Here is a 72,089-nt window from a genome sequence, read left to right on the forward strand (position 1 = left end):
ATCCACCAGTTGGAACTGAATGCACCGTGCAAAATAATTACAATTTTTTATGGATTTTTGTTCATTGTGCGTCGCTTATCAAAGAGCCTGACTTTCGGTATCGCTTACCATGGAGTCGATTATTTGACATCTGACATGACAGTGCGAATTCGAGCATGTGTTAAATGAAAATAATAAACAACGGACAAAACTCATCTCATAGTCAAACATTGGATGTTTTTCATGAGAAAAGTCAAACGTCAAGTGTCTCATACAAAAACAAAACATTATATATTATACAAAATATAAATATCAAACACCAGGTGTCTCTCATCAAAAAGTCAAATTTTGTACGTCAAGCATCGGATATCAATTTTTCAAGAATGAACACATGTCAAAAGATCAAAAGATCAATCATCAATTTTTAAAGAGTGTATATTATTAAGTATAATTATTGAGTATAAAGTACTAGCGAGCATTGTGTATCGCTTATCAAAGAGGCAAACTTTTGGAATTGGGTGTCATTCACTCAAGAGAGTTCGACATCTCTTATCAAAAAGCGAATTCGGACATGCCCCATCCGACATTGATTCTGTGATAAGCGATATGACCAAACATTGGACATCCATTACCACAAAGTCAGGTATCTGGTGCTTCTTATTAATAAATCAAACATCGAGTATGAATTTTAGAGAAAAGTCATAAATTAAATATATTCCTCATTGAAGTCAAATGTGGGGCATCTCTGATCAGAAGTTCAAACATCAAACATAAGACTACGGGAAATCGTACACATCATGTATTTGCTCATCAAAGAGCCAAACTTTTTGAATCACTTACCGTGGAGTCAACATGTCTTTGTATAGATGAAATTCGGACATCTCTTATGAGAAACCAAAAGTCGGGCCTCGCTTATCACCTGATCAAGCATTGAAGATTTTTTCATCAAGGAAATCTCTTATCATAAAGTCAAACAATGTATCTTTTATAAGAAAATCAAACATCGATCACAGTTAAACACTGTGTATCGTTCATCAAATTTTCAAATATTTCCCATCGCTTATCATATAATGAAAACAAGATGAAATCAAACACCAGGCATGATTGTTGAACGGAATAAGACATGAAGACATCGGTTTAAAACATGTGTTTAATCGTTTCTAAAACATGTTATACAAAGCATGTTCAATGTGGCGTCCACCACTCTCTAAAAGCAAGTTAAATCGCATTACTGTGTTCTCAATAGTAGCTCTTAACATATCAGGAGGAATGTTACGGGCATGTCGGTGTAGCGCATTTTTCAATTCCACCAAAACCTCACAAACAGTTTCGTTTTTGAAAACGATTAAAAAAATTTTAAACCGATGTCTTCATGTCTTATTGCGTTTAACAATATTGTATACAGTGCCATTCCCCGCTGGTGGTGAGTTTTTGAACTTTTTTTTTGTTGAAAATTGAATCCCATGATCTTCTGTAAACGATTACCAACTTTGATAGCATTTCGTTCAGTAGTTTTTCTTTTTTTGGCCATTTCTAAGTTGAACTTCAATTATTAAGACTGTGCAATGAATGACTATTATTTATCATTCTACAATGGAACCTCCCATAACGGATACTCCCGTTAGTGGATGCCTACATCAACGGACACTTTTTTTTTTCATTACATCGATGAAACTCAATGTATTTTACTATCCATTAACGCAGCATTTCTCTACCTATGGTCCGCAACGATAGTACAGATGGTCCGCAGGCAGACTCGATAATTTTGATTCTTATTAAATGAAAAATGTTTTCATTGATATACGATAAACACTTTTTATGGGTTCAAATACAAATTAGGTTTTGATACTTAGACTGACCATATCTAATCGAGGAAAATAATGTAAATCGCAATACTAAATATGAAGTGAATTTTATTTAGCGAAAAAATGCAATTTATGACAAATTTAGTGGTTCAAAAATTGCTAAAAAGTGGGGGGGGGGGGACTGCAGCATATTGCAGTGAGTTGAAATGCATTTCATGAAAAAAGTATTAATCGATGACTTGAGACCATTTTTTTTATTATGAAAAATATGTGAAACTGTGTTCGGCAAATACGGTGTATTGTCAATTGTTTCCTTAAACATTGTTACATGCTGGAAAAAATCCTCAATTGTTGTTGAAAATTATGAATGAGTGGAAAATCAGGGACTACTGGAACTCTAGCAGTGAATTGAAATGTAGTTCACGGGAAAAAACATTCATCACCACAAATACGTGAGATAAATATTTGGAAATATTCATAATTATCATAGTATAATTTGTAAGTTATGAAAGTCACCTTCATTCACCATTTTAAATAAAAATTATAAATTCGAATGCACTTTATCCAAAAAAACGGGACAATTATTTAAAATCGGAACGGATAAAAATACAGGAATGTCCCGTAAAATACGGGACACATAGCGACGCAAATTATGCTGCCCGTCGAATAATCTCACGTATTTCATTGATCCTTGGGTTCAGAAAAGTTGAGAGAAAGCTAAATTAACAGACATTCCTCGTTATCGGACAAAATTTTGTGTGCCTTGGGTGTCCGTTATCGAGAGGTTCCACTGCAGAATGTGATTTTGTGAAAGTGCTTCTGGAAAATGTTCAGTTTTTGAAAGGAATCTCTTAACGCAAATAGGACAACCGCTTGTTATGTTCCCTTTTGAATGTATGGTGATGGTAGTGCTGGTGGATGTGTCGTTATTTCTGAAACATACACAGTCATGACTCCTTTTCTTTTTTAAGTTATTTAATGGAAGAGAGAGATATTTTTACGACATGTTCGGTCGACAGTTGGAGCCAGACTGAACCCCAATACAAGAACACACTAGATAATGCCTAGCTAGTGAGTGGCGTAAAAAATATAATAAAATATAAAAATTGTACAAGACAAGCAGCGCCACAAATGAAAAATACCGGAGTAAAACCGGGTTATGCTAGGAGTAGAATTTCTGAGCAGTGTGCAGCGTGAAAACTCTCATTAGTTAAAAAACCTGAAATTCAGGTTTTTTGACCATCAGCGTTTTCACTCTGTAGAAATCTGCTCCTAGCAAAACCTGTCTTTAATGAGCACAGTGGATATGTTTCCTTCTGGTAGAAACGACCCTTTTTACATTGTAATCTCGACTAAAAATATTCCGGTTAAAATAAATTCTGCTGCATAATCCGGCAGAGCTCATCCCAAAGATTCAGAAACCGTTGAAATGTACATTCAAAAAAAAAAACGGAAGTGTTCCGTTCTGAAAATAAGCTCTACATTTGTGAATGGTCTGCCGTCGTTCATCAAAACAAAAAAAAGATCAAACTTCAGAGTGATTTATCGTGCATCAAACATAACATCTCGTTCAGACAAAGTACGAGCTGTACTCGATTTCAAACAACAGAGCAATTGCGTGAATTTTTAGGACTCACAAATATTTATCGCCGTTTCCTACCGCATGCAGCTGAGACACAAACGCCACTGCATGATCTATTGAAAGGTTCTACGAAAAAAAAAGAAATGACAAAACAAAAGTCTATACATCAACTTTGCAAGCATTTGAAGATTGTAAAAAGCTACTAGCTGATGCCGCACATCCATCCCCGTCTGCCCAATTAGCTCTACACGTAGATGCTTCCGACTATGCTATAAGTGGTGCATTGCACCAGGTGACGGACAATGGCTTCAACCGCTTGGTTTTATCTCACGTAAACTTTCCCTACCGAAACACGATGTAGCGCATACGATCGATATCTTCTTGCCGCATATTATTCCATAAAATTTTCCAGATACATGCTCGAAGCTCGTGAGTTTATACTTTTCAGTGACCATAAACCACTGTGCTATGCGTTTCGACAGAAAAGTGAAAAATGCTCACCTAGACAGCTAAGGCATTTAGATTATATATCGCAGTTCACAACGAACATTTGCCATATTCCTGGATCGCAAAATATTTCCGCTAATATCTCGTTACGCGTAACAGCAATTTCAGTTCCTAGACCTCTCAATGTTACTGCCATCGCTGAGCAACAAGATGGGGATAAAGAATTAGAGGAACTTCTAAAGAGCAAACCAGTTTTGCAACTGAAGAAAGTATTTCTTCCAGACGCAGCTAAAGCGCTCTACCGCGATTTATCAACAGGTGCAGCTCGACCTTACATTCCAGAAAAATTTCGATATGATGTGTTTCGGAATATGCACAAACTGTCACACCCAGGAATTAGACGTACTGTTGAATTATTACGACGACGCATAATAATTATTTTGGTTAATAAAAAAGGAAGATAGACATAGAAATTTTGAACCTCACGCTTTCGTATGTAGTGACTCTCTTCCGTTGTTTTCCAGACGGTCGTCTCCAGTACTCGGGATCACGTGACGCACTCAAAGTCATTAGCCCGACTCTTGGGACACCACAGGCTTCATTGACATTTCTTTTTGGCAAGCGCTCTGTCTCAAAAGGTTCAAAATCTCTGATTTAGACTTCCATTAACGGACACTTGCCCTTTAGCTGATACCTCACAATACAAATACAAATACAACGCCACAACAGGCAAATTGCCCAACGAGATGGCTGACCCAAGAACATCATGAATCCCCGAGTCCCTACCTACTACTGCTACACCACACATGCACCCCCCCCCCCCGCGGAACCCCCCAACCCCCGGAATCGGTACATGCGGGAATGTGCGTGTACGTGTAGTGCAACCTGATGTAAAGTTTGTTTCTGTGTAATGCTTGTTATGTGTAGTGCTGTCATCTGCCCCCAGTTTTACTAACTATGAGTGAAGTGTTATGATTGAATGATTTACCGTTGTAGGACTGTTGCTCTCTGTGGCGAGACTTTTTAACGGGGAGATCGGCTCGCATTTGCGCCTTGAAGTTGGGAACCACAGAAAACCAACTTCAGCCGACCACCACTGTGGGGTTCGAACCCGGATCCTCGCATCACGAGTCCGACACTATAACCACTCGACCACCACAGCGACCACCAATAACGGACACTTTTCAAAAATCGCATCGACAGGCCCCTCAATGTATTTTGCTATACATTAACAAATAATCCTCGTTAGCGGGAAAAAATATTTGGTCACATGAGTGTCCGTTATTGTGTCCGTTAAGTGTCCGCATGAAGAGTACACACGTCACAGTTAGGGGATAGGGGCGTACGTATTACCTGCTTTTTTTTGGGGAAGAAGCACATAGGCTAATTTGAGGTTTCGGGGGGGGGGGAGCACACAGAATCTCTCCAAGAAAAATTTTGGTTTTAACCTTCAAAAAAAAGCGATTCAAATTCACAAAAAATTGAGCATTTAATTTTTTTTATTCAGTATTTAACTTTTTGTACAAATTTTTCTAGGTTGGCAATTTCCGATCGTCTTGCCCCCCCCCCCCCGTTTTCGTGTGTGTATTTAGATGGAAGCATCACAGGATTTTACAATATGCTTAGGTGTAGCATGGCAGAAAAAGAAAACCACGCTCTAACATCATCTAATTTCCTAATAAAACGAATTTTACTGCGGAATAAGACGAAGCATAATTAATTTGCTCGAAATTTGCCTCATTTATATTCTCAACACATAATAAAAATATCATAAATTAATAATTCAATTTTTTTCCCTCCCGTTCGAAATCAATAGGCGCTAGGCATTATGCCGAGAGAGAGGAAGATGTACCATCACACAATCATCTTTAAAAATAATTATTTTACTGGAAGTTTGCCGATGTGATGAGATAAATCTTAAACATCTCAAGGTAAAATCTGGAGAGAATAAAAGAGGAACGCACACAAAAATTTCCCGAGCGTTAATTATAGAAATTATTCATTCAGATCGCAACTTTGAAATCTCATTTATATGCGCGAAATAGGAAGAAAATTTAGATGAATACAAATTGCGAAATTAAAACGTAATCTGAGAGATCCAAGAAAACTTGTCTAAGAATGCGTTGGGAAATAAACTGCAAATAATGTTGTGAGCGTTGTTTTGATTACACGTTGCGGCAGTAACAGGCTGTTAATTAATAAAATTGGGGAATTTCTCAAATGAATCGACGACGCGGTGTTTCTATTTGGGAGAAACTCGAGTAGATTTTGCCATGGAGGGAATGAATTGTATATCCAGGATGTTTGGGAAAGAGTATCCTGAACAAATATCTCCGAAATTGATCCTAAAAATTGAAGTAAAATTTTCGGTAATATCAGGAAAAAAAGAGGAAAATTCAGCTGTCATAGTAGGACTTACGTAAAATTATAATTAGGGAGACTATTTTGGCCTTCAATCCAAAAATAGTCAATGGGTATAGGTTTCTATCTCTCGTCTTTTTTTACCATATACTGTATACGTTACTGCTAAATCCCGAAATTGTGGCTAGTTCGCGAAATGATCGAGAGGTTTAGTCAAAGTCTGATTTTCAGAAATGATTCGGGCTTTGACCGGCCAATTCGCGAATAGGCCAAAGTTCGGTAAGCTGATGTGAGATGGTCCGGTCAGCACTCTCTATAGCAGAAGGCCTCCGCGCGAAGCTCGTGACGTCACTGAAGAAGGCCATCACACCTATAGCCATTGGATATAACAGGCAGACGCATGCGTCGTCTTTACCATTTTTTGTAGTATATCCAATGGATGACCTTCTTCAGTGACGTCATGAACTTCGCGTGGAGGTCTGCTATAGACGGGATTTGTGCGAGAGGTGCTAAATGCATTTTATTCATCGCCATCTCGTGCCACATGGCTATATATATATTGTAGCTGTATTGGATTAGCTCCTTGTGACGAGAGGAAAATAGAGAGAAATTTGAGATAATTTATAAAACAACTATTTGCATAACAGTACAGACGTATAGCTCTTCTGTCAAATTTATGAGAAAAAAAATGATTGCTGCATCTTGTGATTGTGGTTTGTTGAGTTGCTATAGCTAACGTGGACATAATAATCACGGAAAAATAAGCCAACTCGGCAATGATCCGAATCATATCTTTTGTTATCGGACTTTGGCCAGGGATATCTGGTCACTTCGCGAACTGGCTGAAAAAAATGTGATATTCGGACTTTGGATGGATCAATGATCAACGAAATCGGCCAATTCGCGAGCTGGGGGATTTCGTTCTTTGCCAGTGGAGAATTTTTGAACAATCGCATTCCTAAACGATGGATCGGCCGTTCCCCCTTCCAGCTACATTGGCCGAAAAATTTGACTACCGTATAGACATATGCCGTGAATCCCAAGGTGGACATATTGAGCACCATCAATTTGGTTTGTAGAAACTTTATGATCAGCCATGTAATATAAAATGGTGTGTCTATGTGTTCACTATTTTTCGTAATATATGCATTTCAAATCAGGTCATTCTTTTTGAAACACCCTGTATATTAATTTACTATGTAGCATTTGAATAAAAATTCTTTGACGTATCGGTGATTTAAATTCGATGAAGTGTGAGTGATTGAAATTCGCTGCGATATCGGCGCGATCGGAATTCGCTGAGATATGAATGATGAGTTCGTTTACTCGGAGATCGGTGATAGAAATTCGCTGAGTTTTCGGTGATTAAAATTGACCGAGAGGCCGTTGGTATCGATCCGCTGAGATATCAGCGACTGGAATTTGCAGATTGAGACATTAGTGAGTAATATTCACTGAAATATCAGGGATTGAAATTTACTGTGATATTGTTGATAGAAATTTTCTGACGCGCATCGGTGAATAAAAATCACAGCAGAGTAAAAATCATTCGCTGAGTTATCAGTGATTGAAATTCGCTAAGAATCCGCGGTTATCTCCATATCCCCTCTTCCTCGTATAGATTAATAATTTGAATTCAAATATCACATGCTGAATTCATTTCAATAAATCAATATTTTATAAATTTCATCAGTTCGCATTTTAATTATAGAATATAATTTAAATACATAATGACATATTTAAGAAGTTTCGAAAAATTGGCTATTAATCTAGTCTTGTTTTCCTTTGTGATTAATGTAAGTTTACAACTTTCTAATTGATATAAATTAACTAACTTAATTTAATTTATATAATTAGTAACTATGACACTGGGAACAAACCTCATGTATCATGTGACAAGAAATTTTAAGAAATTTTTTTCTACTATTTTAAAAAAAAATTATTTTTGTTCATGGTCACGAAAAAAAAAATTCCACATCGAAAATCATGATAAAATTTCCAAAACTTTTACTTTTAAAAAAGCATAAAACAATAAAAAATTTCTTTGTATACAAATTTTAACAAATACTATGGCACTCATTGTGCTTTTTCAAAAATGTCAATTTCATAAAAAAATTTGGATAAAAATTGAATGACAAAAAATTTTTTTAAAGAAGGAATTGCGCAAATGCAACTACCGCTAATTATTATCCGACTTTTAATCTTTCTGCCGATACATTTTCAACATTATTTTTAATTGAACAGTGTAACATTCAAGCTGTTGACAAGGATGTACAGTAATACTTTTATTCACGCCAATGTGACGGTCGGTGTGGTGTATACGGAGCGGCGAACATTCCTTTATTCCGCATTAATACAGAATAACTCTACGTTAACATGCGAAACTGACAACCCTTCGTCATGGAGGTTAAAAATCGAACTCCTCGATAATGTCTCTCGATGCATCTTAAACCTCACGTGTCTCGTGAATAAAAGTATTACCGTACGTACTTGTCAACAGCTTGTCTGTTACAATAATAGAATTTTGAACACTCTTCGTCAAACACCAAATGAGTATGTCGCGAATATGTTATCATCCACGCATTTCACATTAAAAACTCTTAAAATAATTCCATTCAATGCCACTATTCATTCCGTTATTCGAACCGAAAGTCCATTCATTCAACAAAAAATTATAGTCCTATTCAAGATAATACCTAGAAATATAAGTTTATACGTATAACATTATACAGACACTCTATCGTGATATTTGGTTTTCTCTCTTTATATACACTATATACCCACGAAATTCCCACTCAAATATAATATTTACTTTATTTATATGTAAAACTACGCCCACACAAATAAATATTCAATCTTTATACAATACCTGAGATAAAAATCTCTCCACTGGGGGAACAAACAAAATAAAATAAGACATGTAAATACGTCTCGCGAAAAATCCTCCAATTTCAGTATAAAATTTCTCAACCATTTTTAAGAGGAAACTTCACACGAACTAAGTCCAAGATAACAAGGGCCTTTGGTAACTCGAAACTAACTTGTGCGCTCAAAAAAAATAAAAATATCTTCATAATTTAGATGGTTTTCCCCAGAATATCCTGTGCAGTAAGACAGACATATAGCTTCATTGTAACGTGAAATTGCGAGAACTTGCGAAATAGGCTCTTTTTCCCGAGGAAAATGGTATTAAAATCTTTCCATTTTTATTCTAATTCTGTTTTTCTTAATAATAAATTATTTTTTTCCCCCTTCTATTCTTTGTAAAAGCGCCTATTTAACCCTGCATATTTTCCCAAGGCATATGTTTATTGCCTAAACTTATTAGAAAAGAGGGAGGTATGGGAAAAAAAAAAACATTGCTGCTGGAGCAGAAACAATTTTCCCTGATGATACACAGAAACCAAAAGTATTATTATTATTATTATTTTGGTTCCCCCTTTCTACGTCTGGCTAATGCTAAAGCTTTCGGTGATTTCGCTTGCATTTTCATGAATTCAAATTGGTACAGTATAACGTTTTCTATCTTTTTTCTTTTTTAAATATGTATTTGTGTGCTTTGAAATGAGATTGCATGTGAAAATATAAGGTTATTATCATCATTATTATTTCCGTTTTCTCTCTCTTTCTTTTTTTTCTTGGATCCCCCTTTCCTTTCTATGCTTCTGGATCTCATTTTTCTTCATAAATATACTGAGTAAAGGATGGAATAAATAAAGGCCTATCATCAGTACGTGACGATTTCCATAGAAAAACGTGGAGTTTTCTTTTAGTCTTTTGTGCGAGATGGAAAAGAGGGGAAAATACTGTAGTTGAATATTTCATCGAGCTTTTTAACACGTAAATGTTTTTCCTGTATTTATATATATATTTTTTTTGTATTATGTGTTCATTTATTCATTGTGAATATTTCGGGTGTTTCTTATAATGTTTGTGACAGTTGAAATGCATTTTTGTGAAGTATTATTCAGGGTAAAAAAGGGTATTAAAGCAATGTTTCTACGAGGCTGAGTTCTGATTGTTTTAGATGTTTCTGGTTATTTATTGTATTATTTGATTGTTCCGTGTGCTATAATTATTTCTCTGCATGGAAGTCCTAAACTGTTTTTGAATCATGATGCAGAATAAAAAAAATATATATACATGTGTAATGATTTTGAAGAGCAATTGCCTGAATTTTTTCACGTCATGCTAGTCCTTCACTATTTTCACTTCAAAATCGGAATACAGAGATGGCATCAGTATAACACATGAAACGAGCATAATTTTGGAAATATAAAAATGTCTGGGCTACCATACATCAGTAGGGTGGAACGAAAAAGGGTGTTTTTTCACTTTTTTTGGAAATTGATGTTGCCTTAGTATTCAAAAGATGCCTTTCAAAGTCTTAAGACATTATACCAAAATCTAGGAAAATATTTTAATATCTTGAGGTTCCTCACGGACCCTAAAGGTAGAGCAAAAAGACTTTTCTAAGTGCACATTATAAAAATCTTTTTAAACATTATATATTTACATATATAAATTATATATATATATATATATATATATAAACCCTTTTTTTTGTGCGGGGGTGGGGACGAAACTATAACCATGTACCAAATTACAAAAACAAAAAATAGTTTGACGATATAGGTGTCAGGAGAATGTGTCTATTGCTTCCTTGTTATCACACTGTTATTACATTTCACTTTTTTGCAAGATAGTCCGCTTTTCTTTTCAAACGATGGAAGAGTACTCCTTGATTTTATTCTGGCTTGAATGAAGGCTTCACGACTTTCGGTTGTTGATACAGCAAGAGATGCTTCAGTTACGAGTCGTACGCACCGTTGTTTCGCATAGATGGAAAAGCAGGTTCAGATCATTTTTGTGGGTCTAGTTCCTGATTTTTTACAATAGGTGGTTCAGTCACTCGCACTTGATCACATGCACATAGTTCCGAATAGTGCTTAGCAGAAAAGTTAATTTTTGGAACACGGAATATATGGATTTCTGCTTTTGATAATCCTTCATTTCTAATTTTCAGAATTCTCTTTTTTCCCAGTTCTTTGCCCGTACTATTCCCACAAGATATCTCTGATCTTCACTTAAATCACTGTTCTTACTGTCCATTATCGGAAGGTTATTAGAGATTGGTTTAAATTTCACAATAGGCAATCTTTCACAATTTTCCAATCTTTGTCCGATATCACCTTGAAGCCCGTGTGGACTAATGGAACATCCATCTAGATCATAGTCTTCCAAACCTTTTGTTCCATCGCCCCCTTCATCAGAAATTTTTTCCTCTCATCGTCCCCCAACTCCCGTAAACCCATAGGATCCTATGTTAAATAAGTAGGTTCTATCGCCCCCTTGGACCATTCCATCGCCCACCAGGGGGCGATATTGCCCACTTTGAGAAACACTAATCTAGATGCTTCACAAGATGCTTTAGAGGTAACTCATTAAAGTGAAAAAGACAAATAAGCCATTGTAAGGGATGGCCTTATTTCTTTCTCTATCAATCTGATAACACCATTTTTATAATCAGTATTGGTAAGAGTTCCATCGCACCCGATCGCCATCAGTTCTTTCGTATTAAAATCTTGCTTCAAAAAGTCTAGGATTCATGATTTTATATCCCTTGCTCTACTGCTTCTTGGAGTTGTGTTACCGAGATAAATTGACCCGGGTTCCTGCAATATAGTTATGTGTTCTTCAGATATGGTTCTTCTATGGAAAGAATCACCTTCTTTGACATTAGCTAAGGTTTTTTTTCTTTTTGACCATCAAAATACATTCCTCGCACATTTTGTTCCAGGAATTTTATCTTGCAAATGAACTCTCTGTGATGCTCTTTCACGCCTTATTTTCATCCGGTCTATTGTCATATTTGGCTTCTCTTTCGTCAATAACCCAACATCTTCGAGCACAGCATTTGCAGTAATTGCAGCTGATCGATCAGACACACCAGTTCTATCACAAGAAAGAGCAACATTTGGTAATTTACTTCTCATCTGAGAGGATGATGGTAGAACTTCAAAAGCAATTGAAGTACTTGCTTCGGCACTGATTGATGGACCAGCTTCACTGGTAGATGGAAATACTAACTTCAAAGGCAAACTGTGTTTTGGCTCATGTAGATCAATTTCCTCAGAAGCGTTGGATATAGTGGTTGATGAACTAGTTTCCGCCGTTTCTTCTTGAGATGACTTCAGACGGGTTACCATTTTCATTTTCCTTTGTTCATTGTTTTTCAATTTCTTCGTTGTTGGGACATCTACTCGACCAATGACCATCTTGCGTGTACTTCTTCGATCTTGCAAGAAATCTCGCTCTAAATTTGGGACCTTTCTCAACTTGTCACACTTGAAGTCTTCAAAATCACATTTGCTTGCTGCAATGTCGAACAATTTCCGTGCTTCGCACTGAAAAGATTTCAAGTTAAATTTGAAAGTTTGAGAATCTTTCCTTGCTTTCATATTTTTCTTAAGATTCTTGTATTTACAGTAAAAGTTTTTGAAATTTTTGTATATCCAGTGGTGAGGAACCACAGGAATTGAAGCAGTTTTTCAAATATTTTCTATCTTTGACACGATAATTTCAAGAATGTCTGCAATAGCTGGATCATTTCTTGATTGCTGTGCCTTCATATTGCGTTGAGTCAGCAAATAACAAAGCTTAACATCGCCATAGGTGGGTGAGAACCGAAAATCCCACTCTTTAGGGGATTTCCTAAAATGTCACAACAATAAAAGCTTCTGGTCATCATTTTGACTGCTATACACCCTCTCAGTTAAGGGCAAGTTTTGATTGCAAATGAATACTGAAAACAAGGGAATAACATCGAGGTCACTGAACGAATCACGTGTTCAGGGGAATAGGAAAACCTCCTCCGCAGTGTCATGTTACAGAATTCCACACGTGCGTAAAAATTCAGGAGCGATGAGGAACCTCAAGAAGTTTGTATTTTGGGGAAAAAAATTAGGAATGGCATTTTCTCACATAAAGGCATATTTTAAATTCTATTACAATAGCAATTTCGAAATTTTTTTTTTCGTTCCACCCTAATACTCAGTCCTCTAAAATCTATCCGATAAAACCAATTTGATCCCTTTCCACATTTCGATTATTGATGAAATACTTCGACATCATGTACTTTTCTGTGCGAAATTTCAGTACAGATGCTCTAACTTCTTATGTGTCTGCATTTTTTTTTTCTATTTGAACTGATAGAATCGATAGATTGAACTCATGTGGTTCAACATTTTCACACCTGCGGACTGGTGAAAATTATATTAAAAATTTCGAAAATCGGTGACAAAAAATAATCTGCATACCGGTAAGAAAACAAATAAAAAAGAGAAATAGTTTTTGGACCGGTAAAAGATAAATGAATAGGAAGAACAATTTCGCGACTGGCTAAAAATAAATGAATCAAAGAAATGTTTTTCGGAAAATGTGAAAAATTAGGAGAAACAGAAATGCATATCTCTATATATATTAAGTTCGTGTCCGCCGGGAACATGAACCCAGACCCTCTTGCGTACCGAGCAAGAATGCTACCATCTACAACACTGGAGACACGAAGACGACATCCCAGAGGAGACAAGGTGACTTTTCTTTCCGAGTTCATCTCAACATAATATCCAGAAAATATCTGTTTCCTTTATATCTTGGTCTGAGAAAAAAAGCCGTCCATCTCTATCTCTACCGTCCCACCTGAGGGCCATTTCCTGAAGTTCTTTGAGGCTACGTCTATACCTCTACTACTATACCTCTACTTAAGCGCCTCATGCCACAGTGCGTGAAATAAAGGAAGACAGGGTCGCGTCTCTAGTGGTATAAATATCTGTTCCAGACTCTGCCACGAAGCTGGGCTGGAAGAGATCTCGGCAACGGGATAAGTCCAGTGGCAAAGTTCTGGCGTTCATTCATTCATTCAGTGGTATAAATAATAGCATGCTTGACCAGCATACAAGAGGGCCGAGTTCGTGGCCAGGCGGAGACAATATGACTTTTCTGTTCGAGTTAACCTCAGCATAATATCCAGAAAATATGTATCATTGATTAGGAGAAATAATTTGCAGACCGGCTGACAGGGCAAAAAGAAATTTAGAGACGGTGTTTTATTTTTTATATCTGGAAGTATGAAGTGGCTACACAGATTAGGCGAAAATATTTGTGTAAAACGACACATCTCCATGGAGTAGCGATTGAAGAAATGAACTCTACATTGTAACGATTCATTTGACACCCGTTTCATTTTGATGAGACTCATAATCACAAGCTAAACGTGTAAATTTAGCTGTGGCAGCTGATCTTGTTGCTTCGTCAACCCTCTCGTTTGAAGCGTGTGAGACGGAAAGGCTAGCTCTCTGGTTGGTCATTTAGGAAGCGTTGGACATCTTGGAAAAAAAATTGTCATTAGAATTATACTGCAAAAATCAGATTACTTTGATTTCGTTGCTACAAAGTACGGCTGAACCTAAATCAGTGAACAGAAATAGCCAAGATCGTAACTCTTCTTTCTGAGTCTTGCATAAGTAGGAAAAATACCACAGTACAATACAGAGTGATTCATGGGACAAACTTTAAGAGGTGATATAACGCTATTAAGAATTTTTTTGGTCATAGAATGTGCTTTGGATCGCAACAGCAAAAGCGGTAGAGAGTGTTTCTAGAGAGTGAACAATAGCTTTTTACTAAAATCAAATATCATATTTTCCTGACGGGCTTGCTGCAATATGTGCAATCAACGATTCGAGAGTGCGGGGAGCTGTAATGCGGTAGGTCTTCTCATAGTGCTGAGAAGACCTAGACCGCGTTACTCAACCTGAGTAACGCGAATTCTACCACAAGTCATTATACTGCTTGATCATTGTTTGGTGCAGCATAACCTTCATAGTCCTTGCGCCAACATAAAACAAACTACAATCCAATCCGAGAAGGTACACATGCACACTCGAATGACTGATATCACATATCGCGAGAAATTTGTCGTAAAAAATATTATATTTCCTTTTTGGTGAAGTGCTGTTTGTGCATTTTCTTAAAAAGCCCTCTATCGTCTTTGCTATTGCCATTCAACCGCGCATTCTATGATGAAAAATGCTGTATCACCTTTTAATGTTAGTCTCAAGAATTTTAGAATCACCCTGTATACGGCGACTCTTATTTCGGCCAAGCTGTATATTTCCATTCATACACCGCAACAGTTCTATTATTTTTTCATACTTTCAGAAACCGAACCAGCAGCTAATATGCGCAAAAACAAATTGCAAATGCCAAAAAAAAAAAAAAAATTACAAAAATTTTGCATTATCAAAAATACTTTTTTAGAAGAATACCCTGAACTAATGGGTAAAATTATAAGAAGGTAATTTCGAAAGCAAAAACATTTCGCGTATAACACATATATTAATGTAGAAATTGCCGGCATTTCACGATGTCAGAAATGATATTCATCCAGATATATTAAAATTACATCCACGCTCGAAAGAATGCACATGTGCACGCGTTCTCTTTATAAATATTTTTTATTATTATATCCACGTTTGGAAATTTCTCTCAAAGAGATATTTTATTTGAATTACAAAATGAGTTATTGATGCAGAAAATAATAAGCTCCACATAATGCATATTTGAATTTCAGGGGGATATAAGCGTTTTCTGCTTTCTTACGTTAAAAGAATGTTTCAAAGAAAAACTACGGGCGCTCCCTGAGTTAAATCTTTGAAATATTTCTATCTGATGTGTGTTCAATATGAATACAAAAATTTCTGTAATGAGATTCTATTTGAGAATGCTGATGAAAAAATGGCACGCATTTACAGTTTCGGTGCAGAGAGGCCACCTAGACCAGTGCTTCCCAATCCCTTTGATGTCGCGGACACACTTAAAATTTATTTATACAATATTTATCCGCTATCATGTCACTCTCGCTATGCCACTCTCCGCTATCCATACAAAGGTTTCTAACAGCTGACTCATGCGAAGATATATTTTCGAAAGAGAGAAAATTCAACTGTCCTGCGGGGAATCGAACCCATGTCCTTTCACTTTCCGGAGAGCGGCATCATCGTCGGATTAGTGACTATCTGGTGGCATTGTCAGCAATTGTGAGCTCTGGCCTGAGTTAGGTCCGACCGTCCATGTACGGTCCCGTTCAGTGCACACGAGCTCCAAGGAACAATGCCTTTGTAGTCTAGTGCAGCGGTTCTCAACCTTTTCTGACTCGCGGACCCCTATTCAGTGAATAATTTCTCTGGCGGAGCCCTGTTTAACTCGAAGAGCCCTTTTGAGTATATCATTTATATGGCGGTACCCTTTAGGCCCCTTTTTTGTTTGTTTATCGAATTTATTGATTTATTTTATTATTCTCGAATGGCTGCGGAGACCCTGGGAAGTGCACACGGAGCACCGGTTGAGAACCGCTGCTCTAGTATTCTTTAAGATATTCGTTTTTAAAAATATTGTTGGTACTTTGAAAATCGGAAGTGCCTTATGTGGTGATGACGAACCTCATGTATAAAAAACTAAATTCTTCATTCAGCTTTGTTCCTTATAAACTGACCTGAAAGATGAAACTCCCAGTTCAGTAATAACAAAGGACCTCCACACAAGCAGACGACATGTAAGATCGTAAAAAATGAATTTTTCCACACTCTACTTTATAGTAATGTGCTGCCATCTAATGTCAAATTTAAAAGTGGCTCATGTGGTGACGATGAAGTTAACAGTGAAAAAAACTATATTCTTTATTCCGCTTAGTTCCTTATAAATATAACTCATAAACTGAACTGGGAATTCAAACTGAAAGTTCGGCTATTTTATTTGAGCATAAGGAGACGTCCAAAACGAAGAACCTCTTAATGAGCAGACGACAGACGGTTTGTTCGGTTCCCTACAAACTAAGCTCACAAACAGAACTGGAAGTTCGAACTGCCAGTTCGGTTATTTTTTAAGGACACAAGGAGACGCTCAAAACAAGTAACCTGGAGAGAAGCAGACGACAGAGATTTTGCATCGAGCTTATATTACTGGAGAGAGCTTCCAGCCGCCGCGACTGCAGCGACATCAAATGTGAGGCGTGACTCCTCGAAAACAAAGTTCCCGCCTGGCAATTTGCACATAGAAATGTACAGTTCGGTCTATAAATATTAGGTTTTAAAGATTAAAAAAAAGGATAAAGAACTCATCTAAAGGTGAAATAAGATTAAGTTATTTATTTCATTAATACTGGAATCATTTCCTTCATTATTTCTTGAATTTTCATTCATTAATTCTGGAATTTTTTCCTTCATTATTTCTTGAATTTTCATTCATTATTTCTTGAATTTTCATTCATTATTTCTTGAATTTTCATTCATTAATTCTGGAATTGTTTCCTTTATTAATTATTATTTATTTTATTACTTCTGGAGTAATTGCTTTCATCAATTCTGGATTTTTTTCTTTCATTAATGCTGAAATTATTTCTTTCATTGATTCTGAAATTATTTCTTTCATTAATGCTGAAATTATCTCTTTCATTAATTTTGGAATTATCTCATCGATGCTGAAATTATTTTTTCATGTTCTCAGCACTGCCAAGGCGGAGACCACTGATGTCATACTCTCTCCAGTAATATAATCTCAATGGAGGCTTGATTTATATACTGTTGGTGTTGCCATCTAATCTCGAAATTTCAGGCAACTCGTGCGATGATGAAAAGAGAGAGAGAGTTCTTTTTTTTTTTTTTTGGCATAAAATTTTTTTATGAGACGAGAAAATGTTGATAACAGAATTCGTACATTTGCAACAATCAGATTTTATGTAGAAAAAAATTATTATTATTTCTTTGCACAAAAACATTCGGACAATATGGATGGTCGAACAAATAAGTGAAAATACGGATTATGTGGTCTTCAGATAGGGTCACCAGATTCAAAACTGAAAAAGGAGGACGCCTGGTGTGAACCTTAGGCAGTGCCGTCTTAACGCATGCTTCCCCCACCCCGGGCCGTGCCCGAAGGGCCTCAAGAGAAGAGGTGCCTCAGAAAAACGAGACGTAGTTGAATTTTTCAGATACGGCCTCGAAAAAATCCCTTCGCTCGTGGGCCCATGATGCTCCCAAGACGATCCTGCCGGTCAGCCCCACCCTTGTGGGGGGTCATGGAATTCTAGTACTTCATTCCTTTACATCAATTTACATTAATTAAACAAAAATAGCAATAAAAAATCCGAAAAATGATCAAAGTTATCGAATTGCAACGATATTTGATAAAGAGATGATGAAGCGCTTTAAAAGTATGGCAAAATTTATGCCTGTTCAATACGGTTCGAGCCACAATACGGCAGGTGGACCACACTAATTATTATTAATAATTTATGAATTTTGTAAAATTAATTTAAATGCCATTCCCTCTCAATGGATAGTGTTCGATTACGATCTAGACCAGCGGTTCTCAACCTTTTTTGACTCGAGGAGCCCTTTTCGGTACATTATTTTTACATCGGAGCTCTATTTGACTCGACGAGCCTTTTGTGTATATAATTTTTATGGCGGAACTCCGTAGGCCACTTTTTTTATTTATCTGTAAAATTTACATATTTATTTTCCTTGAGTGGAGCCCCTGAGAAGTGCACACGGAGCACCGGTTGAGAACCGCTGGTCTAGTGCGTTCACCCGGAAAGTGAAAGGACGAGTTGAATTTTCTCTGTTTCCAAAATAATATATCTTCGCATCAGCCAGCTGTTAAAAACTTTTGTATACAGTATCGTTTGGCCGAGGCCTATATACGAGAGGATGAGGTGATGGGATTTGACATAGACGATTGATGCTACGTACAAAATCAGAGATTGAAGTACAGTCTACACAGGGAATTTGATGGAAGGTTGTTCCAATCAATATAATTGTACTTGGGAAAAAACTAAATTTGAAGCAATCTGAGGATGCCAAAAGGTTTCAAGTTTTTTTTCGGGAGTGATTAAGTCTATTGAAAAAATGTGAAAAATTGATTAGAAGGTGGTTAGTGTCAATGTTAAAATAGCCGTCGATAAATTTGTAAAGTAATGATAGGCGAGCGATATATTTACAGGAGGTAAGTGGGAGAATATTAAGTTGGCGTTTAAGCTGTGTGATGGAAACAGAGGAAGACCAGCAGTTCAAAGTAAAGCGGATAGATTTATTTTGGATAGAATCCAGCTTATCTATATTGCTTTGTGCATAGGAATCCGAAATTTCGTAGGCATAGGAGAGGACAGGATGGATATAAGTTTGGAAGCATAGATGTCGAGGTGACGGATGGAAGATTTGAGGTTACGACGGAGGAAAAAATGTTTTTGAAGGCATTTTTGAAATATGTAATCCGTGTGGAGGTTCCAACGAAGGTCGGCAGAAATTACCACACCCAGGTATTTGTGATGGGAAACCTCTGTGATTCAAGAATTATTAATTGGTAAGGAAATTCGAGAGGAGATCTTTTAAGTTTCATGAAAACTGTTTTGGAGATGTTTAGGGGTAGTTGCCAAGACGAGCACCATTCAAATATAATGTTAAGGTTGTGCTGGAGAGAATCTCTTGGTCGGATCTGCTGTAAATTCTTTGATAAAAAATGAAGGTCAATGCACCGCGGTCCTTCTGCCACAATATTCGACCAAGGTAGAGAGGTGGCCAGCACTTGGGCTGGACACACGCAAATACGGGCTCCCCCGAGCCACAAAGCAACGGTATTCGACCGTGGTAGAGAAGTGGCCCAGCACCTGCACCGGCCCCACCCAAAGACGGGCTCAACCGAGCTACAAGCCATGGTAGACGATGAACGATGAGAAGTGGCCCGTCTTGGCCGCATGCCAAGACGGGCTCGCCCGAGCCACGAAGCCACGGAAAGCGGCCAATGACAAGAAGTGGCCCAGCACTCCAGGACGGGCTCACTCAAGCGACAGACATACGGTATGCGACCAATGACGAGAAGTGGCCACACGCAACACGCAAAGATGCCCGACTTGGCAAATGCCGCGAGATAGACACAGCTATCTTAAAAGCCACGCCCCGCAAGCGGCAACAAATTTGAAAGAATTTTTAGCATTACTGAATGTAAATTTTTGTATAAATTTCAAATTTTATGTAAATAAAGCAGCCTATAAAATGGTGGGCACGGATTGCGGGATGGTGTGTCTGAGGGCACTTGCGGCCGTTGCCTGGGCTCGTGGGCCCCTCCTGGACTTACCCGGGGAGAGTTGCAGGTTGCTCTGGACAATCGTAGTAGGGTGCCCGTGCCACACGGCCCGAAGCCCGAATCGTAAGGATCGAGGGTTAGGGGGTGCTGGACCGGGGGCATCGTTAAAACGAGATATTCGCTATAACAGTATTCGTTAAAACTGGGTATTCGACTGTTATTATAAATATTACTATCTCACCAACTCTTGCGTCGCAGCCGAAAACTCAACATTGATCCATGAAGGACATTCCGCTACACGCCTCAGAGACATCCCAAAATCAACAATAAGATCAGCTTCGCGACCCACACTCTTCATTGATGCGCCGTAAGTAACACTAAAAAAATTTCGAAAAACATTGTAATATTTTCTGCAATATTTCCCTTCCTTCCTGTCTCTCACAGCTGAAATTTATATATATATATATATATATATATATATATATACATATATACATATATATATATATATATACATATATACATATATATATATATATATACATATATACATATATATATATATATATATATATATTTTATACTTATTTATTTATTTATTTATATTTATAAAAAAAATACTAAACAATAATACGAAAGAAACTTAAAATTTTAAAATACTGTAACTACTACTAAAATATTAACTACTACTAAACCATACATGCACCTCGTCCATATTCCTCTGTGGAACTTCTAACGATTTGGTACATGTCTTGGAATGTGTGTGTACGTATAGTGAACCTTCCATGAAGTTTGTTTGTGTAATGCTTGTTATGTGTGGTGCTGCCATCTGTTTTTTCAAACTATGAGTTTTTTCTCAACTCACAGAGAGTAAAGTGCAATGAATGAATATTTATACCGTTGTAGGCCTGTTGCTCTCTGCGGCGAGATCGGCTCGCATTCGTGCCTCGAAGTTGGGAACCGCAGAAAACCAACTTCAGCCGACCACCACTGCGGCGACGGCAGGGTTTGAACCCGGATCCTCGCGATGCGAGTCCGTCACTATAACCACTCGACACCACACCGTCACTATAACCACTCGACCACCACAGCGACACTGTATGTTAACTATATCTCTCAAAAACTCAGGGATTTTGAATTTTTTTCAAATGTATACAGAAAATTAACATTAAATAAAATTTTTGGAGCCAATGAAATAAATTAATTAAGAACAAGCAGATTAACTCTTATGAATCTAGTTTTCGCGTTTGAAAACAAGAATAGCGCGTATTCCGTATAAGTATATAACTTTTTTACTCACGTTTCTTGCCGAAATTTCTGTCGCTCACCCACCCGAATGGTATACGCACGGCCCCCATAAGGGTGTGGGCAATGACCATCATTTTTTTTTTCATGCTATAAACTCACTGATCCCAGCAACTGATCCCTGGGATCTCACAAAAGATCCCAGCGTAGGGGCCTGCTCCAGGATGTGTCTAACGAAAAAAACACGACAGTGATATTGGCGAGGAAATTTTCTTCGAAATCGTGATAAAATGTTATTGCGCTTGTCGTAGATTTTTGATAACGGTACACGATATATATAAATATATATATATATTTAAAAAATTTTAAGTGAATATAAACATCGGTTCAAAACGGTATTTTTTCAGGTTGTTTTTTTTTTCAAAATCAAAGGAAAAATTGAAATATTCTTTATAAATGAACATCATAAACCTCCGATATACGGAAACTATAATTTATGGCGAAGTACACTCTACCTTCCTCTTCACTGAAAATTAACCTGAAACGGACTATAGTGACACAATAAGTGCATTGTAAGTTCAGGACAGTAAGTGGATTTAGGAAGAACCAAGCAAATCAAGTTTGGGTCGCGATCCCCCAGTTTGAAACCTCCGTTCTATATGAATTTTTGTTTCCTTTTATATATTTATGTCATGAATGGGCCGGATCTAGAGCTCGTTGTTGGGAGGAGTGGTTTTAAAACACGCTTACAAAAAAAAAATTTAGTCTCAGTATACTATGTGACCATGTGTCCCGCATTTCCCCCATATTTTTTTTCCAGTGACAGTCCCGTTTTTCTAGGATTTTTCCCTCCATCCCAACTTTTTTGAAAAATGTCCTGGCTTCACCCGTTTTTTAGTCAGTTTTCTTGAAATTGTTTTTTGATTCGTTGTTGCAATTTTATCATATAGATGAATTATCGCATTTCGCTTGAGTGTGGTGATCACCCCATAGATCCGCCCCTGGCCCAGACATCTCTTTTCAGTCACAGCCGCTTGGCTATTACAGTCCAATCCCGTTATAACGAACTCCAAAAGACCGGAGAAATGAATTCCAGAATTTTGCATCGTTTCTGTGTAAACTTATCTAGAGGGATAAGAAAAGTGTTCGTTAAAACTAGATTTTCTCTATAACGGTATTCGTTAAACCGAGATTCGACTGTATTATTGCCTCCCTTTTCATGTTACAAATGTGATCTACTCTCTCTCTCTCTCTTTTCAGCATTGTGTTTCATTATTCATGTAAATAAATTGTCCCGAAGATTTTCCTATCTTCAGTAACTCTGTAAATAGATCGTCAGCTCCTTATTTTTCTGATTAGAGAGTCGAAGCACCTCATTTTAAAATTTGGAGCATCTCGTTTTAACTCTGCTATGGAAATCAAAAAGGGATGGTTAAAATAAAACTTATATAGTGTGAGTCAATATTGACGGTTTTCGCAAGTTTCCAAAGCAAAGAATTACATCGAGGAAATAATCTCTCTCTAAATATTTCGGAAGACTTAAAATTATGTATAAATGAGAACATAAAAGGATGGTGTCATCACATTTATGGTTCTGCTGCCTGCTGGCTACACGAATTTTGCCACCCTTTTCTCATTCTAGTCCAATTTTCTTGACTGCTGTTTCCTTGAGTTCACCACCCTGTGCAATAACCCGCTTTGCCTTCCCCCACCCCCTCCTGCTAGTACATCTGTGTCTCTAAGTCACTCTTTTGGTCACAACCATGCTCATACACACTCTCAGTCACCATTCAATCACTCACATGTTTGTGTACTGTTTTGGTCACTCACATACTTGCACAAGCTCTAGGTCAGCCTTTTGGTCGTTCACCGACATGGTTCCTTTTGTGTATATGCCACTCTTTTGATCGTTTATACTTTTACATGTATTCTGGGTCATTCTTTTGGTTATTCACATACTCGCACATGCATTAAGTCAGTAACTATAACATGGCACCTTATTCTATAGGTTTGGTCTCTGTTTCTCTTTTGGGTACTGACATAGTTGCTCACGCTCTATCTCACTCATTTGATCACTCACGTGCTTGCAAACTCACTAGGTCACTCTTTTGCTCACTCACTAACCCAGTTCCTTGCTGTCTCGGAAGATAAGCGGATTTATTGAGGATTATGCGAATTTCACTGCCCTTATAATATTCTGCTAGTTTTTTCGGCTACTCATTCCTCAAATTTGCCGCTCCTCTGAACTTGCCACCAAGCCTACCCCCCCCCCCTCCCCCGACGTACATATGCCACCAGGTGGCATCGATGCAATAACTAAACGGGAAGGACAAGGAGAAGAGAGTGGTTAGACATAGAGAGAAAGATAATAATGTTCAACTTCTTCCCGGTCCCACATTTCGTCCACAGGTAATTAATTCCGTAATTAAAGCGGCCGGGCGTACGAAATTCCTGTACCTTGGAAACAACCGAGCCTCACATGTGATATCTGTTAATTAAGAGAGCTCTCCGTTTCCTGAAAACCGTTTTCCGGAGTTTTCCGTGAGAGTTTTGCGCAGGAAACCCGCTCGCTCTCATCTTTCTCGCTGATCCCATTCACTCACACGCTTTTAGGACAGAAAACAATAAAGCAACACCCAGTTGTTGGATATCTGCTGAGTGGAAAGTTGCATGCATCTGTATCTATCCATTATTAAAATGGAACTGCGTGTGTGGTTAGTATTTCGCATGAAAGACCAGTCCTTCAGAATTTCATCTGCGCCATTGAAGACACCCACGTGTAGATGCGTTATTTTCAGCAGCTGAGTGGTTTAACGCTCTTCTGGTGTCCTTTCAATAGTTTGACGCTCCAGAGGTCAAAAATAGGCTCTGACATTTGTGTGGATTTTGGAATCGGCTCGAAGCTGAGTTCCATAAATATAATCAAAATCGGTTATAACGACATCGCATAATCCACGCAATTTTGTCGTTGTAACGAAGATTGGCGATTTCAATACTTTTTTTCATGAAGTGTCAGTTCGGACTCTCTTCTGGTGTCAGTTCAGTGACTTGGCGGTCTTCTGGTGTCAGTTCAGTGATTTGACCGCAGCAAAAAATTGCTACCGCAGGGAGTCCCGCAACGAAGGGTTAGCGCACCAATCTCTCGATAAGTATAAAAAACAAGCCTGTCGTTCGGAATCGGCAACAAATTGTAGGTCCCGGTCTAATTAGCCCTCGTGTGCAGAAAATGACCGTGGTGCGACAAAAATGATCAGCCGAATCTTTCATTTTGCATGATATGGTTAAAACACTTTCAGACAGAGAACACCTAGTTCTAGAACATTATACAAAATAGATGTAGGTGCATCTGTAAAAATATTCTGAGGTGGACATCACTTAATCGGAGCTCGATTGACAATAATTCTGATGATGATGATTGGTGCTAAAATTCAGCTCACTACTCGTCTGTTTTATGTTAGCCTGTGCATTCATATCAACGAAAATGCTCTTTAGCCGACGCGAAGAAATATCTTCATTGGCCGAAAAATTCGTAACTCGAGGTGTCGCTGTATTTACATTAGCGTTTTATCTCATCACAGATAGCTGATCCGAAACTTGAAGAAAAAAAAATATTTCCATTCAGTAAAAATTCATTATATAGTAACAAAAACATGAAAAATTCTAGAACAGCGTATCTCAAACTATGGTCCGAGAACCAGAGGTGGACCACGAGGATGGCACAGCTGTTCAGCGGGCAGACTTGGCAATTGAATTCTGAAGAAACGAAAAATTATTTGTTATAACCGATATAACTAGTCTTGGTTTAAAATAGGAAATTTGACCTTCGTTCTTAAGGTAACCATATCGCAACGAGAAAAATACGGGAAATTCGGATCCTAAATACGGGTTATAATTGTAGCCAAAAAATGTAGCTATTTAGCTACAAAATGTAGTTCACGACGAAATTGCTAAGCACAAGCCAAGTCATTTCTGAAACTGCTGAAGTACATCAAATTTGAGAGCCACTGCCGATCACAGTATGAACAGGAATTTGTTTCAATGGAAACATTAATCATGACATCGGTGGCCATATTCATTCAGAAAAATGCGGGAATCGGGAGCCAAAAATACGGAGCATCGGCCATTTTCACCAAAAACTTCACTATAATTCGGCAAAATCATCAATTATTTCTTAGAAGTTATCAATTAGAAGGTGATGAATACAAATATGGTTAGATTAATATTTATATTTATAGTCGTAAGAGAAAAATTTCGTAATGAAAAAATGTATCGACCTCAGTCAGTCAGTCGTTGTATGTTAATTGTTGAATATTATTTTCATCCACAGTTTTGGTGAACATTGCAAATAAACTCCGTTGAAAGAAACGCGAAACAAGTATATAAGAAAGTCAGAACGACCAAACCTGCAAGAAAATCACTTAGATACGGGACATTTCTGTATTATAATGTATGTACAGGGTGATTGTAATTAAAGTTTCCATACTCCGAGTACTTTTTCCTCAAAAACCGATTAGATGACCACGGAGACCAAAATGAGACCATGGGAGAGAGATTTATGAAATAAAAAGAAATAGTTCAATTTTTGACCACCAGGTTAAAAAGTGGTTTTTTTTCATTTCATTTTACATTTTCTTATGATCTATATAGCGTATATACCAAGCTACAATGGAGTACGTCTAACAGACCGGGCGCTACATTGGTCTGAGTAGTTTCAGTATACTGACACTACTTAGACCAGCCATCTTCAACCCATTGCTCGCGAGCACCACGGTGCTCCCTGAGACACCCAGAGTGCTCGATGCTCGATGATAGTGTCCGGTTTCTTGCTCGAGAGCACTTGATCAACTTTACAGTTAATCACCTTGTACAAATTGCATTCAAGGACTGAAATCACCCTGATTTCATGTATTCGTATGGCAAACTTGCCGTGGGGTGCTCGTCTTTTGATGGTGGGTACAAGCAGTGCTCGCGAGCAGAAAAAAAATTGATGACCTCTGGCTTAGACCAGTGTAGCGCCAGTTCTGGAGGACGTATTTCAATGACACTTGGTATATTCATCACATGGTCCACGGGGGAAAAAAAAAGGAAAATTCAATAAAAAGCGCTACTTTTTCACCCGGTGGTCGAAAATTGCACTTTTTTATTTTAAATTTGATTAATCTCTCTCCCGTGGTCTCACCAAAACATCTCAAAACTTTGGCTGAATTCGAATAAGCAGTTTTTAAAGAAAAACTACTCAGAGTACGGGGGACTTCAATTATAATCACCCCCGGTACTTTATTCCCAGATTTAAATGTCCCTTATTTACGTGACATATGGTACCACCTCTCATGCTGTAAGCCCATAGAATTGTTTCAGACATTTTACTGGTCCTTTGGTTGAGAAATGCTGAGGTAACGCTAGTCTACAACATTCCCTGAAAAGGAATTTAAGGCGCTTTTAGGATGGAAGAAAATCTTTTTAGACAAAACAATTGATGCCGTCGAATCTCTACGAACGGAATTAATGGCGCGTAGAACAAAAGAGATAACATTATTTTTCTTTTATAAAAATACATTGTTTTTTCATTCAAAGTAAATACACACACACACAGGCACCAAATGTTTCGAACAAGAAAACTTATATCTTTTCATGTATCTCTATATCTTCATAGTTTTATTTATTCATTGTTATTTTTTCCAATATGGTTTTCATTCCACGCCACAGTTTCGCTCCTCATCGGAGTGAATTAAGATTGATGAATTCTTTAATAGCTTTTGAGATCGCGTATTTTGAATAATTCAAGCATTCATTTCTGCAATTTATTTAGCGTTTCTTTCTCCCGTTCTCTCTACATTGCTATGTAAAATTCATTTATTTATTTACATTTCCGTGCTATTCTTCCGTTAATATGGAAGATTGTGCTGAAGAAAATTCCGGTTTCAGCATGAGTAGAGGAATAGAAGAGAATTGTGCGTCTAGAAAATATCATGTGGGTGGAGAATTAAGCGGAAAGAATCGTATAGTAGGTAAATGTATTATATATTTTTGTGTCAAAAATTTAAAAAAAAAACATTTTTAATTATTATTATTTATCTCTATTTGTTCAGAGTTCTATTTCTCAGTGTTTATTAATTCAGTGAAAGGCATATCAGAAATGTATGGCGGGAAAAATTGATTAAAATATGGTTTATTATTATTTTTTGTAGTTTATAGATGCCATGGGTGAGATCCATGCTTTATCCTGACACAAAAACTATGAGAAAAAATTAGAAATGAATATTTTTATGATATGCACAATCTTCGATACTAATTATTTCTCGTGTATGCGCGTGATGGATTTGTTTTTAATAAAAATAACACGTCGGATTTCCCGTTTTCTTCTACAGTAGAACCTCTCAATAACGGGCACCCACGGGAACAAAAATCTTGTCCGCTAATGGGGAGTTACGATATAAAGGGGAAATCTCCTTTATAAGACTTTAACATTTATACGACGTTTGGCTCCTTTCGCAATTGGTCCCTATACACTTTAATGTCAAAAATGTATAATATTTACTGCAAGAATGATACACCGGTTATGATACGTAATCACCAATCGTCTCGATAAAGAATGTTTCATTAAATTTCACTACAATTTCTCTTCATTAAGCCAATTAATTATTTTTACACGCAGATGATACGTGTGCACTACACATATTTTGCAAAAAAAAAAGCAATCACCTTAAAATAAGTGTAAAGAAGATAAAAACATTCATAACATTATCAGTCTTGAAATGTTGGCATTCTTAATACGTACCTTTCTTTCAAACCGAACCAACTCAGGTCTATCGCCATCTTTATCTATCAGGGCTATTGAACCTAGAGAGCTCGTTCGAATTTTTGCGGCATGCCGGATAATGTGGGAGAATACGGTATACAGGGGGCCTTTAACAAATTTCCAGCTTATTTGAGTGAACCATGTCACATTGACAAGTCACTCAAATGGCCTGTGGTACAGTTCCGTTTCATTCAAGTGGAACACGGATCACTTAACGTCACATTCACGGAAGGATCACTTAAATGACCCTCGGTGCATTAACAAATCACTCAAGTGACCCTCAAAATATTTGCAGATCACTTAAGTAAAGTGTGACACAGCTCCAAAGCACTTGAGCAGTCTGCTGTGCAGTCAGTCCCACATCAATCAAGCTTGGCGTGGCACAGTTCTAGATCACATAAGTGGCCATTTCATACCGTGCACTGCGCAGGCTCTATCGACCATTGCCAATTTTAGTGTCAACTTGTTATAATTTCGTTCCTAGTAAGTACCTAACAGTCTGAGTGCGAATTTAGTGTTGCAACTGATTTTTCAGTGCTGCCATCTATATTTCAGAAGTGAAGTGAGTAAAGTATAATGATTGAATTAGATTTGTACCGTTTGTAGGTCTGTTGCACTCGGTGGTGAGACTTTTTTTTGGGGGGGGGGGCGATCGGGTCGCATTCATACCTCGAAGTTAAGAACTACAGAAAACCAACATCAGCCGATCACCACTATGGCGACGGTGGGGTTCAAACTCGGGACCTGGCGATGTGAGTCCGTCACTATGACCACTCGACCATCACAGCGGTTCTTCATACGTTCCAACATGTGCAAACAAAAGCAACATTACCATTTGAAATCACCATCCTGTAATTGATGAAGTTATTAATTGGTGATTTATCATATTCACCAATACCAACCTCGGAATAAAAATGATCTTGTTTGAATATGATAAATTCTCGGGGTTTATGACCAAAAATGAATAAATTTGAGTTTGGGGGGGGGGGAAATAAGAGTTTGCCAGTGAAATGCATTAAAGCCGAATTCCACAGCACCGTGGATCAGAAAATTGTCCGTTAACGGGGAGGTCCCACTGTAGTAAAATATCAGGTTTAAAGATTCTGGTTAACAGGCCAATCGAGCCTATCCGAGAGTTTTATGCGGCCTACCGTACGTATGTTGTTTTATTTATACTTCGTTTTCGAAGAATTTATTTTGAAGTTATAAGGCCCACATAAAAACATACACTTGTGATGTTCCGTTCTCCGAAAAATTTGTTTATCCTAGTATCTTGGACGTTTTATGAAGATTTTGTGTTCCCGAATTCCTACCTGTTTCCCGAAATGAAAGAAAAATATGTAAAACTTCAATTATGCTACTTTGTCACTTCATTATACTACTGTTTTTCTTTTCTTGTATATTCCATTCACATTTATTTTTGCTTCAGTTTCGTTACATCTCATTTCTTTCAATTGATTTTTCCCCGTCTTTGTTTTATTCATTTTTTCAATTCATCTGTATTTTTTTTTTTGAAAAGTTCTAAATTTTTTAAATTTTGTTTTTGATTATTTTGCTTATTGCTTTTTTTGGATTTGTTTTTTTTTTTTCATTTAAATTCCTCACTCCTCTTCATTTCTATAAATTTCTTATTATTTAATTCAAATCATATTCATTTATTCATTTTTAATTTTATTCATCAAATTTTTATGTTACTTATCAATTAATTTTTGACGTCATATATCAAATAAATTTAATTTCATACGTCAAATAATTTTTCGTTTCACTAATTTTTGAATTTTTTGTTCGTTTATAAATTTTGATTTTTTTTTAAATTTAAAATTTAACTTTTCATTTGAGATTATTGTTATCTGATTTCGAATATTATTTCTCATCTGTTAATCTTGATTTATGCACATTTAAACACTATGGAGATATTTTATTATTTAATGTGGTAGAGAGTGAAATATTTCATGCAAATACATTTATCCGTCATATCGATCATTCTAACGGATTGAAAAGTATATAATATAATAAAATGTTTTGTAAATTTGTAACCTTTCGGCTGAGATTTTCTATCTATTGTCACGTGTTCGAAAGTAGCATCAAATCCTTCTGATGGCGTTGTGAGAGTTTTCATGTATTTATATGAAATATATTCATTTATTCATATATGAAATATATTTTCGTATATCTGAACTGAAATAATCTGTAAACTCATGTTGTAAGGACGTGGCAACTTTAGCAAATGGTGGTAATGAAATCGCTTTAGTTTTAAATTGTGTAACTTGATATTGTAGATAATGAGAATATTTGTAATCTTTGAGATTTGTATACTTGAGAATATGTTGTAAACTAATGTCTTAAAAGATGCAACTTGTGCAAGTTGTGAAAATGTGAATCACTATAGTGATATTGTATTATTTAATATTGAAGTGGTACGTAAGTGCGCTTTATGCAAATACGTTTATTCACTGAAGTACTGAAAGGGGCACACACACATGTAATATAATATAAGTGATTTGAAAATTCATATAGACATTCTTTAATCTTTCACCATAGTTTATTTTTTATCTAATATGATTGTCAGATGTGTGTTCAACGCCTTATTCCAACCTGAAGGTTCGATATAATATTTAATATTTAAAAATAATCACCAATGGCTTTTTTTTCAGCAACAATTTTACCATTGATCGATGAATTATCTCTACGTAAGTAGAGAAACCCAGACGGAGGAACCGGGAGCTCAATGCTCGGTAATTCGCACCAACTGACAAAGGCATTTCTTTGCATTGCCTTTTCAATTTTCTTCTTCAAATTGTTCATTTCCAAAAAGTCAGTCAATTTTTTAGTTATATCTTATCAATTTTTTTTTCACTGTTTTCAATTTTCCTTACGCAGGTTTTTGTTTCCAGGAAAGTTTAATTTTGTGAATAACTTTTTAGAAAAATTTGGTATTTTCAATTCCGTGTCATTTTGATTTCAAATATGTAGTGGATATTTCATTAATATCCATCAGTTATTCATTGCACCGTTTTAATTAATGAGCATCCCAGTTGCAGTCTAATTTGATTAGATTTATGACTTGATTCAATTAATACCTTATAGTAATAGATTCAGTTGCCGATAAACTATTGGTTACATATCGTTTCGAAATCCCATTCCTAAATAATCGTTGATATAAATTATTTATAGTAATTCGTTCATATATTCCAGATTATAGTGCATTAGTGTTTTACAGAAAGTCTCAATATTTGAAACTCTGAAATTCCAATCATTTAATTCTGAAGTCAAATTAATTTACAGTATTTTATTAGCTCTCTTGTGCAATGAAAATTGTCTATATATGAACCATAAAATACTTTCTAGGCCAAATAATACGACTAGAATTTTTTTAGCTTTTGAAAACATAACTTGTTATGGACTTTCATGAAATACTTACCGGGACATAAAAATTACATTCACGAGAATATTCAACTTTCAGTGTTTCACTTCAAGTTAGAAAGGCAGTACCTCCCGATAGCATATCATTAGGATTAGCAGACGTCTCCTTTTTGATGCCATTCAAGCGTTTTAGAAAATTTTCTCCTTTGTCCCCTCTTTTTCATGTTTTCATAATTATTATTTTTTTTTTCCTAAAGCATTTATTTTTAAACTCTGAAACATTTTTACACGCTTTGCCATTAGCCGTCGAAATTCGCAGAGTACCCACATTTCCTCTAAGGAGGGCAGATGCTTTTTTACCCGAGGCTAGGCTTGCTCCAAGATTATCCAGTGGAATCTCGTTATAACGAACTCCAAGAGACCGGAGAAATCACTTCGTTATAGCGAAATTTCGTTGTAAAAGAATTTCCAGGTTTTTCTATTGTTTCACTGTTATCTGGTGCATTAGAAAAGCGTTCGTTAAAACGAGATTTTCGCTATAACAGTATTCGTTAAAACGGGATTCGACTGTATGAAAAATACAGTCTGAAAAACACCTCTGGAAGAAGAACGCCGCAACATCCATTTTTCTCACCAACAGGTAATGACGTGTACACTGAAGAGGAGATGGTTATACACCTATACCATGCAAAATGAAGGAAATACGATGCAAACGACGCTCAAAGCAAATTCCGATGGCGAAATCACCTCTTGCACAAAAAACACGCTCCCGAAAGAGAGGAAAATCTTCTGAGGGTAGACAAAGGAAATCTCTCGCCCTGCTCTAGGCACAGTAATAAAACTGACCAGACTGAATAATTCATCATAAGCGAGGGGAGACGGATCGTTTATAGTTCTATTTTTTATTTTTTTTCTGTGGTTCTGTGGTTTAGTTGCGAAAGGATATTGTAGTTACGGTTTTTGTTTCTTTGTTATCATAGTGGCGCCATCTGTTATGAAAACTAGAAAAAAGTGTGAATTTCCCATAGCTGCGCTCACTCGCGTCCTTCTTTCTCAGTTTAGCTCTTCGGAGGAAAAATGTAGTGATACTTCTCTATGGTGGTGCTAACCATTTACTACTTGTCAGATGGGGCAGGATTCCGTGCAGCCTGTTCATATTTATTCAATCTGTCAACATGCAAGAAATACATGCAAATAGAATTATCTCATTATTTCGTATTAGGTTAAAGAAAAAAGTAAATGTTGAATTATCATTACCGTAATGAATTCTGAACCAGACACACGCTTGCTCCCAGTCAAAACTCAACGTACCATGAGAAGACCGATTGAACCTTGATTTTTGGATGTCGGATAATTCGGGAGAATACGGTAAACAGGGGGCCTTTAACAAAGTTCCAGCTTATTTGAGTGATCCATGTCACATTTACAGTTCACCTAAATGGCCCATGGTACAGTTCCGTTTGATTCAAGTGGAACGCGGGATATTGAAGGATCACTGAAATGACCCTCGGCGCATTAACAAATCACTCAAGTGACCCGCGAAATATTTACAGATCACTTAAGTAACGTGTGACACAGTTCCAGAGCACTTAAGCCGTCTGCTGTGCAGTCCCACATCAGTCAAGCTTGCCGTGCCACAATTCTAGATCACACAAGTGGCCAATGGCACATTTCCACATGACTTAAGTTATCTATTAATGTGGCACGATTCAGTGGCCCGCGATTTATTTCCAAATCAATGAAGTGGTCCGCACTTTCCTAAAGGTTGAGCACCCCCGAATTAGAACCATTCCTCAATGATGATGTAATGGCCGGATCAAGACTTATGGGTCACCCTGTATAAAAATAACACCTCAGCAGCATCCAAAGAATGCAAAACGCCATCACGGTGAGACAGAATGGATAATGTGCGCGGCTGAATCCGAACACATAAGCAATTCGGAGATCCACATATATCCTCTTCGCACCATTCGTAATAATCGCCAGTACCTTACGGATTCCGTTCCCGGCCATTTTCCTCGACTCCCGAAAACTGACATTTAACGCTAAGTGTAATGATTACTCAGGAACCGTATCGTTAATACTCCAGCGAACGGTGAATGAAAGAACGGGGGGGGGGGAGAGAATCGGCCGAAGGCGCGCGAGTCACGATTAATCGCCGGCCATCAAAATTTAAGCCAAGACTTACTGATCATCAGCGGAAGTTATGGCGGCTTATACACGGGTGGCAGTTCAATAAATCGGCAAGGCAATAATTTGCAAAGACATAATTAAGATGAGGGCTTTCGTTTTGGGGGAGTGGGGCGTGAGGGGAGTCGTTTCTAATAATAAATCGACTCTGGAGCGGGTCTTCGCCTCCCCCTTGGATGGTTCGCTCGTGTTTGGATTCATACTCTCAGACAATCTAACATTAATATTTTTGTGGAATGACTAATAACGGCTCGATAATTCTGAAACTATGGCGAAGATTTCCAAACATACATCTCGTCTAGTTTGCCTAATAGTTTATGGGCATCTTATGGGCGTGTATTTTTCATCGATTACAACATAAGCTTGTATTAATCTCTGCTATTATTTCCGTTTCTCAAGTATTTCTAAAAATACGGTCGAATCCCGTTTAAATGAATATCGTTATAGTGAAAGTCTCGTTTTAACGAACACTTTCCCCAGATACGTTTACATAGGAACAAAAGCGTATAATTCCTTAATAAGGAAATTTCGTTTTAACGAAGCGATGTCTTCGGTCGCTTGGAGTTCGTTATAACGGGATTCGGCTGTATTTCGATTAGTAATTTATATTTGCGGTTAATTACAGTGCGAGACATAATTATAAGACACTCTCAAATTTTACTGACGGTGTTTACTGTACGAAGTTTTACGACGGTACACAATAACTTTATCCTAAATATTGAAATCTTTAAAAAAAATATTTCCCATTATTTTTATCGAAAATCTATAGTATAGACAAAATTATAAGACTCCTGTTGATTTTTTGAGGGAAAAGTCAAATAAAATTGAAACAAATTATATGCAGGTATATATACTACGGTCCATTAACAGTGTTCTGTTAGTGGACCGACAAACTCAGAGGGTTGTTAGTAGGCATCAAGAGCAACAAAAATTGCAATGGAGCATGGTGTCGCAAACTACGTTGAGAGGCTGAAAATCGCGATACCTAATTGATGAGGTAGTTGCATAGACGGAATATTTTTATTGGTTGGTTTATCCAGTCACGTAAAAAAAAAAAGATTTTCGTGTAGTAATGCACACGAGCGACTGAACCGAAGAGGGATCGGATTTATTTATCGATGTTGGGGTGCGAACATAGCTCATGCTGGCTTCCGATCCCGTAAGTCTGCGTCGTTACGGATTAGGTTAGAAAGCCTTAAATTCAAGGTAATAACCAATCCGCAAAAAGCTTGGATTTGCAGCATCAGAAACCAGCGTGCATTATGTTTGAACCCTTATGTACGAGTCTCACATCATCAGCTTCCTTTACGCAAATGCTGTCGATGGCAGAGGTTGGAGTGGTACCAAAATTTGTTTCAAATATGTTCGCCAACGCTGATGTTAAATAATGATGGAAAATTAATGAATGATATTAACAATTGAGAATAAATGAAATTTATTATTTATTATTTATTTATTTTAGAATATGAAAATTTTATACAGAACAAAGGATACAAAACTTAATAACAAAGTGGCAAAAACAAATATGATGTGAAACTGTAATAAATTATCAAAAAAATGTAAAATAATGTGTAATAAATGATGAATTTGCTTATGCTGAATGATGAAGAAATACTGTACTAACAATTTATGAAAAAATACTGTGTTAACAATTAATGAAAAAATACTGTGTCAACAATTAATGAAAAAATACTGTGTCAACAATTAATGAAAAAAATATATATAATGTATGATGAGAAAAATTTTGTAATGAATGATGAGAAAAATTTTGTAATGAATGATGAGAAAAATTTTGTAATGAATGATGAAAAAAAATTATAATGAATGATATTTTTTGATGAATAATGACAAAAAAATTGATGGATAATTGAATTTTTTTATAGCGAATGAATGAGAAAAATTTTTTGATGAATGATGAAAAAATTTTGCTAATAAAGGATGAGAAAAAATTAATAATAAATTATGAGAAAAAATTAAAAATAAATGATGAGCAAAATTTATAGTAGTAAATGTTGAAAATATTTTATAATTAATGCTGAAAAAAGTTAAAAACAAATGATAAAGATTTTTCATAACAAATGATGATACAAATTGCATAATAAGTGATGAGAACAATTTTATAATAGACGATGCATTTTTTTTTATAATAAACTATGAGGAAAGTTTTCTAATAGATGATAAAAAAATTATAATTAGTGATGAAAACAACTTTTAATCAATGACGTGAAATTAAATTTTTATACTAATATTTTCTGCTGTGGAACATTTTAATGGGAAGTTTATGCCAAAATAGTGAAATAATATGCATTTATGTCCCGTTTTTGTGTTTTTGTATATATTATGTCATTATTTTGTTTTATATGCTTATTGTGATTCTATAGTAGTTTGCGGACATCTCTCTCTTGAGCTATTTTTATGATTAAAGTAACATGAGGTTTTATTAATCTTTGTTATTATAATCGTTTCTAAAATGTTTTTAAAAACATCCAATTAATAACATTGAAATCACGGTCTTTTATTGAGGCACGAAATATTTTCTCTAATACTGGTGCTAAATATTGATGGAGAATCAATATTTATGAACAATATTAACAATTCCCGTGAGAAAATTTATAATACAGTAAATGGTGAAAAATATTGCAGAATGATGAAGCAAAAATATAAAATAAATGGAGAAAACTTTAAAGGGAATGATAAGAAAAGGTTTTTAGAATAAATAGCGAAAAATTAAGATTTTATTGAGTAGTTTTTCATTCTGGAGAACATTATAATCTGAAGTTTGTCAAAATAAGGAGTATGCATTTATTTCCAGTGTTCGTACATAATTTGTCATTATTTTACATTTTATATTCTTATTATGTTTCTGTAACAGTTTACAGGCATCTTAAACTCATATTTTTCATCGATAACAGAACATGAGCTTTCTCTTTATATCCCTTATCATTCCTCAAATATTTAAGAATCTTCCAATTAAAATTATTCAAATTGCGGTCTTTTACAAACAAGTAAATTCAAAGATGGTAAATATTACAAATGATTTCTGCAATACCGGCGTTAAATAGTGGCAAGAAGTTAATGAACAATATTAATAACTGATAAAAAAATTGAATAATCAATGATGAAAAATTAAGATTTTTTTTCATTAGTATTTGTTATAGGTAAATGGGAGTTTTGGTGGAATAGGGTAACAAATATGAATTTATGTCCCGTTGTTTTTGTACGTATTTTGTTATTCTTTTATTGAAACATGAAAGAAAATTATAAATGCATGAAAAATGATTTCTTTTCCTGCTTTTTAGTGAGAATAAAAGATATATTTTTAAACGCTAAATATATTATCAATATACATGTCCCTCTCTTTCAAATGCAAATATATTTGACTATTGAATAAAAATAAAATATTTCATATTCTGGAATCTTGTTATTATGCTTTTATTTACAAAAATGCAGAAAATTAAAAATTCATTTTCTCTTCAATTTTCAGGAATTCGAGAATTTGTTGACATTTATGCACAGCTTGCAGGTTAAAAGTATCCAAAAAATAAGACTTAATCTGGAGAACCAGAAATGCTTTTCGATAAAAATGCTCCTTTTTCTAGTCGCGAGCACAAGGTGTTTAATTCTGATGTTGATCAAGTGCTCGCGAGCGCTAAATTGGAGACGAGCATCGAGTACTCTGAGCACTTTGGTGTTCGTGAACAACGGGCTCAAGATGCCTGTGATATGACAGGATTGCTTCACGTTTTTTTTTTATTCACGTTTTCCCACCTGTATCAAACATGCACGCTGTCGACAGCTGCTTTCAGACGCAATTCTGCTGGCCGTTGTGCGGTCGTGTGGGCATCGCGCTGACAATCATCGTGACGATCCAGGTTCGAACATCGTTGACGCATGGTGGTGGTCGGCGGAAGTTGGTTTTCTGCGGTTGTGGCGTGAATGCGAGCTGGTCTCCCATATATAAATGTCTCAGTGCAGATAGTATGCAGAACTAAGAGCCCGAGTGGCGCAGTGGTAGGATGCTCGCCTTTCACTATCAAAGTCTACGGATTCGAATCTGGGCAAAAACGTTAGAAATAAAATCTTTACCTACCGAGCCTGGGGCGACCACCGATATAGATGAAGCCTTTATTTCCCATTCAACTCCACTGGTTGAAAATTGCAGTATGGCGATATATGACCGGAATTGGTGTGCAGTAAAGCAGCAGGCAGAACTAGAAACATGATACAGACATAACAGGAAAATTCACAAGCACTTACAATCTTTACTTTAAAATATAGAAACATAGAGAACACGAAACAAACTCAATTCTGACAACATAAATTCGTTAGTGCCACAAATACACTCGGAACGCACATTCCGGCATGTACCGATTCGTTAGAAATTCCGTAGAGGAATGTGTACGAGGTGCATGTTCGGTAAAGTAGTAGTAATTCTGCTGACTGCCAGCATGGAGATGCTAAATCTATTGAAATCGGTTTCCTGTGGTTTCTTAACTTCAAAGGGCAAATGCGAGTTGATCTGCCATTCAGAAGAAACAAATCACTGCACAAAGAACAACAAAGGCCTACAATATTTGAAATTATCGAATATTGTGTAAGGGTTGATTATAGTGCATCCTGGTTTCCGAATCAGGAAGTGGGCGTGGTTTACTCACGTGGGAAAGGCGCTAATAGTGCATGCCGGTTTTTTAATCGTCAAACCGGAGGGAGGGAAAGAAACGCTGATGTAAAAAACGAAGCAGTTTCGATTTGGCTTTCACACTGTGTATGTGTGTATTCTCTTTCATGTTCAAAACAATATCCGTTACTCATATGGTTTCGTTCCCAGCCACATGTAATGCATCAAAAATTAGTTTCTTCTGCAAATCATTTCATCAAAATCTATTCTTAGTTTGAATTTCTCTCACAAATGAAACATTTGTTCCAATTTGTTTTTTTGCTAAAATAGGCAATTTGCCAATCGAGGTGGCAGAAAAAGTAGGAAAACAAATTCTTCATGTGTCAAGTTTTAAGAGCGATTTGTGTCTTCGAAAGGGTATGGTGATGACCAGGACCGGGATGTAGATGACATTTGCACTTTTATGCTTTTTTCACTCTTAGAGCTTTTTTTTTTTTTTAGTTTTGAGACTTTTTCATGATATTTTCCACCTTTCAAATTCCATGACAATGGAAAAGATTGAGGAAATTATATGAATACTGATTGCATTGAGCACTAATGAAAAAAGATTCTTGGATTTCTTGGAAAATAAAAGAAAAAATCTTTTTGGCTTCCTAACTATAGGCGTGCATAGACAGGATTTCCTCTGAGGGGGCTGTTTCATTTTTTTTGTCTTGTTTTACTGGAAGAAACCCTATTCCCCCTCCACCAATACACCAGTCTTCGCCCTCCCCCATCTGCAGCAGGGCCTCCGACCAGATTTTTCACTGGTCTCTCAATACTGAATTTTTTGTGAGAAAAACAGAAACCAAAAGATAAGATTTTTCTCTCGGGGCCCCCAAGCCAGAACCCTGTCAACCCCACCCTTGTGGGTGGCCATAAAGCCAGAGTGTTCCTAACCGATTCATGAATTATGAGTCATCTATTAGAAAAGTTTTTATATGTGATGAAATCTCAAACGAGAGAGGAAAAAAAAACTTGAGAAAAAAATTTGCATATATGATTTTCATGCTGTCGAAACTGGGAATAACATAGTAAATTATTTTCGTCACTAGCAATAATGAATGTAAGTAGTTAAACGAGAATAGCTCGAATAATGATCACAAATTTTATTTAACACCTTGTAAACTTTTAATTTTAATTTGATAATTTACTTTGTCAGAGGCCTGTGGGCTAGCTGTTGGCCAACCCCTGCCATAAAGTATGAAGGATCCCGTTGGCAACAGGGTTCGAACCTGGATGTTCCTGCAATTGGTGCTCACATTTGAATTTTTTTTTAACATGAAAATAAACTGAAGGTGTTTTCCCCTTCAATGCAACCTAAATTTATCAGTAATCATCTGCGGTTCAATCACTATAAGCCGCTACTTTTTGTATAACTTTATTCTGGACACCCTGTATATTGCAGTACATCCTTAAAATCATATAGGTAAAAATCTGTACGTATAAAGATAGTTTTCTGTGTGTGTGTGTGTTATCCATACAAATCTACGATCCTAGACCGATCGTCGCCAAATTTTGCATATATACCAAACAGGACCCGGATTGAACGATAGGCTACTTTCGAAGTTCGCCAAATCTGGGCAAACGCACGAAATGGACAAAAAGAACCTTTCTGGCCAACAATGCTTACCCAGCCTGAAGAATGTTTACTTTGGCTACCGTGGTTTCTTAACAATGCGTTTTAGACACGTATATGCCAGAGCTGGACGAATCCCAACCGCCAGATTCCCATGATGATTAAAAAATTTATGTCTGCGCCAAAAATTTTCATTCTTGAAGTTACTAAATCGCAGGCTCAGAGCAGCACGAAATGTTTGGAACTTGTATCTACAAACATAAAAGAGAGCCACTACGTCCTGAAAAAGTCAAAGAAGCAATATTTTGAACTTTTTTTTCTCCGGGTAAAAATTTTTTGGCGCCCAGATTTTTTTGCGATTTGTCCTGCTTTGGCATATATCCCCGTTGCTGTCAATGGACAATGCCGCCAGCTTGTATATATTATATATATATGAGTGTTTATATGTTTGTGCTGTCTATAGTTATTCGTGGGCCCCCTTCGTGGCCTGCTGGCGACGTGCGTATGCACCTATCCTTGTAACCTGACTTTGTTGTCTTCTTGCCAGCTGGTGGTTTTTCGGTGCTAAGTGCTCCGGACTTTACATCGCTCTTCCACCATGGCCCGACCCATCTGGGTGACCGTATCTCCTATGGGGACAGAGCGGCGTTCATGGTCTCTTTCGGGTCCTCACGATGCGAGTCCGGCGACAATATCACTGGACCACCACAGCGGCCAGGTATTACAGGTACTTTACCGCACACCAACAACGGTCATATATCGCCAAACGGCAATTTCCAACCAGTGGAATCGGGTGGAAAATGAAGGCGTCATCTATCGGTGGCTGCCCCAGGCTCGGTAGGTAAAGAACTTGTTTCGGGTCCTCACGATGCGAGTCCGTCGACAATATCACTGTACCACCACAGCGGCCGGGTATTACAGCTACTTTACCGCACACCAACTCCGGTCATATATCGCCAAACGGCAATTTACAACCAGTGGAATCGGGTGGAAAATGAAGGCGCCATCTATCGGTGGCCTCCCCAGGCTCGGTAGGTAAAGAACTTGTTTCGGGTCCTCACGACGCGAGTCCGTCGACAATATCACTGTACCACTACAGCGGCCGGGTATTACAGCTACTTTACCGCACACCAACTCCGGTCATATATCGCCAAACGGCAATTTCCAACCAGTGGAATCGGGTGGAAAATGAAGGCGCCATCTATCGGTGGTCGCCCCAGGCTCGGTACGTAAAGAACTTGTTTCGAATATTCTATTCCCGGATTCGAAGACGTGGACCTTGACGGTAACCTTCATAGTGGAAAACGAACATCTTACCACTACGCTACCCGGGCGCTTAGCTAGTACATGGTATAATAATAGATGAATGAAAAGCGTCAAAAAGCACTTACGATCTTATCTCTTTATTATTTAACGATAGATCGCACCGCAATAAAATTTTATTCCACCATTAGAGGAAAAATTTTCATTAATTTAACGACTCATTAATCTATAAATATATATTTATACCCACACTCTTTTCAGAATAATGAGCAATTACGAGCGCAATTCCCGCTAACCAATAACGCTCATAAAACCTCACGACGGACGTACAGAACGGTTAAATGCGAAAGAGAAGTGCTAAAAATATGACTATTCCAACCAGATTAAACGCCCCCGGAGAGAGAGTCACAGAAATGTTCGCGGAAATATTCCGAATAACATGAATGATGACAGGTGAGAGCGTTGCCAGATACTATTTTTCCACCGTCCAGAACCAATTACATTAATGTGTCCTGAATACGTATATATATGATGGATATATTCGCGGTTTGGGACTCCAGGCGCAATTATATCATTGGCATATTTTGTATGGACATAAAATAACGTTGATCAGATAAAAATTGTAGGTTTTAAGTGTGTAGTGTATATATATGTGTGTGTGTGTGTGGGGCAAGAGACGCGTTAACACGTTATCAGTATTTGATAAATTGCTGAAAAGCTGTTTGTTTCGAGGCCATTTTTCAACTGGATTTTGATGGTTTGCTCTGTTTGAACTCTAGGTTGGGAAAATGGATTACAATGGTACCCGTGTGTTATTTGTAATATAAATGGGAAAACTAGAAACCGATTTGGTTCTCTGGAGAGATTGGTCTATTCTTCACTGTATCTTTTGACTGGCCCAAAATAGAATGGAAACTTCAAGTTTAATTTTCATGGGTATGTGTAGACATTGTTTTTGAGAATATTTTATGTAAACACATTTATTCACTAAATTGATCATTGTAATTTTTGAAAGGTATATTGTCAGTTCTGAAAAAGTAACATTATATGGTTCTGGTGGCATTGTTGGGGTTTTCATGTATACACACATATCACCTTTCTCTGAATGGAAAGCTATTGTAAAAGATGTAAACTTATGTAATTGGTAAATTTTACAATTTGTGGCAAAGTAAATCACTTTAGTGAACATATATTTAATATTGTAGATATTGAGAATGTTTGCAATGTTCGAGATTTTTATTCTTGAAAATATTTGTAATCTAATGTAGCAAAAGATGTTTTAACCCCTGCAAATTGTGTTGTGTGTGTGTGTGATAATGTAAATCACTATAGTTATATTGTATTGTAGTAGTGAGAATATTTTATGTATCAGGTTTATATAATATATTAAAAAAAATCACCGATGGTTGTTTTTAAGCAACCATTTTGCCATTCACTGATCAATATCTCTACCTAAGTAGAGAAACCAAGACGGAGAAGACGAGAGCTCAGTGCTCTGTACTTCGCATTAACTAGCAACAGCAACGGCATGGACATTGTTTCTTGGGGGTCATTCGATATTACGTCAGCAGATTTGTAGCCATTTTTGACCCCCTCTCCCCATCCTGTCAACAAAACTCTGACACCCCCTCCCGCCGTCACCGAAATTTCGTCAGAAATATACTGTGGCTCAGGAATGCGCCTTTAAACATCTGCCATTGCTTGAAAATATTTTTCAGGCATTAAGAAGACTATCGTGTGTTTGTTGGGGGATGGAGCAAAATTTCGTCAGTTCTGCCACATCCTACTTTTAAAAAATTAAAATGTCTGAACAAAATACTTTTATATGTTATTTCGGGCACTTTTTCTGTTAATTTCAATGCTATTTGAAGGCTAAGAACTAAAAATTTGTCTTCAGGAAATACATAGCGACCCATCCTCTGAGCCACATATGGCTCAACTCAATAAGATTGGGGCCGTTCAAGTATTACGTCATCATCGATGGGGGAAGGGGGTTTCCGATTTGCTGACTTTTGATGACAAGGGGGGAGGGGAGGTTTGGATAATGATTGCATCATCAACAATCCTTTATGAAAACATGAAATATTTTTAATGGCATCTTACTTGGTGCGCCAAAAACGAGAAAAACCTTTTGATTGTTTGTGGACACTTGAAGTAACATTCCCCCCACCTATTTTATAAGTCCCCTACAGAGGCTTTTTAGTGATCTCTAAATGTTTCGCGGATCCTTCAAGTGCTCTGGAAATGTGTCCGGGCCGCTTAAGTGCTCTGGAACTGTGTCACGCATCAGTCAAGTAATCCGTAATTATATGCCGCGGATCACACTTGAATAATCTGAGAATGTGCTGCGGGTAACTTGAGTAGTGTAGAACCGCACTTGGGGCCACTTAAGTGCTCTAAAACTACGTCACATGTCACTCAAGGGATCTCTAAATGTGTCACGGATCGCTTAAGTGTTCTGGAACTGTGTCCCGGGTCATTTAAGTGATCTGAAAATGGACCTGTGTCTTGTTCTTGCAGTCATAAAAATTCAAAATAATTTATAACAATGAAAACAAACAACGACAAAATTCCTCAATTTCAAATGTTCGCTTTACTTCATTCATTTGAGAATAACTATTTCACTTGATGAAAATAGAACACCAGTCCCATCTCATTAAATGTCAACGAATATAGCAATTTCTTTTTTTAGATGCACCATTCTGTGCCGGAATAATAAGAATCCGGATCCCATTTCCCTTAACATGCCGTTTTATGACCTGATATCCCACAACGAGATCCCATTCAATCACAGTGGAGATAAGTTTACCCCATTTACAACAATTTCACTCAGTAATAAAATACTAAAAAGGGATCAAATACTAAATGGATCTGGCCAAAGTCACGACATGAAGCTTTTCTTCGGGGAAATACACTTTTTTTTGTAATGGAACTAACAGATTAGTTGTTCGTTGTGCGCCGATTAAATATCCAGTAAATCTCTAGCTTGAAATGTGTTGTAGATAAAATCTTTTATGTTTGTAACGTTAACATTTTCATAATGCCAAAAATATCTACGTAAGTACTGACGCCCGCTTCATTGTTGTTATTACTGAATTCATACGAAAGAAAAATATGAACAATATGCAAAATTATAAACAATCATTATAATCCACAACAATGAAAAAAAAAACCCAACAAAATTTCACAATTTTAAATTACACCTTATTGATTCATTTTCCTTCTCAACATTGATTTTGTTCTCAAATATATTCCAGTGATTTTGAGGCGCTGATTATGAATCTGGCATCGGTTTTGTCAGATATGCTCTAGTTTTTAACCGATAAAGTGAAAATTCGAACGGCAATACACATAAGCATCATAAACATCATATTGAAACCACGCGTTATAAATAAATGCAATAAATCTCATATTGGCAAATATATTTCAGTGGTTTCAGGGGCCGCTATGGTAGTCGAGTGTCATAGTGACGGACACGCATCGCGTGGATCCGGGTTCGAACCCCACCATCGTCACAATGGTGGTCGGTTGAAGTTGGTTTCTTGTCGTTCAAACTACGGTTCCCAACTTCAAGGCGAAAATGCGAGCCGATCTCACCATTCAAAAGTCTCGCCACAGAGAGCAACAGGCCTACACAACGACCGACACAATTATCCAATCATTGCACTTCACTCATAGTTAGAAAAACTGGTGGCAGATGGCAGCACAACAAATAACAAGCATTACAGAGAAGCAAACTTCACGTCAGGTTTCACTACACGCAAATCCCAACATACCAATTCGTTAGAGGTTCCGCAGAGGAATATGGACGAGGTGCGCGTGTGTGGTTTAATAGTAGTAGTGATTCTAGTATGATTTTAACACGATGAATCCGAATCTGGCATTTATTTTGTCAGATAGGCTCTAGTTTATGAGATAAAGTGATAAAGTGGAAGTTGCATTTAAATACATGTGATAACGCAGACCACATTGAAATAGTGAAGAACGTGCATTATTTCAAAAAAAAGAGCCAATTCAGCAAAACAAACACCGGTTTTGGGATTAGCAATCAAAAATAGTTTTAAAAGTTTAAAAACTTCCTTGAAAACACTATTTCTTTTTATTTCTTCGTTCAGCAGTGGAATTAATGAAAAACGGTGAACACCAGCCTCAATGGAATTAATGAAAAACTTGATGAAAAACGATGAACACCAGCCTCATTTCATTCAATGTCAAAAAGAATCCCCCAGGAATTTTTTTTTTTACATGCACCATTCTGTGCCGGAATAATAAGAATCCGGATCCCATTTCCCTTAACATGCCGTTTTATGACCGAATGTCACACAACGGACTCCCATTCCATCACAGTGGAGATAAGTTTACTCCCCATTTACAACAATTTCGCTCAGTAACAAAATACTAAAAATACCAAATACTAAATGAATCTGGCCAAAGTCATGACATGCAGCTTTTCCTCGAGGAGATACACTTCTTTTTTTTGAATGGAACCGAAAGATTTGTTGTTCGAGTCCCCTGTTGTGTTTTAATGTTTATTTCCCGATTCTTCCTTCGAACTTCCTTAACTACAGCCTCCAGAACCTTTTCCTTTGAAAAACATGTCATTGTATTAGGGTGGCGTTCAATGATCCGAGAGTTGTACCAAGATTGTGTACCCGCGTCATTCTCCAAAGAATAAAACATAAGAGTACAATTTTTTTTTTATTATTCTGCTGTTTTCCTGTTCCTTTTTTCCTTTCATCTGGGAACAGGATTGACTAGGCGGGGTTACGAGTTGATGTCCAAAAAAAAAAAAAAAGAGGGACTTTTCATTAGTCCCGGGTAAAAGAGATCCAACAAGGAAAAGGCATGGAATCTACTTTTCCTTTCCCCTTGAAGTTAAAAGCGGGATTAGGAAAGGATCGACCAGGAGAGTCATCAGTTCCAACAAAAGGGGATATACTACGTACTGCACTAGCTTGTTGTACTGATGGAAAATTCCGTAGCATGGAAAAAGAGCGAGAGAGAGGGAGGGTATAAGACAGAGATTGGCGAGAGTTAGGCAGTAAAGTCATCTAAGCTTTTGGAATCGATACCGAGTCGATTCGATTCTTGAAAAGAGCCAATCGATGCATCGTTAGTTTCCAGGGAGACTTTCGAATGAAAAGGAATTTCCAAGTGGCACATGAATAAAAGAAAATGAAAAGAAAAAAAAGAAGACATTTACGAAATGACAGCTGCCGTCCGCATGTTAGACCAGAAAATGAAAAAAAAGAGTATATATAAAATTGGTTCCACCGAAAGATTGTCCAAATCTAATTTACACTTTGGAGGACACGAACTAGTGATACTTCCCCTAACGTAATAATGTTTCGTATGTCATGACATAATGGTTCCTGTGGCAGTTCGAAAAAAGATGTTCGGTTACTTGTGTGGATGTTTCATCAGTTGGCATTTGAGATACATGCCATGTTTCGGAAACTTATTTTTAGATGTCATTGACAGTGTAGCCTTTTTTTTTTCAGTTTATATGATATGCGTGTTTAGGTGTGTCCAACATGTGGCTTAGAATAGGTATTAATGCCATCCAAACATAATGTATTTTAATACGTTGCTTCTTGCCACCGAAAACAGCAAAAAATGAGTTTTGTTAATTTCTTTTCTGATGTAGTAAATATCACTTACAAAGTTGTAAATAGCTATATTTTACATTTCAGAAAGACAAGTTTCAATTTACACAAAAGACACTCAGTTTTTTATTTATCAGAAGATTCTTTAGAGAATTTACACTGACCAGGAGGTGAGATTTGTAGATGGTAGATCGCACTGAAATTATGCCGAAGAATTTACTGTGTAACATATATATCCTTCCAGTGCCTTTCACAAGATAAAGAATGCACAACGTTTTCATCCCACGGGACAGACATGGGATATTGCTAACGTCCGCGGACCAGGAACTGTATTTTTAGCGTGGCCATACTACCTGTATTTTACGGGATATTTTTATAAAAATTTTCCGTTGTTCAACGGAGCTTACATGAATTCGTATTGTTTGTTGAACTCAAGGATTAATATGTTCATAACTTGTAAATTATTATTGTGATAATTATGACTAAAGTTATAATAATTAATTTTGGCATATAAATTTCCGTATCATATACAGTATTTCTCAAACTAGACGATTTTTTCTACGTGAAAAATCATCAACACATCATATTAAAACTTCTGGGGTTTTCAGTAGCGCTTCGTTTCCCACCATTGGTGATATTTCAGTGATAAATGCCAACTTTGTTTACCTCTGACACCAATACCCAAAAAGTATCGCCAATTATCACCTTCGTTTTTAACGCATGTCCTACGAGCCGAAATTTGGATCTGGAATCTTTCCTCAACGGCCCACCGATGAACGAAACGAGACCAACTCTAACAAAATAAATACGTTAGAGTCACGCATACACGCGCACAACACGTTATTGCATATACTAATTTGTTAGAAATTGTGCAGTGGAATGCGTGGGAGGTGCATGTACGGTTATGCAGTAGTAAAAACCTACTTCAAAACGGCATTGGTGTCTGGTGTGGGTTAAAGCATCACCTTCTAGAGAGAGAAGGCCTTTGCACTCTACCTGTGACGTCAATAAGTAGTCTATTTTCCCTCAGAATATTCAGGGAAAAAAAATTCCCTGCTCGTGCCAGTATCAGTGTTGTGAGGAAAAGAAATGATCGAGCTCAGAATTGGCGATTTCTATGCCCCCAACATCCAATCACTATGCGGCTTTTGTGAGGCAATCAGGAAGATTCGACGCCAAAATAAGAAGAAACGAAATACGATGCTGTGTGGCAAACTTGCTAGGTAGTCTGAATGGCGTTTATGGCAAACACTGCAGAGGCCTTCTATCTCTAGGAGGTGATGGTTAAAGTCGTGGGAAAAAAATGAGGCTCAAATGATGACGAAGAATATGTCACCTTACCATGCACTTTTCAAGAAAAGGAGTGCAAAGCCTTTTCAGCCAGTGGGCAAGATATGTAATATTGTTGACAGGAATTGTTGTTTTAGGATGACCATTTCACCCTATGTTGCAGGACATTGCCTTAATTTCAGCATATCGACATTTTTATATAAAGGTTGTGACTTTCCCGCGTTTCTTACTCAGGATATCAGACTTTTATGCGAAACTGTGTTTGAACAAGTTTGTGTTATTTACAAGATAAATTCTTGATACGTAATCTACGGTTTAATCCGGATTTAAGGCCTTTATTCCTTTAACTTAAAAATAATAAATATTTAAATACCTTTATTAATTTTTACCTGAAAACTGCTAAAAGAAAAAGAAATGAAAAAAGATCTCTGATTTTATAAAAGTACATGTATAAGGGTTCCCAAACCGCTCAGTTCTTTATTTATCAGAAGATTTTTCAGAAAATCTTCACCAACGAAGGGGTTATATTTGTGGAAGAAAGATGGCGCTAAAGTAATGGTGAAGAATATAAGTAAGAGAAGTAAGGCTTGCATTACACTATAAAAGTTTTCTAAAAGTTCTTTTGTAAAACTTGAAAAATGCAACCAATAAGCGCATCGGTTACATGCGAGCGAATGTTACATGTTTTGCAAAAAAAATTATTAAAATTTTATAATGTAATGCTGGCCTAACTCAAAACAACATGTAGCGATTTATTAGGAATTCAGAAAGGGAATGTTTATACGAGGAACATCTACTGTTAAGTAGTAGTAGTAGTAGCAGTTATTGAAAATATAGATAGATAGATAGAACCGCTCACAACCCCGGACTGATGCAAAGCACCTTACTTCCGTTCCCTCAAAAGAGGCAGAGTTGTGTCGGAAAAGTAAGCAAAGATTTATAGTGGTGGCTTCCCTTGCCCCGTGCTCGCAAGTTTCGAATTACTCGCGTCGTTCTCCCCAGGAAGACAGCCATCAACCAATGCAACATACGAGCCATTTGACAAAAATGGGTGACTGAATCCAATGACTAGGGAGAAAAATTGCACGTGCGCCCAGTGGCACATAAGGGCCGGAGACCGCAGCCTGGGATTCCGAAAGAAATGTGGAAAAGACTTGTGGGCAAGAAAGAAGAGGAAGAAGCTGGCAAGTTGAAGTGGGAGAGCTTTGAGAATGATCAAAATACACAATGTATACAAATTACATATATACCGCGCCTCGACTGTGACGGGAAACGAAGAAACAAAGCCTCCGTCCACAGTGCTGAGCAGTTTTGCCTGACCTATTGCAGAATATGCAATATACACACACACACACAGAATTCACACAGAGCCTGCACTGCAACGGGAATAATCAAACAGAGCCTCCGTTGACAGTGCTGGGCATTCACATTTGAATTACATGCATATATTATTTACTTTACAAAAATTTCCCTTTTTTTTATACCATTGGGAATGCACAAACATTACTGTAAGAAGGTAGTATTGGGTACAAATATCACCATAAACTCATACAAATATATATTCAAGGTTACAAATTACTATCATACTAAAAAGTGCGGCGAGAACAATCAAATACAGCCCCTGTTCACAGTGCTGGGTGGCAGCGATCACATTTGAATTACCCACACATATTTACATAATATACGCTAATTACAAAATATAAATTCCCATTTTTATAATAATTGTTGATACACATAAGCATTACTATGTACGTCACATATTCACAACAAATGCCATAATGAGCTCCTACTAATATACAAGGTTACTAAACCACCATCATACTATGAAATTGTATATACAAAAACATTCATAAATTATACAGGGTGTATTACTCAAATGTTATGGTTTAGGAGCCCAAGTGCGCCCCTCTATATGGAACCCGCATCCGTTTCAGATTCCACTTCCGAATCACTAGTGGATTGTTCACTACTTCCAGTTATTATCAAAATAGTTTCTTTATAATTTATCAGATAGCCCAAGACTTGTTGTAGTTTCCTCGTTGCAGATCTTTGTAAAATAATTTTCCGTTTCCACAAGATCTCTCGTCCGTTCGGTGGCGCCTGTAAATGGTATCCCTTTGTGTACTCACACTGTGTCACATAGTGTATCACGCTTCCCGGATGGCCGCATCTACACGTACTGGTCTGGCTGATTTTGAACCTTTGCATGTATTCACCGAATGGACCGTGTTCTGTGAGGAACATTACTATTTCTCTCGGCATGACTTCTTTCATTTTACCCACTTTTGGTATTACGTCGAAGACTTTTCTTCCAGTTGTGCATATTTGCCAATGGTGTTGCCATTTCTCTGACGCTTCTTGCAAGAGCAGATTTTTAATGTAGGATGCCGGTAATTTCATTAGATGGTTTTCATGTTGGTGTTTTGTAGCCTCTTTTGCGAATTTATCCGCCATTTCATTCCCCTCAATGCCAACATGAGCTTTCACCCATCGTATTGCAATCTTCCTGTGGTCCATCAGTGTTTTTCTAATGTCATGCACTAGGCTATAAGGGGATTCTACGTCTCGTATTGCCTGTATACATGACATGCTGTCTGTCTTTATAGTTGATTTTTCTGCACAATTTTTTGCATAACTGACCGCCATCCAGATTGCGTATAACTCTGCTTGAAATACAGTGTTGTTATTTAGCAATCGGCAGTTCCATTTGTCTGTTACTTCACCCATGTATATACTGATGTAGGCGGCCCCTACGCCATCCACGGTCTTTGAACCGTCTGTGAAAATAATTCGATTTGTTGATTCTTCTACATCTATGGTCAAGACCTGTGTTGGCAAAATATCTTTCACCGGGTGATACGTCCATGGTGGATGTTTATGCTCTACATCTGTAGGAAGATATGTTACATTGTTTATATTAATCTCGCGCTTTAGCCTTAAATTTGCTTTCTGTACTTCGTTTTCCAAAAGTATATGTAGAGGAGGATTGTTAGTTAATACTTGTAACGCACTGTTTGGTGTTGTGGAATAGGCTCCAGTGATGAATAGCAGAAATTTTCTTTGAAGAGAGTCTACTTTTGTTCTTAGTTGTTGTTTGGGATCACCGAACCATGCGATAACACCATATGCTATAATGCGGATGGCGACCACTTTATAAAGCGTATTTCTAATTTTCGTATTAATGCCCCATGCAGGACCAGCCATTCTTTTAAAATTTTGTAAACATTTCTGTGTTTTCGTGATCAGATAATTCACATGTTTGAACCATGTCAGGTTTCTATCAAACATTATTCCTAAATATTTGATGTTCATATTGTGTCTTATTGGATTGTTTCGCAGTCTAATGGTTGGTCTTCCCTTTTTGTGAGAAATCCATAAGTAATTGGATTTGGAGAATTCGATCTCTAAATTATTTTTTGTGAGCCATGTATCCAATAATACCATTGCTGTTTTTGCGTGCTCGGTGACCTTGCGGATTGTTGAATCACCAATTACCATAGCAATATCATCCGCATACACTTGAATCTTTATATTTTCTGGCCAGTTTTTCGTAAGTAAATCATTTATGACAAGGTTCCACATCATAGGCCCACTACAGGAACCTTGAGGGCACCCTTTTGTTTGAATTATAGTGGCCTCACCTTCATCCGTAAGAAGGGATATCTGTCTTTCTCTGATTGCATCAATCATTGTTCTTCTCACATTGTCCGGCATTGAGATGTTGAGAAGTTGCTTTACTATTGTTTTATGTGAAATGTTATTGAAAGCTCCCTTAATATCTATTGATATTAGGGCAACATCTTGTTTTTGGCTCTTAAATGTTTGTATGCTGTCATGAATCTTTGATAGTGCTGTCTCCGTCGAGAACCCTTTTCTGAATCCATGTTGTTTATCGCTGATCCACTTCGTTTTCTCGATGTAGTAGTTGATTCTTTGTGTCAGCAATTTTTCGAGAATTTTGCCGATTGTGTTTAGAAGAATTATTGGACGGTATGAATTGATATTGTTCGGATCTTTTCCTGGTTTTAGAAAAAGTATCAGTTGCCCTTTCTTGAATGCTGTAGGGAAAATATTGAAGCTGAGGCATTTATTGAAGAGAGTCAGGAAAAAGAACTTGTGGAAAGCATGTATACTTTTAATCAATGCGTTTGTTATTCCATCAGGACCGGGAGCTTTTTTCACATTTAGTTTATCAATTATTCTATTAATTTCTTGAATTGAGAAAGGTGGATCGTTTCTGGTATCAGTATTCTGCTTATTTCTTGACTGCATTACAGTATTTTCATTTTCCCCACTATTTTTGGGGAAAATTTCTTCTAAAATGTTTTGGGCAGCTTGCAAAGATGTTGTTGGATGATCAGGATTTACGAGGAATGTTTGGGGAAGAAATGAGCTTGTATTTGTGACGGTCTTGTATGCTTTCCCAAAAGGCTCCGTCGCTTTTTCACAAAATCTCATCCAGCCTTCTTTTTTTGCCCTGTTGATTTTCTTTTTGTATAATGCAATTTCTTTTCGATATAATTGCTTTAACCTTATTTGAGTGTCTGTGTCATTTTCTCTTTCACACCTCCTCTTTAGTGCTCGCAGACGTTTCCTTTCTAACGTTAGTTCATCATTCCACCATGCGAGGTTTTGAATTGGTGAAGGTTTCACTTTTGGAAATGTCTGCTCACACATGTTAGTAATATAGGTCATTAGTTCCTGGCATATTTGTTGGAGGGTTTTGTTGTCTTGACATTTCCTCAAATTGTATTGTATTGTTTCAATTACGCTTTTTGTTTTCAAGATGAAAACCTTTAGCTTCCTCGCTGTTATTTTATATCGTCTCTGTGGCTTTTGGAAAATAGTCACATTCGTTTGTATATAAATGTATTTATGTCCGCTGAGAGTCACTTTCTCGTCCACTTTCCAAGATGTATTCAGTAGTGTTGCATGCGAGTTCGTAATAGTCACATCCGGCCATCCTTTCCCATAATCCGTCTCGAAGGTGGGAGGAGAATTACTATGGTTGAGAAAATATAAATTGTTCCTATTAGAATAATCAATGAGCTTATTTCCTCTAGTATCTGTTCTATGGTCTCCCCAGAGCGGGTGATGACTATTGAGGTCGCCGCACAACAATAAGTTCGCTTGTGTGGACAGTTTCAATAGTTGGTCCATTTCTTTAAGAACATTCTCAACACAATCTTTTGGTGAAGAGTACGCACTAGCTAATATTAGATCATGTTGAGGCTGTGAGATTCTAATCGATGTGATGTTGTTGCTCGTATGATATGTCATAGGGTTAATGTCTGGATTGAGCACCAGGATTGCCGCTTTCCCATTTCTGGACATCCATCTTTTCCATCTTTTCGGAAATCCGCGCAGTGGCTTCCCTGATATTCCTGGCTCCTGCAAGGCAATTATGTCAATCTTATCCTTGATTGCTGTATCTACAAGCAAGTTTATTGCCGCTCTAGTTCGATCTACATTTATTTGTAGTATTTTGAGATTGCCCATTGGAGATGGTGTCATTGAAGAGCATTGAATTTGCTCTTGTCGACATAATCTTGGGTGTTTTTCCCGTCTGCTATTTTGACCTGTTATCCGGGAGTTGGCTATTGCGTCCTTGATGTTATCTTGAGGCATTGTATATCAAATGTAATATTAAAATAGTTATATATATAATAAGCTACCTGACTTATATGTGTAGGAAAACGATGTGTTATCTTGTTATCAATTTTTCAAGTGTAACTTCAACTTGAAATTGTTCGCGACTGCCGAACTTATCACCTTTGCAGCCGACGAGTCTGTACATATCAAAGTGATTTGACCTCTATGTTCATCTATTCTAGCACTAGCAATGAGCTCCTGTAGATTGCTGTATTTTAACTGTTCTTCTAAGTCATTCATAACTTGCTTGATGTCCTTTTGGTCAATAGCGTTTAATGTCAGTTTAGATTCATTGATATCGGCATACCTATGCACGGTATTACAAGCTCTTGAGGTTAGATTTCTCTGGTTAGCACAAGAGATTCCTGCATATGTAGTACGACTGCTTCGAATTTCACTATGATTCTTAAGATGACAACGATTGTAGAAAACCAAGCCGGATCCAAATCTGAATGCCGAAGAGGCCTCTCTCTTATAATTCTGTTCCTCGGACTCATAGACAATATCACCCAAGAGGTTTGGATTTTTCTGATACATTGCTGTTGTTTTATTATTGAAAGTACGTCCAAAGTTCTTGTTATTTGAAGTTTTAACCCCTGCATATGTTTGCGGTTGAGGTCGGTGCTGTTTAAAACCATCGGTCCCTGGGCACACAACATATATGTACTGCCGGAGGCTTCGGTTGTTGAGTATAAATCTTTGGATGTTTTTACAGTCTTCTTTAGTGTAACAATCAACTGCCGTACCATTTCTAATATGTCTGATGTTGTGAATTTTTTTCTCAAATTTTTTGATAATAATTTGGTTGTTACTGTTACTTTGATGTGGTTGAGTCAATCTGTTCTTGTATAACAGCACTGAATAGATCTGCCGATTCTTGTTTTTCCTCTGCTTCTTCCTGTAGCTGACTTCTTGGTAAGGATTTTCCGTATTGGAAGAGATCTCGTCAAGTATGACATATGAAGATGAACTGTCATTCAATTCATCTACGTGATTTGATATTACAGAGTCCTTTTGTTGAGGAGGGGAAGGTATGGGAATTGATATCTGTGTGATTTTTTCAGAATTAGCCACAATGGGCAAATTCTTCTCTGCCGATTTTCTCGCAGTTCCATGTTGTTTTTCAAGGCATTGCCGTTGTGGTGATGGGGAGTCTGTTTGTGTCAAACCACTGAGTTCTTGTTTTATAGTCTCCTCAATCCATTCCACAATAGAATCTATCATAGAGTTGGTTTTTTCCAGTGACGCTGCAGGGAGGTTGTAATTATTGCTTAACCACTGTTCAAGTCTTGCCCGAGTTCCAACTCCAGAGATGTAGGTGTTGACAGCTTTAATACTAGTTGCAGTGTTAATTGATGTGGTTGCAGATGGAGATAATGTAACTTTCTCTGATTGTGGCAGATCATGCGATACTTCTGGAATGTTGGTGTTGACTCCAGCCTCTCTGTGAGTTTCTTTGGCGACATCTCTTTGTGGTTTTGGAGGTTGTTGTGGTGCTCTGTTGCGCATCTCACCCATATTGCTAATCTGCTGTTGGAGAAGTTTCTCGATCTGTGGTTGAGCTGAGAGACGGTCTTGGTGAGACTGAGTAAAAAAATGTGGTGTAGTCGAAGTGAGCGTTTGTTCCTGAGGAGAAGATATTTCTGTTTGGCAGAAGTTGTCCCTAGTAGATTTGAGGATGTTGTCTGCCCAGATATTGATTGCATCAATTATTTTATTGCTTCTTTTGCGTTGTTTAGCGGGAATGCAGAACCCTACATTTCCTCTGGCTTTATCACTTGTATAGGAGTTCAAAATTTCCCGAAGCTCCTCCAGGAGTACGTGTACATTTGGTTGGAGTGTCTTATGTGCTGAAAAATCACTTGAGATTGAAGTAGTGACACCCATCGTTTTTTGTGCATATACTTGTTGACCGTTGAGTTTGGATATGACTTCAGATGATGCTTGTTGAGAAGGTAAGGTTACAGAATTATTTTTACTCAAATTATCACTGGATTGCATTTCTGTTATCAAAATGGGCTTGAGGAGATCCTCAGAACCTCCTTGACCCCTAGATATGGCAAGGTTCTTGTCTTTTTCCTCAAGTCTTGATGAACTTCGTCTGACAGGTTTTTCAGCGGAGTTGGGTGTTTCCCATCGACGAGAAGTTTTTTTGGTATTCTTGATCTGAGAGCAAAGTTTGTCTTCATATTGAGTTTGTTTTTTCACCCTTATCTCAAGGTTCTCTTTTTTTCCCTTGGAGGTTTTTAAACTTTCTGTTTCTTGGGAAATGTTCATATTGGCAGCATTGTTCTCCTCACTCTTTTTCTTAACTTGAGACTTGACGTTTTGTTTACCTGAACTTTTCTTTTTTTTTCCACTCTTATAACTTTTGGAATTTTTATGTGAAGTGAGGTTCTGTATTTCTGCTGACTTCTCTTGTAAGAGAAAGTGGCTTTTATCAAGTTTCTCTTTCTTGAAGTCTAAAAAGTCAAGCATTGTCTGAAGTTCCTTGTCGTTCCCGGTGTAATCAATTCCCTCTGGTAGAGAATCCATATAACTGCCTTCATCCCATGATTCAACTGATGAGTCCATTATTTTCGAAGGAAAGTGATTGAGTTGTTGGACCGTCGATGTATTTAGTGAGAGAGAAGTTCCTTTCGAGTGAGATTCAGGGTCACAAGATATGTCAGTATTTAGTTTACCAAGCTGTTTGCGCCGACAAGAAGGTGGTGTGTTTGAAACACCCAACTGACTTTGCGAATCATTGTAATTGAGATCATCAGTAGAGAGGAGTGTCTTTGATTCACTGCCCTGTTCCTGTTCCCCGGAATTACTCGTCATTTCTTCTACATAGGAAGTCTGTAGATCATGTAGAGTGTTATTATTCAATACCATTGAGGGTTCAGTTTTCGTTTCCGTTGTTTCAAGATCTATGTTTTGTGTCTTTTCTGTCAATGGGATTTTCACTGCTACTTGACTTGTAAATGTAATCGGTTCATTAGAGGCATCAGTTGCTCGAAAGACTCTCCTCTGACATTCTGAATCTTCTATGCTGAACTTGAGCGAGTCTTGCTTTTCTAGTTGTTCATTATGCGCAAATGAAGATGTTTTCTGTATGTTGAAAATACCCATTTTATGTTTCCGTTTTATCAGCTCTGCTTTATTCGAAATTGATGTTTGTGAGTTGCAGGAATTCAGTTTGTAGACCACGTCTGACGTTGACGACGAAGATGAGAGGGAGCCAATCGATGAGTTTGACGACGAGATTGAGACATCTGAGTTTTCCGATGTTACTGAACGGGAGCTAATATTGAAGGTTTCATTGAAAGATCTGGCCAAATTTTTAAAGACTTGGTGAATTTTGGAGGCTTTCTTGTTGATTGGATGATCTCTCTGGTCTTTTTTCTTTTTATCCCGTTCATTGTGCTCGCTTCTCTCAAGATCTAGTATTGGATTTGACGTGTTCATGTCCTTATAGAATGGGTGATCTGTACAGTCTGGTTGATTTGAAGTTCCCACAAGGGTATCTTTTTTGTCCATGTTTGAATCAAAAGCTGGGATCCCTACAGGTGTCTTATTTGACTTATCCATAGTCAGTACAAAACTATTAACGGCACTACCAATTATGAAGAATATTAGCACATGAGAAACGTATGCGTGACCTGACTGAATGGTCACCAAATCAAATCCGTTCACAAAAATTAAAGTAAAATGTTCAAAAATGAAAATTCAGTACAAAACTATTAACACCATGAGAAACATATAAATATAATAAACATAATAATAAACTTATAATACCAATTATAAAGAATATTAACACATGAGACACGTATGCGTGACCTGACTGAATGGTCACAAAATCAATCCGTTCACAAAAATTATAGTAAAATGTTCAAAAATGAAAGTTCAGTCCAAAACTATTAACACCATTACCAATTATAACGAATAACCACACATGAGAAACATGTATGCGACTCGACTGAATGGTCGCCAAATGAAAATCGTTCACAAAAAATTATAGTAAAATGTTCAGAAATGAAAATTCAGCACAAAACTATTAACCCCACTACGAATTATGAACACCAATGCATGAGAAACATGTGTGACCCGGTTGAATGGTCACCAAATGAAATTCGTTCACAAAATATTAATAGTATAATGTTCGTCAAAAAACTTTTACCATGGCAAAAGAAAATCAGTTAAAGAAACAATTCCGGACGTCAAACACCAAACATGACAAAATGCAGTGGAAAGTCCAAAAACCATTTACATGTATAATAAAACTTGTCACCTGGTTCGAAAATGGCGAGTCATACACACAACATTGGATTCTTTTTACAAAATCATATCTCCCCAATTATAAGAGTTATGGCAACGATTAACAGGTTCAATTATAGCAAATGTTCTGGTTAATGATCTCTGCTATCAAGTTTCGAAAATCACTCACCCCTATCATGTCCAAACTGTCCTCAAATGTAGTTCACCTTCACCGCTTGAAAACCATTGAAGTTTATATCCGGAGTTTGTAATCATACCATCCACTTCGAACTACTTGGAATGTTTGAATGATCTTCATACCGTTTTGAAGCTGACATTCCCGCCGACAAATCAAATGAAAAATTTACACCGATTGTCACTGAAAATTTCCAGTCATTGATAGCGGAAGATGGTAACCGTCGCCCGTTGATCGCGACTGCACCGATATAGCACGTGTGGCATTAACAATATCCAAATTTTTTCCTACATCACACCACCACACAACTCCACATATGTGAACCCCCACTCCTACACTTAATAGACAATAATTACGCATTTACGGCCTGCCATAACCTAATATTCACGTTTTAAAACAAAATTTTTAACGGAGCACGAAAATAAACAAACTGCCTCCATTGTGACTTGACTGGACTCCCCTATTGAAAATATAGCCGAGATGACGTTACAATAAAGGTCGTTATGATGAGTTAGTTTGACTGTTGTTGACCCGCCGCTTAGTCTCAATATATGACATGATCAAATAATTATTAGTAGGTGGTCGTAGAAAGCCTTGGCTGTGCTGACAAATCTATATATATTATATATTGTGAACCTGCCATGGAGTTTGTTTCTGTGTAATGTTCGTTATAGTGCTGTCATCTGCCATCTTTCTTTTTGCAAACCACGAGTGAAATTTATTGATTTAATAAGTGTACCGTTCTGGACCTTTTGCTATCAGTGGCTTTAATTTTTAACGAGGAGATCGGCTTGCTTTCCACGCCTCGACGTTGGGAACCACAGAACCACAGAAAACCAACCACCACTGTGGCACCGGTGAGGGGTCTTCGCGAAGTTAATTTGTCATTATGATCACTTCGACCACCACAGTGACGACGATATTATGGCCAGAACATAATAATATTATATTAAAAATTAAAACATTAAAAAATATTTATGCATTAAAAATGCATCTAAAACAAATCTAAATAATTGTCATTATTATAGTTATACACATTAAAATCAATTACAAAAATTAATTAACGCCAGAACTATCGTAGTTTCCAACCTTCCTAGAACTACCGGAACGGTAAAAATGACCACCATTGTAAAAAATTAAGAAAAACCTCTCTTTTGCTGACACCGGTGGTGAGAGAGGTGACCGTTAATCAGGGGTTTGAAATGCATGCTTTTATTATACAAGAAGAAATTATCATTTGGCCGTATAACAGTAGTGACTACATCTGAGGAATGTCCGTTAAGCGGGGGGAGGGAGGGGGTTAGTATTCTAGTATACATGATACAGCTGTAAATGTGAATCTTTAGATTAAAACAAGTCCCATAAGAGAACTAGGGTCGCCTGTCATGAAATATTATCATGTGGAAGTAGTTTTCGTAACCCCCTGTAAAAATAGTAAGTTTGTATTTTTCAAAATTTATACTGCGTATTATGCGTTGATTTCAAAGTTTCGGAATGTAAGTTACTCCATGACAACTGAGTGACATCTCACCCTCTTTTCCATTGTTCCGATACGGCAAAACAATGAAGGGAATTGGGATGGCAGACAGTTTTTGAACAGCTTATAAGTTCTGCCAAAAAGCTGAATATACGGGGGCAGGGGGGGGGGCGCGGCTTTCTGAAATAGTAAGGAGCCGTTATAACAATGATGTACAGTTTTTCTTGATGCGATCATATATCGAATCCACTTCGACATAGGACCACAAAAGCATAACAAATGAGAGAAATACCGTCTTTTACAACTCCGTCCAAATAAATTCAAGTCGAAAAATAATGACTTTTTTCGGCCTTCCTTTTCCCAAAAATCCCGATAACTTATCTCACTTCCCGTGAGCAGAATATATAATGTCGGCTGAAAATTAAGACGTCCAGAAAACGTACAAAGTAACCCGAAACCGAAAGAGAAAACATTTATTTGTATGTGAAGTTTGTCTGAATTTGATGCTCCACCAAATCACGCCACTTTCGTTGCTCATTGCCATTGAATTTGCCGTTCCGTGAGGAGCTTGTTCCCTCTCCGGGAAACTCTGGAACAAATATCGATCCCGGGGATTCGTCAAGACATAAAAGAGAGGTCGAAACACACCCAAAAGAGACTTGGTGAAGGAAAGAGAGTGGGACTCTCCCTCTCTCTGGACACTGAGTTCGTATCAAAGTGAAGCTTCTAATTAAAGAGAGAGTAGACAGAGAGTTGTGTGTGTGCTCTATATGTGTGTGTGTGTGAAGGAATCCAGGGAGAGCAGAGAGAAATGGGAGAAATCCCGTTGTCCTCGCTATCTGTTACCGAGCTGTTATCAGATGTGTGTCTCTGTTATTTAAAGGGTCCCAGGGACTGTTTCCAAATCCAGTGAACAATTCATCATTGATGAGACGAAAACGATTCGGAGGAATTCGTAATGATCATCCGCATCGAGGTGTTGATCAAATGACTGGAGATAACGTTGAGATATGCAGAACGACAACAGAAATCCATCGTGGAACTTGAATACGATAACGATAATATATTATTGAGTACAGGGTGGGCAGATAGTCCGTGAAAATTATGGAAATTCAGGAATAGTATCACGAGAGATTACCTTATTCGGGTGTGGTTGGCAGACTTAGTATTGTGAAGCAAGTGTTCTTTCTTTTTATACAGGGGAAAAACGAATAGTTAAGAAAGTCGCCGGCATATGACAATGGCGTATAAAAGGCAACTGGCAGTGAAAACGATCCTGATTGCGTCATTTAACGCTTTGATTGGCAAGCATTAAAATATCCGGAGGAGAATGCAAATGAGGTACCCTGAATGCATGACAAAAAATAAATCATATTGAATATTTAAAAGAAATGTATGGGATGTTACACTTTAGGGGAACACGCTGTATTTACATGATTTACATACATTTGAATATTAATTTAACCCTTGCATTTCGGAGGGAAATGCAAGGGTCACAAATCGTTCTTGCTTGGCTTATCAAGAAATAGGAGACATAAATACACTCACTTCCAAAAATTAAGCACGCGACGGCTTATATTACGGTACATATCTAATACTTAAATTAATATTACGCGACACCACTAATCTTGCCCCTCTACATTGCACGGTTAGTGGAACACAAACGTGTGGTTCTCGCGCATGCATTCCCTTCACGTGAAACCGTCGGAACTCAGTGCCATCAGATAGTGTCTTACCAATTGATATTGAATTAATAGTTGGAAGGAAAAAAATCATGATTTTTGTATGAGGAAATTTAGCTTTAAAAAATTCTACAAGAAGCTAGATTGTTTTTCTCGATGGAGTTGTCAGACAACAAATTAAATTACCTATTTTGAAGATCATAACAATGCAATATGAACATTACACATATACTTTAAACCACACGTAGCTATACTAGACCATACACATACTAGACCAATTTGCGTCTAGTATCTGCATTAATATAGTCGGTATATTCACACGTATCCTACATAATGCACGCTTATATATGTTACGTTAAATGTGATAAATGCGGTTATTATGCATAATGACCAAGAATTAAATTGATAAATATCTCTAAATTTATCGATTTTACCAGTTATTATGCATGCCACCCAAGCGTCGCGTCACTGGTAACCATGATAAAACGTACTATATGATATACTATACATGATAATTCATACATGTATTGTATCATTATATCGGGGTACAATCGTACAATTTGTAATCATTATATCGAGGTACAATCGTAAATTTGTTATCATTATATCGGGGTACAATCGTACAATTTGTTATCATTATATCGGGGTACAATCGTACAATTTGTTATCATTATATCGGGGTACAATCGTGCAATTTGTTAGCATTATATCGGGGTATGATAATAAAATCTGTTATAATTAAATCGGGGTCCGGCTATATCCATACACATACTAGACTCATTTGTGATTTTTTTTTTCATATTTATGAAATTCACCAATTACGCCAGGCTATTATTCATGATCACAGATAAAGGCGACAAATTTCAAATATTGAATTTGCCAACGACACTTGGATATTATGCATATTCGCCGGTGAAAGTGATAAATTTATCATACCAAGACGAATGATAAATATGCATAATAATCGGTTACTATCTACATTTACCGTAACATATAGATTCATTAAACACTTTACGATATTTTTTGTACTTTTTTTAATCTAATTACAAGGCATTTGTTATAATCATTTCGTGATCAATAATTTTAAGTCAAATATAAATCACCGTCTGGATATTTACCGGATGCTCTTCGAGATTCTTATTACGATTAACTCTATGAGACTCGGCTGCTCAATTAAATCTAGAACGGAACAGAACGGATTCTCTTCAGTATCAAATTAGTTAATAATTAATTACCATAATTAACAACACTACATTGCTTTTATATCACAGACAATGGTATCTCTATTAACGGTACATTTCTCTCGAATCTCACAATCAAATCATTAACACTTCACTTTAATATCAGAAAACAAAGCAAAGTAACTGAGTGATAAATTCATTACTCGACTACTGTTATTCGTCTATACTATTAATATTAATGGTTTTTTTTTATATATGAGTTATTGATTGTAGTCTATAACAATACGTCTTCATACAAACATTTTTACCGTCACTTATATTAAGTTCCAAAAACTACAGAAATAACTATTATTACTTGTAATTCTCGATGTGGCAGATAATTGCAAAATTAATGATCGCAACGTTCATGTGAATATCTGAAATAAATATTATTTTTTATGACTGAACTTACGAATAAATAGGTGAACATTTCACGAACGGTATTTCGGAATGCATGCGGTAAATTTAGCAATTTTGCTCTGATATGGTTATAATTAAAGACATCCACCCTCATGAAAATTTCAATTTTCACATATCCCTAATTATTATCATCATGGTTCCCCCCGCCCCCCGTATTCGCAGTTTCCGTATTCCCGGTCTTTTCCACTATAATTGGAATTTTTTTTTTTTTGCAACACTCAGAAATCGTCACTCGTATGTTTTGTTTACAAAATTTGACTCGTGCATGTTTAGGATGACTCGCTAAGGACATTACTTCTTCACCTCACGCCAACTCCGATCATATATCGCCATACGGCAATTTCCAACCAGTAGAGTTGGTTGGGACATGAAGGTTCCATCCATCGGTGGTCGCCCTAGGCTCGGTAGGTAACGAACTTGCTCCTGATGTTCTATGCCCGGATTCGAACCCACGGACCTTAATGGTAACCTTCATAGTGGAAGACGAGCATCTTTGCCACTGCGCACGGTACCTATAAGGGCATTACTGTCATCACTAGAGCCACGGCAGCTCCCAAGAAATAGTCCACCTCGGGTTGGATTAACCTTTCGCCACAATGTGGACACAACCATTTCTACAGAGCAAACTGAAGAGACTATAGAAGGCATCATCACGTTAGCGAAGCGGGTGGGCGGAGAAGGGTCAATAATATGGATATAAACGTCGAATAACTAATTAATAGCATTTCAGAGGTATTGACCGAGGAGGAATTAATGCAGCTGACTGCTCCTGAAACTGAAGCGGTGCCAGATGAAGAAAATCAAGGTAAAGAAGTAGAAGACAAGTTCACCATGATGGTTCTCAACCTTTTTTGACCCACGGAGCCCTTTCTGATATGTAATTTCTACGGCGGAGTCCCGGACGCCTATTTTTTATTTATTCATCAAAGATTCTGACTTATTATTCAAAAATATTAATAATTTTTTTTTTTTTCAAATTTACTGGGTTTTTTATTTTTCTCGAGGGGCTGCGAAGCCCATAGAAGTTCACGCGGAGCCCTTAGGGCACCGGTTGAGAACCGCTGCTCCATGGTATGCTCTCCACATGTAGAAAAATTGATAGAGGAAGCCTTGTCATCATATTCCAACATACTTGATGATATGAAGAAACCGCAAACAGAAATCACAATGTTCTTTCAGAAATCATCGCCAACAATCGCTGAACCCTGTGCAACTCATGCTGTTCAATAAACGAGATATACAAGAAAAAAAACTATGGTTTCGGTTATTCGCGGTTACCCCCGGAACGCAACTCCCACGAATACGGGGGGCCGACTGTATTTCGATTTTTCTTCTCAACATGGCGTGATTTAGAGCTTCTGATGCTTCCCTGGGGTTCCTGTTCTTGCTTGTAATTTAGGGGCGGGGGAGGGGTTGACGCACACAAAATCTTCCACAAAACATATTTTCCAATCTTTCAATTTCCAAATACTATGAAATTTTGTGCGTACAACTGCGTTCAAGTTATTTTTTCTACCTGTGCTAGAAATATTTCCAAAGTAATTTTATATAAGCTGCTGGCAGGGTTTATACAGGATGTCCTATAAGTGCTTCATCTCATCAACCGTCCGTCGTTAGAGGTATAATTTCAATCTAAAAAATGCTCAAAACGCGTTCAAAAATTACCCCGTACCAGTTTTGAGAGTGAAAATACATTGTGTAACAAAATAAGAAATATAAATTTTTATTCGTCCTCCCCTGCCCTCTAACTTCCAATTTGAAACTTGTTGTCCAGTATCTCCAGAGGCCAACAGAAAAAATTCCAATTTTCTAAGTGGGATAGTTGCTGAGATAATCGAATGCACAAATCAGAGAAAAGTTGGGAAATCACAGCACAAATGAGGGAAAGGAGCATTGTCCGTTAGTTTTTGCTGTTCTTTTACAAATTTTCTCTGATTTTTTTCATTCAAATATCTCAGCGAATATTACAGTTAGAAACATGGTTTTTCTTCCGCTGGCCTCATGAGATGCAGGGCAACAACTTTCTGATTGGAAAATAGAGAACAGGCAGACCGTATAAATATTTAGATTTGATATTTTGTTACACACTGTATTTTCAATCTCTTTAACACGTTTTGAGCATTTTTTGAACTGGAATACCCACATTACGGTGGACGGTTGATGAGAGAAAGGCCGCACGAACACTTATTGAACACCCTGTATATGCTAATGTTTCCCAATAAAATAATCTTTCCTCAAAACTCAGTTATTTGTTAGATAGGGAACATTTTTTCGAACAACATTCATTCAAATGTCTTGAGGCTTTACGTGTTTCTCAACACATACATACTTTACATACTATAACACGAGGATTGTTTATCAAAACTATTTAAATGAGTTTCATGGCCCAAAATATTGATAAGTTTTGGTGACTTATCAAAAAGTTGCGTGTTGCTAAAGTTATAAAATTCGAGAAAAAAAATAATCAATTGCTAAACTAAACAATTACAATAAAAATATTTACATGAAAAAGTTTGTTTTTTTTTTCATTTTGCATTGCACGTATATAATTTTCGAGGATACGTAAATTTTTCACAAATATGCATATTTTTAACAATTTGTATGATTATTAATTATCAAAGTACGAAGAGATCATACAATGAACAGTATATAATTGTTTAGATTTGTAATTTTGAATGGCATATTTATTTTTCGTGGCATATTATAACATTTATTGTGTACGCATGCGGATGTAAATGTATATGTAAATAGAATTTTATGGCAGATTGCTTTAACAGAAATAGAAATTTTTTATTATATAAATTATTGTTGATTTTCTGGAAGGACAAGAAGTCCCTTGCAGGTCACAGAGTAGTTGTAAGTACACATCTGCATTTTGGTCATGTGTTATCTGTCTTTCTTTTATATTTTGTTATGTGTTCTGTTCTGTTAAATAGAAAAATTAATAATTTTATAACATAGTTAATATACAAATACAAATACAACGCCACAACAGGCAAATTGCCCAACGAGGTGGCTGACTTAAGAACATCATGGATCCCCGAGCCATTTTTTGGAGGCCCTACCTACTACTGCTACACCACACATGCACCCCGCCCACACCCCCACCCCCGCGGAACCCCCAACGAATCGGTACATGCGGGAATGTGCGTGTACATGTAGTGAAACCTGACGTGAAGTTTTTTTTGTTTCTCTGTAATGCTTGTTATGTGTAGTGCTGCCATCCTGCCACCAGTTTCGTAGTTAATAATATAGTTAAATAGAAAGACATCAATTTCAAATTGTATAAAAATATCCATATTGATGCCTTTAGTGAATAAAATTGTTTCAAATATTTCTTAATGAAAGATGTTTTCCATAAGAAAGCACGGGAAGCCACCAACCCGCTCAAGCGAAGTAATACTTTTGTTTTCGCCGTCAAAACACTTTAGCATAAGCCGTCTTCTATTTCCATCACCAATTGTCGATCGACCCGGTCACCACCAGACCAACCGGGACCCCCGCTCTGTCCTCCTTGGACTTAGGGGATATAAGCTGGTCCGTTTCAGGCCACGGTGGAAAAATCGAACGACATCCATGACCAGCAGACCGCCCACATTAAGCCAGACAGCCACAAGCCAACCAGCAGCCGAACCCCTCCCACAATTTCCGCCCCCACACGCTTCCACACTTTGCATAAAATGGCATATCAAGTACATAGATAAGGGAAACATGGGCAGGTGTGCAGACGCACATCGCCTTCAGGCCGCGAGTGGGGGCCCACGAAAAACTAATTATACAGACCCGGTCCCCGACCCATACGGATAGTCTAGTTCAGTGTTACTCAACCTAGGGTCATATGGCCCCCTTGCGGTACTGGGATATTCTGGGGGGCACGGGAGAAAATTAGAAAAAAGGTGAGCCACGACAGGTGGTGAAGGGAGTCATAGAGAGCTGTGAAGGTTGAAAAAACGTTGAAAGTGAAACATGGTTGAAAAATATTACTACTTTCAGATTCCATCAGATCCGTCCATAGAACCAGGGCCATCTTAACCCTTGGGTCTATGTGGGCATGACGCGGGTCTTCATGTCTATAATGGAGGGAGGGTGATCGCACTATATGGGATCTGGTACTATGATTTTCATATGTAAGCTGTCACTTCCAGCTAAATATGGAGGGCCCCCCCAGAACAGCGGATGATGTGTTGGAAGGGTCGATTTATCGTACAGGTTCGTTGGATCGTCCCGTATTTTACCATACAATTTGACTCGTAGGAGAGATGATGAACCACCTTTTTAAGCCGTGCCTAGCCAGGATTCCAGAAACTGATCTGATTTATTAATATTTTGTTCATAATAAATTTAGTTTGGATTACACTAAATTCGATAAGTAGACAGTATCTTACTCTTGGACGAGGGTGGGGGGGGGGGCTGCATAGAACGGGGGGGGGGCCAAGAGAAAAAAATGTGATCCATAGGGGGCCATGAGCTGAAAAAAGTTAAGAAACACTAGTCCAGTTAATTTCATAGTGAATATAAACTGCAAAAAACAGAGCATCTCTGGTTCTGCTCTGGTCCCGCGTGAATTCTTACATACACGAAAGTTCAATTGCCGAAAAATTCACACATGTGTCGTTTTCACTTCGAAATATGGAAGACCACATGGCAGCCTGACGTAGCACACGAAACACGCAAAACTCTCGATAAACATAAATACGTTACGGCCACACATCAGCAATCAGAACATGCATTCCGGCATGTTCAATTTGTTAGAAACTACACAGAGGAATGTGTATACACGAATTGCAGGTACAGTTAAGGGGCCGTTTCAGTATTACGTCATTATTGATGGGGGGGGGGGTGGAGGGTTTCCGATTTGCTGACTTTTGATGACAAGGGGGAAGGGGTGGTTTAAATAATTCTTTCGTCATCAACCACCCTTTATGAAAATATGAAATATTTTTAATAGCATCTTTTTCGGTGCGCCAAAAACGAGTAAAACCTTTCGATAGTTTGTGGGCACAGTAACATTCCCACCTATTGATAAGTTCCCTACAGAGTTACTTTAGTGATCTCTAAATGTTTCGCGGATCCTTCAGTGCTCTGGAAATGTGTTCGGGCCGCTTAAGTGCTCTGGAACTGTGCCACGCATCAGTCAAGTGGTCCGTAATTATATGCCGCGGATCACTTAAATAACCTGAGAATGTGCCGTGGGTAACTTTACTGATGTAGAAACTCTCTGGGGTCCACTTGAGTGCTCTAAAACTACGTCACATGTTACATAAGGGATTTCTAAATGTGTCACGAATCGCTTAAGTGTTCTGGAACTGTGTCCCAGGTCATTTAAGTGATCTGAAAATGTGCCACGGGGCGCTTAAATGTTCTGGAATTGTACCACGCGATCTGTAGATGTGCTTAGTTAATTTTTTTTACAAAATTAGGTTTGAGGAGGGCAGGTCGCATTAGATAACCTCCCGGGGTCATATTTGGTCCGCGGGCCATTATGCGATTTGTCATTGTATGGCTTAGAGGGTAGGTCGCAATGAATTTCTTAAAAATAAATTTTGCGTTCATAGCCTTCAAATAACATTGAAATTAACAGAAATTGGTTATAATAACACATAAAGGTATTTTCTTCCGTTTCAATTAAATTTTTTCGCATTAAGAAAATGCATTTTTGATCGTGGGAGGGGGGGGCCCCCTATGACCACCCCCCCCCCTCCGATGTACGTCTCTGATCCCACCAATATGCGTTAAGCCGGGTTTCCCTAGGAGTAGAATTTCTGCGCCGCGTGCAGCGTGAAAACGCTGATTGGTTAAAAACCTGAAATTCAAGTTTTTCTGTCCAATCAGCGTTTTTACGCTGCAAATGCTGTAGAAACCTGCTCCTTGCAAAACCAGTCTTCCTCAGCTGACAAGAGGGGAGGGTGTCAAAAATGGCTAAACATTTGCTTACGTTATACTTGAATGGCCCCTAACAAGATGAAATTGTGAAATCTTGTAGCATTTTTTTTATAATGAAAGTTCTTAATTATAACTATAGGGAAATTTTTTGTGTGTTTTCATTCGAAATATAATTCCCGAAACCAATAGCAGTCTTTCGTCGTTTACTTTCGCTCGCTGCTCCCACTATAAGCCTAGAAAAATGGATTTTCGATGATGATGTTTGTTTAATGAAGGTGCACTTTCATTAAAGTTTTGCTTTACTTACTAATTAATTATCAGGTGAGAGAGAAAAAAACTAATAACAAACACCATAGGGTAACAAAAAAGAAGTTGCAACACCTTCTATTTTCTGAAACAAACAAGGGCGAGGGGAAAAAAATGAAAAAAAAACTTCATTTGGTGAATTCTCGTCCAATTAGTGATACAAAGTGATAGAGAAAGAAAAAAAGTACTATTATTAAAAGATGGAATTTTTTCATTTGTCTGATAAATTATTTAAAAAATAATAATAATAATGGAAACTATCAACAATGTATTTCTTTTTTCCTTTTTGTATTACTTTTGCGTGGAGTAATTTGAATGGTGAGAGGGAGGAAAAGAACTTTCACACAAAATTTGCTTTAACGGAAAATACCGCTGATGTTTTCTTTCAGAAGAAATTGGTGCTTCCAACAGAGATGCTGGTATAGATATATATTTTCTATCGCATATCTCCCAGTGTTAATTTTAAACTTTGATACAAATTGTATTTGGTGTCAAGGACAGTGCTGCCAAGAATTATGCTAAAGTGAGTTTTAGGTAATTATAATAAGTTTTGCGACGGAAATTACTCGCGCGCCGGTAGGTTTTTCACCAGGCTACGTAGTGTACAGTTGTGTAGTGTTTAAACTTCATGAGAATACGGCAGTGGTTCTAAAATTTTTTGTAACCCGCGGCTCTCTTCCTCAAGTCATGGCTCGTCTGCGGCTCACCCAGAATAGTTTAGTAGATGTTTTTTTTTTTTCTTATTTCAAAGCATAAATATGCACGCAGATCAATATCTCCAGCTCGCCTCGATGCCCTTTTCAAAAATGTTGGCAACGCCCCTAGGAGTCACGGCGCACATTTTGAGAAACCGGCGGAATACGGGATAGACGAGAAGTCCTGTACGTAGTTCAGGAATTGATAAGAAATCAACCAATTTGCATGAAAAGGTGCGGTTTACGCTTAAATACTTACTATGACGTAGAGGTTTTTTTTTTTCTGAAATATTAAAGAAAAGTTTGGATTTTTTATCTCACTCACAGGTTGAGCTGTATAACGAGAAACTCGACATAACGCATAAAATGCAATACGAACATTGTATAACGGGTGTTTATGACCATTCGCGTTACATAAAACTACCATATCTCAACATGAGTACCCTTTCACTTATTAAGGTTTAGTTTAAGAACTTAAATTAAAAAGTCCAAAGAGTATAGTCAAAAAAATCTCCGGCCATACCTTAAGAAGGGAATACAATTGTGCTGTTTTGAATGTAGTAAAGATGTCGTTGAAGAAGGCGATGGGTATGCTGTTGCCGGATGCACAGCCTTGGAAATATTGAAAAGTGCTTTAGAATATTCCTGCTTATTAGCACGTTCATGCTGGCGCCGATTTTCATGTTTTTCGCTGTGAGACGGCGCTCGAATCATGCTTCACTTCCTCTGGAGCCGATGTAGACAAACATGTAAAGAATTTTACAAATGTTCATGTAAAAGAAAGGGTAGACAGTATGGCACGAAGAAAACCAAAAAAGTAACGAAGCATTGTAACAATTGTAAAGGCCAGCCAGCACTCTGTTTGCAATACTTCAAAAAATTGCATCGAAACAAATAAACAGTTATGTTAAGTTTATAATATTGAATTGTTATGTTTTTACTACTGAATTTTTGTTTTGTAAGTTATATTTATATAACGTTGAGATAAAATCAAATAAATCGTACTTTTTTTTTTCAATTAATATACGTTAAATTTCGTATATTAATTTAATAAGTCGTATACGCGTATTTGCCATTTATTGTTATTTTTAGGTCCAGGAAATTGGCCTTCCTATGTGGTTTCCCTTAGAGAAAGCTCTTGAGGGTAGATGTTCGGGAAGACACTGCTAAAATTACTGTTGTTGAAGATGTTGTTTCGCTACCTCATCGATGATGTAGCGAATAAAGTTGTATTGGCTTTCGTTTGATAATCTTAGCATCTCTTCAACATTATAATGGCAGAGCTGGGATAAAATTGCTAAGTATGTATTTATGAGGTGATAAAATGAAAATAAAATTTTCAAAATATTTGGATTTGAGCTATTTCCTCCAAAATATGAAATCGTTTTGTCTAAAAGACCTTACGTGATAGAAAAAATCGGATTGCATTTTTGGAATTAGCACTGAAAATAACTTAAAATTTGATAGATCTAAAATACATAGTTTTTCAAAAAGTTTTTTTTTGTAAACCTGTGTTATTTGAGAGACAGAAATTATTGAATTTTGTTTCCCCTGTTTCATTTTTCTTTCCCGTTACTAGGCAATTTTTAAAAAAATGGCAAAATAGCGATGAGGACGGAAAATGAGAGACAGATGTGACGCGTCGCTGTCAAGCTGGTTCTTATGTTTTATACTGTTTTATCCCATAAACGGAGCTTATAATCGTCGGATTGCACTGCAATCATTGCAGCATCCATAACGCATTCATGTTCATTCTTGTTCTTGGAGAAGTGTCAACTACCATGCTCTCAATGATAGAAATAAAAGTAAACACCGTTTGTAATTTTACTATCATCCCATTACATTAATTTCTCATTCCCTTCTGACACATAAAATCACTTCTTGTTCCTTGACCATAGTAAACCTTGAGACACTTGAAATAGTTTTAACAGTGTTGCCTTTCCAATTGTGTTTTTGGAGTGCGAGAGGTTATTGCCCGAAATATCATTTATTACTGATAGAATATCATTAC

At 37.2% G+C, this 72,089-nt stretch overlaps 1 protein-coding gene across 1 annotated transcript; it reads right to left on the reverse strand.

Moving 5' to 3' along the window:
* Positions 1-20,548: 20,548 nt before the first annotated feature.
* On the reverse strand, positions 20,549-53,936 carry LOC149079886 (uncharacterized). The gene is made up of 2 exons (XM_089239943.1): positions 52,840-53,936; positions 20,549-20,693 (listed from the first exon to the last, which is right to left on the reverse strand). Exons 1-2 carry the CDS (start codon positions 53,934-53,936, stop codon positions 20,549-20,551), a joined length of 1,242 nt encoding a protein of 413 aa, XP_089096069.1.
* Between the last annotated feature and the right edge of the window lie 18,153 nt (positions 53,937-72,089).

This window comes from Pholcus phalangioides, unplaced genomic scaffold (assembly GCF_987345545.1).
Source record: "Pholcus phalangioides strain wild (caught in Gottingen) unplaced genomic scaffold, Ppha-v1.0 ptg000012l_1, whole genome shotgun sequence".
Taxonomy (NCBI): Eukaryota; Metazoa; Arthropoda; class Arachnida; order Araneae; family Pholcidae; genus Pholcus; species Pholcus phalangioides.

Excerpts from the sequence above, each read along its gene's own strand:
- LOC149079886 (XM_089239943.1), bottom strand. The coding sequence starts at position 53,936 with ATGCCTCAAGATAACATCAAGGACGCAATAGCCAACTCCCGGATAACA. Across the intron at positions 20,694-52,839 it reads GACACAGACACTCAAATAAG|TGTTACTTACGGCGCATCAA; the intron begins GTTAAAGCAATT and ends AAATTTTTTTAG.